General features: G+C 36.5%; 1 protein-coding gene across 1 annotated transcript; it reads left to right on the forward strand.

Annotated features, from left to right (window-relative positions):
- Positions 1-20,729: 20,729 nt before the first annotated feature.
- Positions 20,730-36,586, forward strand: LOC145672063 (aromatic-L-amino-acid decarboxylase-like). The gene is made up of 8 exons (XM_081741296.1): positions 20,730-20,927; positions 24,487-24,849; positions 25,803-25,854; positions 27,296-27,366; positions 27,860-28,096; positions 30,056-30,592; positions 33,466-33,631; positions 35,680-36,586. The coding sequence occupies exons 2-8, from the start codon at positions 24,535-24,537 to the stop codon at positions 35,985-35,987; spliced, it is 1,686 nt and encodes a 561-aa protein (XP_081597422.1). The 5' UTR covers positions 20,730-20,927; positions 24,487-24,534; the 3' UTR covers positions 35,988-36,586.
- Positions 36,587-72,089: the final 35,503 nt, after the last annotated feature.

Consider the following 72,089-nt stretch of genomic DNA (forward strand, 5'->3'; position numbering starts at 1 on the left):
GGAAAAGGATAGATGTCAGACTTGACGATTTCCAGTTTAGTAATCTTCCCCTTAATACTGTCTACCTCAGTTTGAATTCGACTAATTCTTTGATCAACCGACTCTAGTTTAGTTTCTATTGATAGGTCGGATATTACAACATTCAATTTACTTATTTCAGCCTGCTGCTGTTCAACCTTTCGTTCGATGTCACCAAATCTTTTGTTTGTACCCTCAAACCTTACATCTATTTCGTTTAATTTCTCATTTGTTTCGTCTCTGAGCTGCTCGGTAGACTGTTGGGCCTGGTATCTAACCTGCTCCAGTTCAGTAGACGTTTGTTCTTTCAATTTACTAATCGAAGAAGCAAAGTCTAAACAAATCTGGTCAAATTTGTTGTTTAATACCTCGAATCGAGCGTCGGTCTCTCGTTTCGAGGTATCAAACTTCTCATTTATCTCACGCCTTAAGTTTTCACTATTCTGGTCTAACTTTTCATTTATCTCACGCCTCATTTCTGCATTCTCACGTCTCAGATCTGCACCATTCTGTTCTATTTTAACTTCCATGTTAGTGAATTTTTCATGCATCATTTCCATCATCTGGCGAATTAATGCAGACGTGTCAGACCCTCCAGATGACATTCCTTCCTTCGGGTTTGCCGTCTGATCCCGAGAATCACTGTGATTTTCATTTTTTTCCTCATCGTCGAGGTCAGATATCTCCGCTGGAGATATTTGGCCTCGGTCCTTTTCACAGTCCTCACAATATTTTTCTATTTCGCCGGTTTGCACCTTTTCTGCATTTTCCGCAGTATCATCTAAATTGGAACAAGCAAAGTGGATCCATTTTTGTCCACAACCGGTGCATCTAATTAATCTTCGCGGGGCGCGAGATCTTTTCTCTTTTTCATTTAATGTGCATTGAGTGCACGTGATTTCACACTCGCCCTGTGACACCACAACCTTTTTTGTTGCCATAGCTTTGAGACACTTTACACTTTACAAAAGACAAGATATATATAGCAAAAATACACATATACTATAAAATACTTATTTGCTATCCAGACAAGTATTATTCATGACTTAAAGGACTCCCATTCTCTTTCCTTCCTTGAAACCCTTCTAGCGTTTAATTCTAATTTTAGAAAAATTTGGACACTCCTTCTCTTTCTCCCCCTTAGAAAAGGAAACAAAAATGACAAAGTAGCCAACGACTCTACTTATTTCATTTGACTATAAAATTTCTCTTATTAATTTCAATGTTGTAATCAATTCAACATGCCTTCAACCTCACTCTTTGACATTCTTAACAAAAATTTCAAATCTATCGGTCGCCATTTAAACTGAGATCCGTTGCCATGGAAACAAACGTTGCCATAACAACCATTCTTATCGCGGTTCACCAACTCAAACTGATTGGCATGATAACTGGTATTATTCAATAAGCATTTTCAGATCCGTTACCACAGTAAACATGGTTACCATAGCAACAGTCTTGTCACGTGTCGCCAATTTAAAACTGTAAAAGGGAAAGTCGTCGTTGCCATAGAAACCCCCGTTTCTTAATTTTGAACATACTAGATTCGATTGAAACGAGAAAACTTTTTATCGGACTTCTAAAGAGAATGAAATAAAATAACTAAATACATGACCGTGTTTATTACATCTAGGATTCCCAGTCACGACCCCCTTTTCAGTTTTATTAAAAAATAGAAGAAGAAGATGAAGAAAGGAAAAGGAAAATAGAAGAGGAAAGAGGTAAAGTAAGAAGGTAATAAAGAGGAAACTGTTACTGAATATTTTGAAAAAATATGGTAAAGGAAAGTGAATAATTATCGAATTCCAATAGCTATTGGGTTAATATTTGGTATTAAGGTGATCAAGGGTAGACACATGTTAACCCATACATCCCCGATCTAGATCCATTTAACCCCAACTACCAAATTATCCCGATCTAGATCTGAGATAGACGAGAAAGTTTAAGTTTACAGTTTATTCAATATTTCCACTAATATCCAATATTTGAAAAATAAACGACGAAGTTGATGGCATGTTAGAATCGACCACAAAGAAAAAAAAAATCAGAGTATTACATATTCGTAGAAGATTTTGACTCTCACAGTTCTCCCATGCTGATCATTCGTTCAGGCTACTTCAGTCCTTTTTACTTCCTTCATAGAGCCAACTTAAGTTAGTATTAACATTCAATGAGTTTAATTGATAACTACCATTAATTATAATAAATCACACATATATGTCAAAATAATGGATGCACTTAATACTAAACCTACATTTCACTCACACACACATTCATACAGGACAATGTATACTTCGGGTTGTATTTAGTTAAATTAAACTAACCTAACTACATTACTATATACATTTATTACATTTCAATAAAAGAAAAATTAGTTGGACAAAACAGGGAAAAAATTTAATACATGGAAAGAATGTTTCATTAACATGCATAGAAATTCGCTAATTTTATCAAGACCAAATAACACATTTCTCTTCCTATATATATATTAAAGGTTGAATTACATAAAAGAGAATTTGACAAAAAAAAATGAAAGACAAAAATAAAAAAAAATTCAAAGATCAATACATTTAGGATTCAATGTAATGAATATATATATATATCGTTGCGGAAAAAGAAAGAAAAAAATATATAATTGGTTAATCATCCTTAAAAAAAAAACACTTTAGTAACATTTTATTAGGTCTCTGTCCCAAGAGGAGACATTTCGACGATTTTATGAGTCTTTGTTCTCACATCGATAATAGCTCCTTTTTCCAACTCTCTTTTCGCACTGTGGTTTGTGTCCATGAGAGTGTTTAATTGTTTTTGTTTTAGCTATAGACAAATAGTCGCTTCATATCACATATATATTTATATTTCTCATTTCGTCACTCGACGCACTCAATATAAAATTTCAAAGTTTATCAAGGTTAAAAAAATTTTGAATCCAGTCACAGATATTGAGAACATATTTCCATATTCCGGTATTCACATTAAGTTATCAACTAAATTTCTCTTCATTAAATTTAAGACCAGTAATTTTCTTTATAGTATAGATCTTGTAGTCAAAAGATTCTAGTCACTGAATAGTTAAATTTCTGATCGTAGGGGAAGGATTTGTTTCAGAGTCTACTGATAGAAGATTCGTTGGTGGGGCACACTGTTTCGTAGGTTATTAATTTCACTTTGATCTTGCGAATAAATTTGGATGAGGATTAGGGTTATTTTACTTATCTTACGACCTGCTATTCGTTTTACTTACATGCGGTATTTAACATTATATTCAACTTTAATAGTTACAGACATCAGTAACCACTCAACAAAATGTAATTTATTACAATATACGCGGTAACACTATATGTCACAAATAGTTGGTAACGGTCGGGTGTCAAAAACCTATGGCAACCTAAACAAAACCAGGGTAAATACCGAGCCCATTACATACATACTCGTATATATATATATTCATATTATTCAATACAATAAATTTCACTTTAATATCCATCGTAGTATTTTGTCGACGTTTAAATTTTACATAACCGTTCATATTCGACAAGTATTCATATTTTATAAATGTTTATATTTTATTGGCTCAAAGACAAAACAAAAACCCTGACTATCAAAATTCACTTTTTTCTCTCATAAGGTTGCAACATTGTACTTTCTATGTATAAACCCGATAATCAATAATCATTTTCAATTTACTAAAGATCCGCATATATATATATATAAAATAGTTGGTGTTATTTAGTGACATAAGAGGTGGAAATGTAACAAATTGAGCAGGCACGTAACTTTTAAAACTATGTAAGCACATATATAGATGTATATAAAAAAAAAATCAATGTTATTGGAAACTAGTGGGCCCAGACTACTAATACATACACACTATATGACCAATCAATAGAAATAAAAACCAGAAATCAGTTGTCAATGGATATAATTTGTATGATCCATGAATAACGAATGTTTCTAGGAATCCGAAAGCATAGTGTACCTTCCCATCAATTTCTCCAGTGGTGGATTGAATATCGCGAAAATGGTCCCGAGATGTGCTGCAATACCTCCACGAATTGCATCCCTCGATGTCTCAGTTAGTACATACGATCGAAATAAGTGATATGAATATTGTACGTTTTCATGAGTTTCAGAAACCGGGGGGGAGGCAAGGTTGAAAAATTAAAAAAAAAAAATCTCGAAGTAATGAAGACAGAGAGAGATAGAGAAGAAGGAAGACGAAGAATAGTGGCGCCAAAGACTTAAGTGAGAAATAACTAACGCTACAAAGACAAAAGTCGAATTTCTATCTCGACAAATCCATAGCCAAAATATTCTTAACATGCCAAAAGGGTGGTCTACTCAAATACGTAGACTCAAGGAACGCCCTGCTGCCAAGGATGCAAGTTCTGTGTCCATCAGATCCCAATCCCACAAGAGTTTGGTTGTAAGATTGAAATCCGATCCCCGTATCCGGCCCAAACCAGCAGGTTCCCGGAAATCGTCCGGAAGGTTAGAGAAGGCGCTAATTTAGAATTTCAAGAAAAAAAAAAATCATCCGACCTCTTGGAAACTAGAAGATTCCAGAATAGGGATGAAATTAGAGTAATAGCTAAGGTATCCCTAATTAGTGATTTGCCAAAATAAAAAAAAAATTAAATAAATAAACTGAATTTTGGATCGGTGATTTCAATTACCGAAACATCACCGATGGCTACCCAGCGCAGACATGCCACCGTCTGGGACGTCGTTAATTTCCCTCATCTAATTAGACTAAGAAAATACATGAAAAATACTCAAGGGGACTAGGGGTCGACGTCCGGGTACGCTACAATTAGTAGCAGTTAATTTAATCGGATAGTCCGAACTGAGTTATATGAACACTGCACAATAAATAAATAAGGTAAGCAACAAAAACAAAAAAAAAATCTCGGAGAGGCTATGAATGCTAAAGATACAAATGACCGAAACCTGTACTTTTCGATGATCACAGGATATAGCAGTTGGTTTTCTTAATTATCATTTCTGTCATCCTTTAGAAGTAATTCCCACATGATACTACTCTATCTATTGAAAGGCTTAAGATCTGGGGCTGTTATTATGAGGTACATAAATGCAAAGTAACACACAATTCCCAACTATAATTTACATTCAAGTAGCAAACTCGGTTGGATGAATGCACTGGTGTGGAAGTCAAAACGCGAGAGATTTTTTTTTTTTTTTCGTAAACATATTCATATTTTCACTATATAAAATTCACTAGGCCTATCCATTTAAATATAGGGGTCGTCATCTCGTTCATATTATATATCATATTATTAACATATCATTACGTTCATTCATTATCTACTAATTTTCGCACGAAGTAATATTTTATAAACACCCTATTTCGTACATTTTACACGCAGGCCATACACATATCTACATTACGCAGTAATAAATATATATATATATATATAACTATCACAATCTATCACGCTCAAACCACCACACGATCACATTCATCGAACCACGTACTCTTTATTTCGAAGCACCCAAATTGTATTTACCTTGCAGGTTTAAAAAAAAAAATCATACATGTATTTACGGAAAGTTAAATTGTCAATGATTAATCTATTTCTGATTTGTTGATAAAACTGAAGCAACAATGGAATTTTCGACAGCCACGGGAAAAAAGAATTTAATACTACATTTTGAACCAAACAGTAACAGCATATGGGCTTTACTTCTATTAAGAAAATAGGTATTCTTTATTTCGGCGGATATTTCAATTTCTACTGACCCTAGCAAGCTGAAATTTTCAGTACAGTAAGATCTCATGCTATTTTATACGAAGGTATACTCATCTGACCCGAAATCCATGTCCAATGAAAGTAATTTTTGAATAAATGACTAAAATCCAACAACCTAGATCACTAAGTTATGCGATGTCGTATTGTCAACAAACAATTGAGTACCGAAACCGGACGCTGCGGCGCTGTAGTGGAGGCATAATTTACCGTGTACTGAAATGTATACTTGTACTCATTAATCAGAAATTTAATATTTACTCTGGTTTATTTCTGTTAGGAAAATGGTACTAAATTAACACATATTTATACACTGTCCAAATCGAAAATTCACACTCTCACACAAAACTACTAACTACATACACCACTGCTAATACTATACATAAAACAACTAACTAAACCAAACATGCACCATTTAGCTACATGCATGTTGACAAAATAAATACTCCCTTCTGATATATACCGTCGGCTCTATTAAATTTAGAGGGGGCAAAATGAGAAAGGTAAACACTAGGTCCAATTGACCTGACCAATTGTTTACATAATGACTACCAAAAGTTGATGCCCGGGGGGCACCTTAAGGAGGTTTATGTAGGGTCCCTTCCCCTGAAAGGGGAAAAGGCCCTAAAACGAACAATAACTAACCCATTCCCCCGCTAGAACCGGTTCAATTCAGAAAAGGGGATAGGAGCCCTTTTGAACTAACTTAAGCTGCCATTATGATTATTTACAGTACTATTAAACCTACTACATACATGCAATTACGAAATAAATAATAATAATTCACATTTACTTAATACACGACCAACATGCACTAATCAGGTCGTAATTTCCCTAATCCCTAATTGAATTTGAAAAGATAAAAAAAAAAATCACTTTCCTATATTGTCTATCCTATCTGGGCAGCAAACATGGCTTCCTGCAAACCGAAATCCTGAATCAGATATTTTCCCCTGGTTTTGCAGTTCTTTCAACAAAAATATGGGTTTCCTGGCTCCCGATTAATCACACGACGTTTACGATGACATTTAGTCTAAATTTTACCTGTTTTACACTCGAAATCCACGTCTTTACCAGCCAGTATAGCGTAGTTGATTTCCACGGCTGTGCTCGTAGAGTCGTTCTTGATTATTCTCATAACATTGCGCCGAAAAAGCCAGAGGTAGGAGAATTCCTCCAATCAGAAAGAAAACTTTAGCCGCGGAAATTACAAAGCGAATGGAAATTTGGTAAATCCAGATATAACCGGATCTGAAAGTGACTATGGACTACTGAGAGGGGGTGAGGGAAAAGGTTAGGTACCTGACTAAATTCTACATTGGTCTGAAATTAAGAAAATTTATATCCAATGACAGAACTATGTTTCGGTATGACGTCAGAATGGTAAACCTTGAAACTTTTCAACTTATATATCAGAAAATGGGATTTACACTTAATCAAAATGTAAATAAATATATTATACAGTGGGAATATGGTTATTAATGAAACCTTTCGATTCATTGTATTTAATTCGAAGTAAAGGGAGTAAATAAATTGTGTAGCTAAACCGAAATTGAATAAAAAAAAATTACTAGGTACAGGGTGCGTAAAAAAAAAATTGCCATTACTTTCAACTGTAATGGTACATTACAATTTCTGGAACCAACAAATTGCTGCGTTGTGGTTCACTACACCTTCTTCTTTCACATGTCAAATCTTTTGGGTTACTGCTGCTGCATTATGAAGAGTAATAACAGTTCTCTTACTCAGACGTCGTTGATCATTCATCGTCACTGCCACTAAAGACTGACTAAAGATACTGACATATATACCTTATTTGATTCACCATCACAATTATAGATACAATGCCCTAACAGCATAATTACATAGCAAGGATATGCCTATAATGTTCCCTCAGGTACATGGGAATGTGTCCAGTATGTGCCTTAGATACGTCTAAGAAAGAAATCACATGGGTGGCAAGTGATAGTCACAGTCTATGTCCGCCCCTAGGTACATGCCTGACATGTACCTGGGGAACGTGCCTAGTATGTTCTAGGTATGTTCCCCATCCCGTAAGCGTCAATGAACCACAAAATTACTCCCCCAAAATGTGTAAAATTGCCTATATGTGTAATGTGTTTACATTAAGGTGAGTCTAAACAACACTTTAAGCAAGTAAAAGAAAATGTAGAGATGCCCTAGGGTGGGTAAGAACCACCAACCTTTGGATTACTAGCCGCGTACTCTTCCGACTTGGCTACAGGCGATGGTCTTTTGCATTCGGCTAATCAGAGTGCTCCTTAAGCGCATATATTCGACTATAACCGTTTGAGATAAGATAAAATCTGCTCGCCATGTAATTTTATAACAAAATGACGAGTGTGTATTTACTTTATTTCATGGTTCTTCCATATGCACTTTCAAATGATCGGCGACAGTTGCCATCTAATAAGTTGATGCATTTATTGCTTCTAGTACACAATCGATGAATTTAGAACACCTAAATGGCGAATGTCTAGCACATCTTGTGCTGTTAGGGTATCTGAAAGAATATGTACCTAAGGACGTACCTAGAACATGACAGATATATGTCCCAAGTGACGACATAAAAACAAATGAGTGTTAGAGTGCGAAACTGAGCGAAGTATATAAATGCTATATTTGTGGTACATATTTGCAAATATCAATTAGGTGTAACAAGTACCTAAAACTGTAGGTAGCTGAAGTACATACTTAGCATATGAATATCATATGTACCAAGTGTCGGGTACCTAAAAAGTAGCTGGGACACCTACATGCCTAGCACATCTTGTGCTGTTAGAGTGCACATCGTTGTTCGACTCATCGATAAATACAAAAAGTTACAATTGATATGTTTAATTTATACTTTCTTTCCTGCCATTGTAAAAAGTTAGAAAAGGACTCCTATGTATGGTAAAAAATATAAAATACTCTATTACATGATACAACTCCATACATGTTATAATTATTAAGCGTAGACATTTCTTTGAAAGTGGTTGATTAAAAAAAAGCTTCACAAGTGATTTATTTAAGATATTACGAGTATGAGTGTTTTAATAGGAACAAAACTGTCCAAAGAAGAGACATATATTTGTTGATGCACCTGAATGAGCTGAACAAAATGATATAGGAGTAAATCTTCATGCGTAGTTTTTGAATTAAAAAAAAATCTTTTTGTAAGTCTAAACATTGATGTTATACTATAACCGGACCACCTGTTAAGAAAAAAACTGATCCAGAAGTATACACTGGAAATGATCGCAAAGAATCGTGAAGCTTGACCTAAGTCTATCTATTTCAGCACTCAATAGAACATGAAGGTGTTTCTCAGCCGTTGAATCTCATCCATGAAATTTTGACTGTCGTTTCTTGTGCTATACGACGGGGAGAACATCTCCTGAGGGTACAGCGTTGTTGAATTGTCCCTAAGTTTAATTTTGTTTATTTTTGTTGGTCTTATATTTTTACCGTGTAATTCGAATAATTGTTAATGTTAGTGTTGTACTTCTTTAAGTGTTTTTTTTTTTAAGTCGCTCCTTGGTCATGTCTTCTACCGTTAGCAACATTGTCCGTACACTTCTGTTGTTTCACGTTTTCTCAAGTGTGCGTTCGGAAGGCAGCTCCACGAATCATCCCGGATTCTTTCGATCCATCACACGTGAGGTAAATCAGTTCTAAATAGGATTGGTGTAAAGTCCAGGCTTCACGAACCGCTGCGGTCGTTTATAACCAAGCATTTCGTTATGACACTAAGAAAGACAAACACTACACTACAGTGGCGTATTTACGATTTTGTTTCGGGAGGGGCTTTCTTAACTTTCGGGAGTGGGCTTTGCCTGAAAATGGGAAAATTCTGCAAGATATTTCATATACTTTACTATAGTAAGTAAGATTTCGGGGGGTCTTAAGCCCGGAAGCCCCCCTAATACGCCACTGCTATACTACACAGTATGAAAAATGATATTATAAACCAAAATTTATGATCTATTCTTTTTAAAAAATTAATTTATGTTTCAAGTAAGACATTTGCCAAAGGTAAGACAGGTATTAGAGTCGATAGATGATACCGAGATTAACGGAAGTGTCATACCCGAGACCAAATTCTTATGCGTAATTTACGAGAAAATCGTGTAAAAGAAATGTTTTATGTCGTTTAAATGGTAATCTGATGCAAATAAGTCTTTTCTTCTGCTGAAATAGACTATTTATTAGTTTATTTATTTATTAGGATTAGGATTAGGAATTAATTTCTCGGCTAATACGTCACACATACGAGGAATGACGTCACTCGGCAATCATACTGCTCAGGGAATTAGAGGGGAAGAAAGGCTTGTGGAAGGAAGGAAGCAGCCTGGGACCATATATTAGGTACCATCCCGGCATTTCCCTGGTGTGAATGAGAAAAACTCAAGAAAAACCTCACTCCGCATGGCTGGTCTGAAAAAGCTGTTACACCTTTCCGACCGAGTGTCCTCACCGGGAATCGAACCCGGGACCGCTCACTCTAATCGCGAGAGTTTAGTGACTACGTTATTTAGGGCCACATTGTTTGTTTATATACACACGTTTCTATTGTTGTCTGTTTTCTCCTAACAGAGTGACACGCGTATTACTTTTATTTAGTTCTCGTCTTTAACAAACTGGGCTTGGAAAAAAATCTTTTCATTTTAACCAACTAACATATTATTTTTTTAAAAAAATATTACTATTATTTGTGTACGCAGCCACGAAGCATAAAGATGCAGCTAAAAATAGATGATTTCCTTCAACAATTATGACGTCACATAAGAAATCCTGTCGGGGATTGACCTGTCTGTGTGTATATTATTAAATGAAAGCATTCCCATGCAGGTGACCGTATAGCGAAACATAGTTATTATAATAAGGACACACACACACACACACATACACATACCAACAGATGTTTAAGTACTCACTTACAAGGATCGGAAAACCCGCTTCTCAGCAGTGTTTCCACATTCGTAGTCAACGAAACAGCCAGACGCATTACTTCCTCAAGGTTAGTTAGTCCTTAATACAATACACGTACGGTACTGTAAAGCACGTGGTTTAGTTATTTATTTATTAAACACAAGGAACTCCAGGTGTAATTACAGTGTTATTCCTTACAAATACATTTACTCACAGTTATATATATATATATATATATATATATATATATATATATATATATATATATATATATATTAAACAAGATTATACATTTATTTTTAAGTCTATTCTTATATACTGTCTCCGACACTGCAAAAATAGCTACAGCACAAGCACTCATCCGCCATATAGAAGACTTTTGTGAGGATATTTGTTCTTGTCTTTTTGCAGTAAAATGTACTATTATTTTGCCTGACGGAACATACAATTGAACCTTTGAAGTAAAATTGGGACAGTCAAATTTACCATGTAGCAATTTGTGTAAAAAAAAATAAAAGATCCGCATGTTCTTTCCGTTGTTTCAAAGTGTGCATATTGAAATTTTGTACTATTTCTGAATATGACTCATATTTTGGATACATGCTAGTTTTTTCTATAAGCAAGTAATTTCAAAGATTTTGATTGTATTCTTTCAGTCACATCAATGTTTTTGGTGACCGAGACAGAATCGCCAGGGGCGTCATTTAGGGGGGGGTAGGGAGGAGCATTTGCCCCTCTGAGTATGAGATTTACATAGATTTTATCAATAGAATAGTAGTAAGTCAGTGAAAAACGTGAAATTTTACTTATATCAAGGGGTTTTTCCCCTCCCCCAAGCCAAATCTGAAATGGCGCTACTGAGAATCGCACATTCTAATTGAGATCTCACAAAAGAGAAGTAGAGTTTCAACAATGTAACATTGTTTTGAAACTCTTTTCCTATTCTCATAATAAAGCCAGGATTTCTGTATGAATTACAGTAGAGCCACGAAAACTCGGTCTAATGTGGACCGGAGTATCGCCGAGTTTATGAAAACCTGGGTTATCAGGAATAGGGTTTAAACAAAGTTCGAGTGTTTCCTCAGAAAGTACAGTACTGGACTTGTATGTATTCGTTGCTTAAGAATACAATAGAAAATAAATTACGTAATAAGCCTTAAAGGAAAAGTACGTACTTTATGAAGGCATAGAGCCTTTACTATACGTGAAAATGAAAATTAATGAATACACAGTACGGTACAGTACAGTAATTTACCTGATAACACAGACCTCAGAACAAAAATTTTAGCAATGATCCAAAAAAACTGAATCAAATAATTATGACAGGGATGCAAATAAGCAACAAAATTTTACTAGCCCACATCCCACAATAGAAATCACTTACTTATCTTCAATACTTTAATATTTATATTAAAAACTCGCCCGCACCGATGAACCACTCGCCCCAGGCGAGTGGAAGAGTGGTTCTTTGCATCCCTGGATTATGGTTTTGGCCAAGAAAGATTGAGATCTGGGCCAATAAAGAGTTTTTGGATCAGGGAGCCACAAAATTTTTGAACGGCCCCTGAATCGAGTTTTCTTTTTCTTTTTTTATGCAGAACAAGCACATCATACTGAGTTAAGTTGTAGTTTGGATTTGGCTACATTATATGTAGTTCTCCAGATATAAGGACCACAAGATTTTTTTTATATATTGGATCTTTTGATCCAAAAAATACTTGAACGGATCTGCGATCGCGATTTTTTTTTTTTTTTTTTTTTTTTTGCCCTGTTAGGGTGTGATCGAGTTATCCGTACTGCCGGGTTATCGAGTTCCGAGTTTTAGAGACTTTACTGTATTAACGGATTGTTTCAATATGGTATGGTAAGTAAAACTTAATTTAGGATTAAATAGCACTCCTAAATCTTCAGTTAAAGTAGGTGTCTCTAAAATAGTTCTTTCAATAGAATAATCATATTTAATGGTGTTTTCTTTGCGGGTAAAGGAAAGAGTTTTGCATTTATTCACCTTGTTATTGTCACACCATTGTCTTAATATTGCATAAGTATATTTTACAGTTTTACGTAGTTCTAGAGCGAACTAATTTTGGGGAATATTTTAAGGTCATCCGCGAATATTAAACACTTTAAATATTTGTTGTGTGTCTATACTATCTAACGTTACAGCTGGGTTGTGGTTCTTTGGTTGGTCATGTGGTCAGCATTTCGACACCTTCTCACCTACCAGTGTTGCCCATGAGGCAAGAAGAAAATTTTCTAAATGCAAAGTCAGGCGAGAAATATGATAGTTCTCAAAGCATTAATTTCAATGTGATATGTCTGTCATGGGACACTATTTGGATGTCCAAAATTTGTTCTCAGCTTATCACATAAACAGCCCGGAGAAGTCCCATAAATGTCTCGCATTAAGTCCCGTTTCCTGGACATAAGAAAGAATTTGAAATTCCACAGAATACCTACAGCACTTGGACTGCAAAATGGATCTAGCCCGGAGCCCGGGAACCTAACCCCCCAGTTTTTTGAGTGACAAAAATAATTTAAGGTATTATTTATATATTTTTGAAAGGTTATAGTGAATTCATGATTTATAACACCTTCTCATTCGTATCCCGCTTCACCCAGCTAATTCTTTCTGTTCTTCTCCACGGTGGGGGAGAAAAGAACAATTTTAGACATTATTAAGAGTCTTCACCCCGGCGAAATTAAAATACCGCTAATTTTACAGTAATTATGTGATATCTTCAAATAGATAAAAGATAATTGAAATATGGAACAAGAGCGCCCTAGACAATATTATTTTGCGTGAGGTACCGTTATCACAAGTCACCTAGCGGCTTTCCGTTTTCAGCTGTTTAGAAACGCGAAAATAAATGCCGATTTTCAAAATGGCTCGAAATCGAAAGCAGATAAGTGAGTCGTGATAACGGTTTCTCATGTAAAATAATATTGTCTAGGGCGCTCTTATTCCACATTTCGATTATCTTTTATCTATTTGAAGATACCATATAATTACTGTAAAATTAGCGGTATTTTAATTTCGCCGGGATGAAGACTCATAAGAAGAGGAAGAGAAACTGGGTGGGACATTGGCTAAGAAGGAACTGTATCCGGAGGGACGTGCTAAAGGGTATCGTGGCAGGAAAGAGAGGAACAGTGCAAAGGAGAATACAATTCATGGACGATATGAAAAATCGTACGTGAAGACAAAGGAGTTAGCGGAAGACTGTGGAAAATGTCAGCTTCTCAGTTGTGACAAGTGACTTGCCTATGATGGGAGAATACCTTTGATGATTATTATGATAGTGAACTCATGATATACTGTCGTAGTATGGATTCTTGCTGCCATTCTCCCCCAGTTTTTACTTTCTAGATCCGCCGCTGCACGTCCCATGTACATTGGAAGAACAATTCTATGTTACATGGACATTGATATTTGGCGTGTCTCTGGCCTTGTAGAGCAGAGTTCGCTTTCTCTTAATTCAAAGGTGCTAATCCGCCATGTTCCATGATACAGAGTTTTATTAAAGAAAATTGTATTCAGAACAAGATTCCTAATGCCTCTACCAATTAATTTGTACCATGAGAAAACATCAAATCGTGTTACACTTGCGAGCAAAAGTTTTAACCAAAATTTCATGATGATTTCATACTTGGGAAACCTGAGAAAAGAAAGTCAAGGTTGCAGATCCCTAGGCTTTGAAAGCAACGCTAAATCTTTCATTATGCGCTATGCTTACTCGATTATTAAAAATAATGTTCACTTATTGTAGATAACAACCTCAATTATTTCTGTCGTATTACATCTCACAGTGATTTAACGACGAATTCTGACAATATAGTTGACAGTCGTTTCTTGTAAATTTTACAAACTTCCTCATTAGCTTTGGTGTGACTTCGACAATTAGTAATTTCGTAAAACAGAAAAATTGAAATAGTTAAAGACATAACCTTTCTAATGTAAGAGAAAATGTCCAATTTTCTGTAACAAGACTATAAAAATTGTTAGATTTGTGCCCAAATAAAAAATAATGTTATAATATTACACGGAATATACTAGAAAGACTTGTGTTGCTTTGCTGTTGCAAAATAATGGCGTTTCGAATGCAAGTTTAGTGCCACATTAAATTAGGTTCCTCTTCCAGAGGATGATCTAAAAAACAATCTACTCCATCAAAGAAAAGATTATAAAAGACCGACAAGGACAGGAAAAGGCGATAAAATATCTACAAAGACGCGCATCGTTTCTGTTTTCTATATGGCGGTATTAATCTATATTATTGTGTGCGAAAATTATCAATAAACAACTCCCAAAGAACAAAATATGGACAATAATTGAATCGAATCAGTGTGGCATCTTGCTTACCAAAAGAAGTCTGTCTGATTATATATATAGAGAGAAACAAGTAGCAGCGTAGCATGTACTCCACGAGATGGAGTTTGGTTTGTATGGCGTATTTCTCAGTTACTACTGCAACCGAAAGTGATAATATATTTGTATCATTTCCTGTTTTAGTATAGATTAGAGTGGAGAAAATATAATCTTGGGGCGCTTAATTGATTGTAGAAAACCATTTCTCACTATCTATGATCAGGCTCGTAGCCGGCCCCAAAATTTAGGGGAGGGGGCGGTAGAAGTTAGGGGGGGCCCGACCAAATCATATTATACTTCATCACCATATTATAGTTCATTTGCAAGCATACCGTGAAACTTTTAGGGAGGCCAGCCTAAGTTTTTGGGGGGCCCGGCACCCTCTAGCGCCCCCGTGGATACGGGCCTGTCTATGATCGCTTTTACTCTGTAGTGAACAATGTTAAAATCGGAAGTGGTTGATTTCAACCATTTCCAGTTTGAGTACAGGCTTAAGAGATAAGATGGTACCTATTCTTAAAACTTCAAACCGATTTTTTAAAAAAAACTCTTTTTGATATCTCTTATCTCTTTATTCCTCTATGTAGACCAATATAGGAACCGGAAGTTGTAGTGGATTTCTATCACTTCCGGTTTTAGTAGAGAGATTAGAGTGGAGATGAAATATGTTATTGTGGTGAAATTACGATACACTTCCAAATATTATGAATTCAATATTGGAACTGGAAGAAGTACATCACTAGACAAAGATAAGGCTGGAGACTGAATGTTTTTGGGGGGGGGGGAAAGCTAACTACATATGAAATGTAAAAACAGAACTTGGGTGTTTTGTTTGAGTTTTATGTAATTGTGATTTAAACTTTGATTTAATAGAAAGTTTATGTAATTGTGATTTTAAATAAAATAAAAATTGGCTTCTCTGTAATTTAAAAGTAATCCTAATTTCATAATTGATTTCAATTCAGTACACCGTCTCTCTTTGATGGTCTTTCACGCCCCTTAAGGGGGGAATCCCCTCTTTGGAAACCACTATTCTATTGAGTGTGTTAAAAACAAATTAGAATATGAAGCTTGTTATCCAAGGTGACCATAAATAAAAATGAATGTATCGGTGTTTGTTCGGCTATATCCTCCAAAACCGATGCCCCAATTTTGATCATTTTTGGTACACGAATGTGCCCTGGCGTAATTTGGGTTTTAAGCACATTTTCGGCAAAGGGGAAGAAAAGATTGTGACGGGGTGACATATGAAAAAAAATCAATAACTACCGATATTACTGCTCAATCCATAATTTTTGGGGTCACGGAGATGAATAGTGACACTCCAAAATACCGTTTAAGGCCAAATTCGTCACCCATTTTCATGGAACGGAATGAGAGCCGCGAATGCAAAGGTTTGACATGTAAAAATCATCGAAAACTATCGATATTAGTGTCCGTTTCATACTTATCTGGATCGGTGAGATGAATAGTGATATTATCCCGATGCCGTTTAAGTCTAAATTCATCCCCCATGCGTATCCTAACGTGGGGAGGGGTTCAAATATTTTTTTTTTATAAATCTATTCTCCCTATGCGAAAAACAGCTATGCCAGCTATTTTTTTTATATAAGTATCGAAGCGTAAGTACCCATAAAAAAAAGTAAAACTCAGAGCCTATGCTATCTATTATAGTTTTTCTTAAGGGTAATCGATGTTGAAATAGGAAATGGTTGGTTTCTACAACTTCCGCTTTATACAGAGAGTTAAAAGATGAACATATTTTTGGGATTTGCATCCTAGCAAGAAACATATCATGACGCACCGCTTTTCTCTAATATCTGTTGATAGAAATGAGCTGATATGCTCGTTCTAGTACAGAGCAAGGGAGCACCTATGGGTAGGAGTTCATGAGGTACAGACCCCCTAAAAGAAACTTCCTAACTGAACATACATTTGTACCCTTTTCCAATAAAACTACATTTGTTTAACAGGAAAATGATTGGTGTAGCATGATAATTTGATCTTACACTTCATCTGTACTCTTTATCTTTAATAGCAATCCAAACGGCGTGACAAACATCTTGACATTTGAAGGCGGCGCTCCAAGTTCCCTTTAAATGCTGCTAGCAAATGAAAGGCCAGCGGTATTGCCACGTTTATTTTGTACACATCCACGTTTATCCTCTGCCACCTGATCGCGCTGTAGTTCGTCTGCTTAGCCACAGCCACGCCCCTTAGCACTCGGCAACATCGCGTCAGAGCTTGCGTTTTATTCGTTTAGCTGAAATGCCAAGATGTTTGTCACAGGCTTTAGTTCTATCACTTTCTTTTCTGAAAATATAGATGGAAGTATTTTACAGTTACTTATCGTCTTTTCGAATGCAGAATAATACCCGTCTAATACTACTACACGTAGTAGCTTGTGGTACTGGGCCCGCCCCCCAATGCTTGGATCCCTCCCAACAAAAAATTCTGGGTGCGGACCTGGTACAAAGTATAGGCTGCCTGTACTTAAGTAATGTAAGGTTTGGAAGTTCAAAAATAGACTCATGCTGGGAAATATTGTAACCACTCATGCTGGGAAATAGACTCATGCTGGGAAATATTGTAACCACTCATGCTGGGAAATATTGTAACCACTCATGCTGGGAAATAGACTCATACTAGGAAATATTGTAACCACTCTGTACTATCTGATGTTGTTGAAATCAAATATAAGCGCGTCATAAACAAACGAACTAAAGCGGAATTTAGAAATGTATACACAACTTCGAATATCAAACGGATAATAAAGTCAAACCCCTCTCGCTGGCTAGCGAGAGCGTGTCTTTCATGTACGAAATTCTGCGTTCGATTCCCAGTTAAAAAAAAGCATCGAATTCACTGGAATAGTTCAGATACCAATTTAAAATATGGGTGTTATTCTATATTAAAGAACAGAACAGAAATTTGAATAAAGCTATCAAGATATCAAGGAAAGATTGGACGACATGACGCTCCAATGGTTGGTTGGTTTGGGAGACTAACTGGTGTTGCCCACGCCCACAAGACGAGTAGAAAAATTATGTTTTCTCGTCTGGTCTCGTAATTTTTTTTAAAAAATCTCGTCTCGTCTCGATTATTAATAATTATGTATCTCGACTCGATTCTCAAAGAATTCTTTTTCGTCTCGTCTCGACTCTCGACAAGCTTTTATATTCTGTCTCGTTGATGAATGGTATTTAAAACATTATATTGCTACGTAAAAACGAAGAGGTTAGCTGAAAACTGTGGGGCACAGAATCTTCTCAGTTTGCAGCAAGTGACCTGACAAAAATGGCAGAATATATGTGATGATGATGATGATGATGATTATATAAAGCAGACACTTAGCTTGTACGAAAGAATTAGTGTCGTCCATGAGACAAAATGACGCAAAAATTAAGGTTAGTAAATTATGTAAATGTCTCGTCTCATCTCATTTTGTAAATATATATATATACAAAATGTATGCCTTGATTTTTTTTTAATTCCATCTAGAAGTTATCAGAATTCTTCCGTGTCACGAGAGATCCACGACGGGTGTTATAGAACAACAAGACCATATTTATTATTGAAGTACATTGTGTAATGACTCGTGTACATATGAATGTTTAAATTGCTCCTCATTATGTTTGTACAATCACTTTATCAATTCATAGTTTTATACCATGTACTATGAAAAAGGACTGGAAGCTTTCGAAATGTGGGTGTGGAGAAGAATGGAAAGAATTAGCTGGGTCGAGCGGAAACCGAATGAGAGGATGTTAGAATTGGCGGAGGAGAAAAGAACAATTTTAGATATTATTAAGAAGAGGAAGAGAAACTGGTTGGGACATTGGCTAAGAAGGAAATGTATCTATGAGGGACGTGCTAGAGGGTATGGTGGCAGGATAGAGAAGGAGAGGGCAAAGAAGATTACAATTAATGGACGATATCAAAACAGAAAAATCGTACGTGAAGACAAAGAGGTTATCGGTGGAGCATGGAAGCTTCTCAGTTGAATGGCAGAATACCAATGATGATGATGACGTTTTAACAGAGTTGGATTTAGGTTTGGTGGGGCCGTAAGCTACTGAAGATAATGGGGTCCTTTATGTATCCAGATGAACGTAGGACCCTATATACAGAAATAAAAAAAAAACTAGTGATATTTTAGGAAGCAGGTTAACAGAAGGGGCCCCATTACTTGCATCATAGGGCCTACACAAACGAAGCAGTGTTGCTATATGTAGATTTTACTTTATTTATAGTTTTTCTCGTATTTTGGAAATGTACATTCAATTTTTTCTTTAAATTTTGGGGCTCCCAAGAGCGTTGGGCCCGAAGCTATAGCTTGTTTAGCTTATACGTAAATCCCGCATTACGTATAATGCGGGATTCCTATTAAATTGGCTTTGTAGACTGTATCTAGTTGTTCGCTAAACACAGTGGCGTATTTAGGGGAGGAACTTCCGGGCTTAATCCCCCCCCCCCCGAAATCTTGCTTACTATAGTAAAGCATATAAAATATCTTGCAGAATTTCACATTTTCAGGCAAGCCCCCTCTCTCCGAAAGTTAGCAAAGCCCATCCCAAAACAAGAACGTAAATACGCCACTGGCTAAACAAATAAACAAAAACAATTAATTACGATACTTCGTGACGCATCTTTTGAAACATTACGTTTACATGCGTAAGGGTCTTTACTACTGCGAAATTAAACTACCGCTAATTTTAGAGTTTTTCTGTAATATCTTCAAAATAAATACAAATATTCGAAAAGCAGAAACATAGTGAACTAGACAATACGATTTTGCATGTGATACCTTCATCACAATTCACTTATCTGCTTTTGATATGCCGCTATTTACAGAGCCCGCAAAAAATACTAAAATTAGCTACAGTTGCAAATCGTAAGAAGATAGATGAGTTGTGATAACGGTATCAGATGTAAAATCGTATTGTCTAGTTCACTACGTTTCTGCTTTTCGAATATTTTTATTTGTTTTGAAGATATTACAGAAAAACTCTAAAATTAGCGGCAGTTTAATTTCGCTGTAGTGAAGACCCTTAACACAGATCTTAATATAGTTCTCCTATGTTTTATCCAATGTAATGTATCAATGCAAGAAAATTTAAATCTCGTGTGTGGTAGGTCATCGTAACATCGTATAAATGCGTAAATACATTATGTACTTTATTATAAGCCATTTTTGTGCGAAAGAGATTAAAGGTTTTTCCCAAGTATATGCAAAGTTTGAGTTCCACCGGATTTAAAATATGCCTTCATCATTTTTGTTTATACATTTTTTTTTTTCCTTTCGGGTCTCGTGAGTTGCGGAACGGAATTCGCTTTGGCCAGTTGCCTTGCTTGAAAGATCAGTAAATAGCACCATAGGATGGAAACACTTTTGATACGTAGAAAAAAGAGCCTTGTTAAAGTCCCCCGTATTACAAATACTTTCTCCGCCTATTGCATGTGACGTGAGTTTTTTCAGCTAATGACGTCAAAACATTTGCAGTCTAATGATGGTAGGTTATTTCTCTCTCTCTTTCTCTCTCCTTTTCTACATCTTGAAAAAAAAAAGTTGTGTCTTGGGCTCCCCCGATATATTCCACCAGCTGATAGAGAAGCCAATTAGAAGATGAGATTGAGTCACGTGTGATCTCATTGTGAGAGGGCTCGGCGCAAATAAAACCTCCGCCAACTCCATTCAGCGGTCATAGAGTGCCGTGAATTTTAAACTTGTGAACATTATTGCAACAAGTGCACACTAATTGCAAGGAGTTGCGGAATCAAGAAAAATATCTATCAACAACACTTCTACTTGTCACATTGTTAGCTGAATCAAGAAGGTAAGTCCTTACACACAATTCTGTGTGTGTGTTTGTTTATTTTATAAATGCTCGTTCGCCAAATTGTTTGTTTCTGAAATTACCTACTTCAAGGCTTGATAAAAATTTACCGGCATTATTTGCCAAGTGTGCATAAGAAAATAATATAGAGGTCATATTTATTAATTTTCCCATACATTTAACTAGCATCTTGTTAAGTGCTTCTAAAAGTCGTTGCAATTCAATTCATCCTAAATCTCAGTTGATGCGTAGGCTTAGAACAAAATCTTATTACTTTTTCTTTGTTTAGCCAAAGAATTTCTAATCTAAAGAAAATATGCAAATTTGCTTAAATATAATAAAGTAGGATCTCTACGGAAGTTAGGTTCTTTCCATTCACCATACATCTTCGGGTCTTGAAAAGGCGTTAACTTCCTATGGCCCGCCTTTATCTTCTAGAATGACACATCATTTTTTTTAAAAAAAATGTCCTTCGAAAATAATCATTCAGACCTGAACGGACTAAGCCATGCCGGGCATTTCCCAGAGAATAGTTCATTAGGTTTGGTGTTTTAGCGTCCTTTCCCAGTATCGTGGATATGTCAGACATGAATCCAGAGCTTAATGCGGGATCGAAACGAAACTATGTGAGATTCCACCAAGAATCAAAAGCTGATCTTCTGTACTATACGTGGGCAATCAACTACAAATTCACGGAAAAGCTTTAATGGTCCTTATTTTATTATTATTATTTTTTTTTTAAATATAAATTCTTGAACATATTTTGCAAAGAAATAAATGCCGCAAGAGTCTGTGTGGTTTAAGAACTTTTTTTAAAAAAAAAATCAACCATTTTGTACTTGGTACTATATAGATCTTTAGTTAACAATTTTAGTAAAAATCAATTAGCTCACTTCATTCCGCCACAAAAAAAAAAAAAAACTCATTCCTAGTTACTTTTCAAGCTTCTTTCTGTAAATAAATTCTAAATGTAAAAAAAAAAACTTTTAGAATCATGTTATTTATTTCTAATAGGATGAAGAACATTAGAACGAATCCATATCAGTTTGAAACGTAACATCAGCTTCTGAAAACTCAAATCTTTATAATTCTTACGCAACACATGTTAAACATTTGCGCAACTCACGAACATCCGCCATTGTGCTTGCTTAATTTTAATACATGTGTTAAATAATTGTTTTGGCACGCCTATATCAAGTTATGATGTATATTTTGAAACTTTTTTTTAGTCACATATGTAATATTCTATGAATTTTAATATTTTCAAATAGTGCTATAGTGTGGTGCTAGGAACCGTCATATTCCTCTAGCGAATAGTTTTTTGACACATCTAATTGTTTTAGATCAATAGTTTTTTTTTTTTTTTTTTGTTAATAATTATTTGAAAAGTAAAAGACTTAAGACTGCACAGTTTGTGGTGGTTTATTCACGTGTGTTATCACAAAAAATTTTACAGGACTAATGTAATTTTGATATAATCAATGTTTGAAGGTTACATCTTCTCTCCAGCCACCAATATGTGGGATATATCTGTATCAATGTATTTGTTTCCTTTAGTTTTCCACAGATGGTTACGCCGTCAATTCGGTAATGAAATTATTTATATTATTTACTGTGCTATTTGTAAAAAGTCAAGAGGATGCGTAAAGAAGCATGTGGGCCACTGTTAGGAAATGACAATGTGGTTGTTAACAGCGTATTTTGTTACATTGTACAGTCTTGTTCAAAAAAATCTTACTTTGCTTTATGACGTCATATTCTAGTAACCTTACGTAGGAAATTGTAACCCTCTGGCTCTAAACTAAATACCTTAATTGGCCAAAGAAAACGCAAATTGGTTTGATTTAATTAAGACAGTGGATAAGAGTATAGGACTTTTAAACAAAGACAGGTGGGTGGTCAGTTTTCTTAATCAGGAATGTACAGTTTTTTCTAGCTAAATAAAAACTGACAATTATTATTGACAATGAATGATCATACTTTTTAGAGCCACAAACGTTCGTTTATTTTGATTTTATTCGAAAACTACGCATGATAATTTACCTCCTCCCCCAAAGTAAGTTATTTTGTTCAATTAGATCAATTCTGATGTTTTATTTATGAACATTTTTGTTGTTGTTGTTGTTGTTAAATGCATTGTTGGAAATTTTGTCTACTAAATTTTTATACTTTTTTTTCATTTCAAAAGAAAAATAGAAGTAAAAAAGTAAAAAAAAAAAAGAGAGAGAGAGAGAGAGAGAAATAAACTTCACGAAAATTTAATTTATAAATTAAAAACAAGAGCAACCTAAATGCATATATTAGTTTAGAATCAAATAGAAAAACAGAATTTCTACATTATATTCCCAACTATTTGCAATATATACAAAATATGTATCACTTATCAATTTACCTACGATAGTTTACTATGATAATCGTCAAAATTACTTCAAGGAAGCTAAAACAGTTAAGGAATCTTCTCTTCGTATAATAAGAGTGCGCATCATAAAAGAGTTTGGACTCTATTTTTTGAAGTTAGAGTCATCTGTTGATAAATTTACATGTGCAGACTTCTGACGGTCTGTAAATACTCGTACGTTTCTGAAATTCAGTATTTCATGATCCGCTCTCCTCCTCTTTATCTATTACGCACGTGCGACTAAACAAGATGCCAAATATATTTCACCAATCAGTTTATTTTTCGTAAGGGAAGAAATCTACAAGAACACAGTTTGGACATTTGTCTTTTACAAAATAAACTCCGTAGGAGCTTAGTTGACTTGTTAGGCAGGCCAGTAGCCAGCCCAAAAATGTAGGGGGGCGCGGCTGAAGTTAGGGGGGCCGACCCAAAAATATTATAGTTCATCACCATATTATGGTTCATTTGCAAGCCTACGGTGAAAATTTTATAGGGGCCCGCAAAAATTTAGGGGTGGCCCGTCCCCCCTAGACCCCCCTGGATACGGGCCTGTTGTTAGGTAGGTTTTTTCCAAGTTAAAAAAATGATAATAAGGCATGGAAAATAATGTTATGTAAATACAAGTGTAATCAGTGGCGTATGCAGAATTTCATCAATGGGTTTCGAATACTCAATCTTATTTTCCTTTTAGGACAAGGGAGCACCGGGCTCAGTGGTAGAGAGGTTACCTCAAGTGTGTAGGGTCCTTGATTTGTGGTGGACAACCTCATGTCCGTGAGTTTTCTCAGGATTCTCCCGTTTCCTCCCACATTCTCATTCTACAAATTCTTTCACCACCATTCATTTGCCACCATCATAAGCGTGGGACGTTAAGCTGAAAGATTTCACTTTTCCTTTTAAAACGTGTTTTTTTTTTTTGTGTGTGTGTGTGTGTGTGTGTGTATGTATGTCTTGTATATCTTCATGTACAGTAAATGTTCATTTTTTAATAATATGTTGCTCAAAGGGATTTGACCCCCAAAAAAACTTCTCTTGGTACGCCACTGGTTAAATGTATGTATAAGGAGATTATTAATCTAGGTATATTGATCTTATTAATGATACAGTTTTAAGGAGAATTATGCTGAAAACCATTTAATTTTATTATTTTTTATTTTCCAGATTCGTTTTTCTTATATTTATTTGAATTATTTATTACAACCTGCAACAATGAACACCAACGAATTCCGTGAAAGAGGCAGGGAAATGATAGACTACATCTGCCAGTATATAGACACCATCCAAACCCGAAAGGTATATCCGGATGTTAAGCACGGCTACCTCAGAGAACTTCTACCCAAAGAGGCCCCCGAAACACCAGACAACTGGAAGGACATTATGCAGGACGTTGAAGAGAAGATAATGCCTGGAATTACGCACTGGAATCATCCCAATTTCCACGCATACTTTCCAGCTGGAAATTCATTCCCAAGTATTCTTGGAGACATGTTATCTGATGCAATTGGCTGCATTGGATTTTCATGGGTAAGTTTTTGTTTCGGTTTTCATATTCAGTTGCACAATTTGTTTTTTATTACTTTTGTATTTTACATCATTTCAAATTCACTGATTTGTGTTTTACATCATTTCAAATTCATTGATTTGTGTTTTATATCATTTCGAATTCATTGATTTTGTGTTTTACGTCATTTCAAATTCATTGATTTGTGTTTTACGTCGTTTCAAATTCATCGATTTGTGTTTTACGTCATTTCAAATTCATTGACTTTTGTGTTTACGTCATTTCAAATTTATTGATTTGTGTTTTACTTCTTCTGTTAACATCGAGGCTATATAGAACAAAAACTACAATTTATTTTTAAAAAATGAGGTTAGCATCCCTTTCAGCATCGAGGCTATATAAGACGTGGATCTACAGACGATTAATGTGAGATCCGAACCACATGAGCCAGCACATTTAAACTGAAATCTGAGCCTCTGTAATGTGTTCAATGTTTCCCCATCGGTAGTCAAACTCGGTACAGCTTTAACCAAAGACATGCGTCCTAGCCAGTATACTATGGGAAACACCTAGTTGTTTTCAAATTTTAAAGATTCAAGATCATAAATATTAAGTCATAGTTTTTTCTAGTTTAGACCATTAAGGAAAATTTGAGGCCTGTGCAATCTAAAAGATATCAAAGTTCTAAAACTTGTGACAGTCGCGAATCTACACGTAAAAGACTTTTACCAATATCTTATTCCCAATATTCTTTATAAGTGCTGAAAGTTGGCAAAATACATATTTCTGATTCGTTTTCTCAGTATTATTATTATTATTATTATTATTATTATTATTATTATTATTATTATTATTATTATTATTATTATTATTATTATTATTATTGTTGTTGTTTTATTATTATTATTATTATATGCTTGAAAATTTGAATCGAATATGTCAATGATATTAATTTTCTTTTTTATTTTAATTTTAGGCTTCAAGTCCGGCTTGTGCAGAACTGGAAACCATTGTCTTAGATTGGTTCGGTAAGTGTATATTCTTTTTACATCCTACTAATGTTATATATAAAGAAGTATCACAATAAATCTTAAAATCTATACCCCTTTATTATATTAACACGTAAATTTTTCTAAAGCCGTAGGAAAAATACTGGTGTTATTAAATATCTGTTACTTTATTTTTCAATGAACTTTTGTTTCTTTTTAAAGCCAGAGTTACGCCTTCTCTGCGGCCAGGGATGTGTAGAGATTAAGAGATGTTGAAAGAATCATTAGATGGGGGAAGTGTTACACGCAACATTTAGAGAGATGCATAATGTTATTAGAAAACATAATAAATATAATTACGTGATAACTTTAAATATTATAAGATGAAATACTATATTTCAGGAAATAAACTATAAACTTATAGTTTCTTTATTTATAGTAAATACACGTAAAATTTTGACATTAAGATGAGATATTGAAAACTTATTAAAATCCTACTAGTAACTTGAGTACTATGGTTTTGTAAATTACTAAAGTCACCAATACTTATTTTCTACAATGTAAATAAATACGTATATTATCTTCGTTTAGATAAGTGAAGCGGAAACGGAATTTGGTTTCCTTTAGAAAATTTCAAAACATTATGTTTAGTCAAGTTTAGAGACATTTGTTAAGTTTATTAGATCAAAAGATACAATATATTTCAATGAAAAAAATTTTTGTACGCCTTATATTTGGAGAACTACATATAGTGTAGCCAAACACAAACTATCACTTAACTCAGTATGGTGTGCTTATTCCCTTAAAAAAAAAAAAAAAAAAAACTACGAAAACGATTTAAATTTATACAAAAACGAAAATACAAGACCGTTCAAAAATTTTGTGACCCCTGATGCAAAAACTAATTATTGGTCAAGATCGCAATCTTTTGATCCATTTTTTGAATAATTCCTAAAATTCTTGTTTTTCCTTTATTCGATATATATCTTCAAGTTCTGATATTTATTAAATGTATTTAATATTTAATATCAGTTTATGATATCTATTAAATTGATTACCTTCAATTTATCGTATCGCATCTATTAACTTCATTTTATTTCAATTAATAATACCAATTAACTTTAATTATCTTCAATTTATAAAATTATCAATTAAATGTTTGTTCAATTTGTGACATCTATTTAAATTTATTTATCTTGAATTTAGCACATCAATTAAATTTATTTATCTTCAACTTATAACATTTCATAATTTATTTTCAATTTATGGTCACAAACAAAATATAAAATCATTTCTATTCTAACAACCAAGTTAGGAAAATGCATATTGTTCGTTCAGAATCTCTGTATTCTAAATGTCATAAGATTTAAGAGTAAATTTCAAATTGTGTGAAATAAATTTAATTTTGTAAATTGTAATTTTAAAAAAAAATCTCAAAATGACGTGAAAAGTAATTTTATTTTGCTTGATATACTTTTAGGTAAAGCCATGGGCCTCCCAGGAGACTTTCTTGCTTTTACACCAGGAAGCAAAGGCGGCGGTGTCATTCAGGTGAGATAATGTATTAAATATACATGTATATAATTTGCTATCATTACGACATCCGATCTGGATTGTTTCTAGTATCGTGGATCAACCAATTCTTCTTTACTTGCTACTTGTCACTTCAATAATAAGATTCTCCTTTAAAACATTATTTCCTCAATTCCACTAGAAGCTAGAAGTTAAGATCTTATAATTAAATTGGATTATTTCGATCTAATCGTTTTGTTCTTGTAAATCTGTTGACAGTTTTCCCATAATAATCAAGAAGCTTTTTTCTGTTCATTCGAATATATCAAAGTACTTTCTTCCAGAGAGATGACGTAAATCTAAAAACAAAGCTTGCTTTTCATAGTAGAATGAGAAATACGCGTGCTTTCTGTACGTGTGACCCACAAAAAAAGAATCTTTGCATTTTATATATTGTAATAATCAAAGTTAATAACATTTTCTGTTTACTTTCTGATTGATACAATTTAACCTTGTATATTATTTCTTTTAGGGATCCGCAAGTGAATGTATTCTAGTCGCCATGTTGGCTGCCAGAGCTCAGGCTATTCAGAAACTAAAGAAGATTTATCCAGACGAACCCGACGGTGTTCTGTTATCCAAACTGGTAGCCTACTGTTCCAAAGAAGCCCACTCTTGTGTCGAAAAGGGCGCCATGGTTTCGTTTGTGAGGCTAGAGAAATTGGAACCAGACGACAACAACAGTTTGAGAGGGAAAACATTGCGAGAGGTATGCACTCAGTGATTTCTGATGCTATCTTCTTCTTTTAAAGGTTTGACTTAGCTTTCCGTTCTTCCCTGCCCTCAGCTAGACTTTTTTTTTCTCGCAGTGTATCCTTTAACTACGTCAGTTTTCCATTCTTCCCTATCTTGAGCCAGACTTTCCATTTCCTTGTAGTGTTCTCCTTGACTCAGCTTTCCATTCTTTTCTATCTTGAGCCAGACTTTCCATTTCCTTGTAGTGTTCTCCTTGACTCAGCTTTCCATTCTTTTCTATCTTGAACCAGACTTTCCATTTCCTTGTAGTGTTCTCCTTGACTCAGCTTTCCATTCTTTTCTATCTTGAGCCAGACTTTCCATTTCCTTGTAGTGTTCTCCTTGACTCAGCTTTCCATTCTTTTCTATCCTGAACCAGACTTTCCATTTCCTTGTAGTGTTCTCCTTGACTCAGCTTTCTATTCTTTTCTATCCTGAACCAGACTTTCCATTTCCTTGTAGTGTTCTCCTTGACTCAGCTTTCCATTCTTTTCTATCCTGAACCAGACTTTTCGTTTCCTTGTAGGGTTTCTTACATTATTTATCCATGGATTATAATCATGTCCTTCCTCTGGGTACTTTCCTTTCTGTCATTTGCTCCGTGGTCAATGATGTGATTCCTTCCTGTTTCATAAATTGTCCAATTATCCTGTCTCTTCTTTTTAACCTTATTTTAGTATATTCCTCCTCCTACCGTTTCCATCATTTTTTTCATTTGTTACCTTATCTACTCATCTAATTTTCGACATGCTTCTATAGTATCATATTTCAAAGGCTTCCAATTCTCCGTTTCTACATCTTCTCCTACAGTCCATTCTATATATACTTTTATCAGTTCTGTGTCAATATTTCCAACCAGGAGTTTTTTTTTTTTTTAATTCTTCAAATGCCCTCTTAGCCTGGTCTACTCTGAATTTTACACCTTTATGAGTCTATTAACGCATATTATTTTACTCCTGTAAGAACCTAAAATACACAAAAAAAAAAAACCTAAGAAATGCAAAAATTAAAGTTATAAAAGATTATTAATTTACATAATTGGAATATATGTTAGATTTGCCATGCTATGAATATTTTCAACTTTTTGTGAATTTTAAGGGGGCCGCAGTGACTCAGTACTGGAGCCCTCACTTCTAGTGCGTGGGATCCTTGGTTTGATTCTAACTCAAGTTAAGCGGGCTTTGGGATGAACAAACACCGTGTGTTTTCTCGGCGTTCTCCCGTTTCCTCTTACTTTCTTCATTTTACCGTTTCACTCATTCTCATCATTACCGTCTTCTTTAGAATACCTAGTACAACCATGAGATGTAAAGCTGATAGATTTCATTTCATTTATGAATATTGAGTAAATTTGTGTTCGATCAAAAAGAGAGGTTGGCCAAACGCCAATATGTTTAAGAAACTGTTTGTTTTTTGTTATTATTTAAAAAATGAACGGAAAGAAAATAACAGGTCTTGCGTCTATTTCTAAATTCCATGAGTTACTTAGAATTCGGAATCTGAAGCCACTTCAACAACAAATCAATCTTTTGTCTAATTAAAAGTCAGAAGATAGTAGTGGATGTTCTTTAAGGAAGTGGCGGTCAAAATTAAAACTTGAGCGTTAGAAGCTTATTGAAGAAAACTTATTATTTAGTGTTCAAATTAAGTTTTCTTCCCACATCTTTTACCGATCAAGTTTTTTATTTTTACCTGTGTGGCTTCCCTCAAGAACCCGCCATTAGAAGAAACTTTTTTTAAAATATTAATAATTGAGATGTTATACTATCTAAAATATATCCCCTCAGAAATAAATGTCGTGGTTTCGTAAATCTTCCAATCGCATGATTATCCATTGATAGTCCTAGAAAGTTAGATCTTGTAAACAGTGATTATCAACTCCCATAGATATAATATTGTATTAATTTGTACTTATCTTTTGTGTGATTCACAGGCGATGGAAAATGACATTGCAAAAGGGCTTGTTCCATTCTTTGTATCAACCACACTAGGAACTACTTCCTGCTGCTCGTTCGATAACATTGCAGAAATTGGACCTATCTGCGAAGAATATGACGTTTGGCTTCATGTAGATGGTGCTTATGCTGGCAACGCCTTCATCTGTCCAGAATTCCGCCCTCTGATGAAAGGAATTGAGTACGCCATGTCCTTCAATACCAACACCAACAAATGGCTTCTGGTAAACTTTGACTGCTCTACCATGTGGACCAAAGACAGATACAAGCTGACGCAGGGAATGGTTGTGGATCCTTTGTACTTGCAGCACAGTAACTCAGACAAGTCGATTGATTTTAGACACTGGACTATTCCCCTTAGCAGAAGATTTAGGTCACTCAAACTGTGGTTCGTAATCAGATGCTACGGAATTGAAGGCTTGAGAAAATACATCAGGAATCATTGTACGCTGGCCAAGAAATTTGAGGAACACGTGAAGAAAGACGATCGATTCCAGATCATGAATGACGTCAAGGTAAGAATCTCTTCTATTCACCAAAAAAAAAAAAAAAGAAAAAAAAAGAAAGAAAAGAAAAAAAAATCGTGTTTCAAAAGTTTGTTCGACTTTAGTTTGCTTTATGTCACTTCTCTTCCCGAAACATTACAGTACGAAAGATTGTCATTTTCTGTTACTTTCGTTGCAACTTCGCGACTCGGCGCACTCATGTATAACAAGAAAGTCAGTACTGTAATTACTACAATGTACGAAATTTACAATAAAACTTCTCAATTGGTTTTCTCTAACAAATCATCATTATCATAGGTATTTTGCCATCACTGGCAGGTCGCTTGCTGCAACTGAGAAGCGTTCATGTTCCATAGTCTTCCGCTAACCTCTTTCTGTTTTGATATCGTCCATCAATTGTAGTCTCCTTCACCCTCTCCCTCTCTTTCCTGCCACCCCTCTGCACGTCCCTAATGATACAGTTCCTTCTTAGCCAATGTCCCAACCAGTTTCTCTTCCTCTTCTTAATAATATCTAAAAGTGTTCTTTTCTCACCCACCATTTCTAATACCCTCTCATTCGTTTTACGCTCGACCCAACTAATTCTTTCCATTCTTCTCCACACCCACATTGGAAAGCTCCCAGTCGTTTTTCATCATTTTTGCGTAATTCTTGCAAATATTGCTATGAAAATGTTGGGCACAATATCCCTTTTGCTGTTGATTGTCCGAGGAACTTGCACAAAGGGTTTTCTTCATCAAATCATTATTTCATACTTATTCCGTGGTGTTCAATAAATTAGAAAAAAAAAAACTTTGTTTGTTTGCATAAAATTCCAGCGTGGTGTCACAAATCAGCCATATTCCCCTAAAAATACTGTCAGATTCTATTATACATTCTCTCTTCCGCGAGTTAATAAGATGTTTTTTTTTTTATTTTTTTTTTTAAATAAGCTTGGCGCATTGTTCTTAGGCCGAGGTGATCAAAAAACACCTACGTATCTACCCGTTCGTGTAATTTTTAAATGAAGTGACACATTGCAAACTTCTCCTTTGTTTGGTGTTGAACATCTACGTCATGCGTTTAAGCTGTTTAAGTGTTCTTTGCTCCTTTGAGACTAGCAAGCGAGATTTCATTGGTCTTGAAGGGGAAATCAACACAAGAGTGCCAGTTCATTTTAAGGAAAATTAGAAAAATAATTCCCCCATATAAAAATAGTAGGATTAAAAATAAAGATGGCGAAAATTGTCAATCTACAGTCATACCTTCAAACTCCTTCCAGAATTTCAGATTTTATAATTGAAAATCAGAATAAATGAGGAATCTAACGTTACTAGTTTACTTCTACAAGTTTTCTAATGTCAATTGTATTTAGTTTTTTTTTTTTAACTACGAAGAAACGTTGCCACTTTCAGAATTTAAAAATATGTATTAATATAGCTATTACATTTAATTGCTAAGAATACGTCACATTGGGCTTATTTACTGTAGTTTGGTTTTTGACTCTATACAGCGTCTATATCAGGGATGTAATGAAGCATATACGATAGTAAACAGCATATATCCACCTGCTATTTTTATACCCGAACGTATACCCACCTTAAATTTACGAAATAACGAGCATAGATGGGGAAGGGTATAAGCTATATACCGTATATATTTTAAATAGTTGCATATATACCTGCTTTACATTCAATATTATTAGGCAGACGGAAAAATTAATCTTTCCTTGTTTGTTTTAATCTGAAGGAAAAAAAAACTCCATTATTTGTGGCGGATCCAGAAGTTAAAAATTGGGGAGATCAGCCAGAGCCCAGACTATGATAGGTATAGGATAGGTACTATCAACTTTCAAAAATATTTAAATAATAGCTTAAATTATTTTTGTCATTCAAAAACTTAGGGCCCCGGGCTACCTCCAAGGGCGCCGATCTTGGGGGGCCGAGGGGGCCTAGATCTCCCCAAAGCTCGTGTGAACCCCCATATATTTTAGGAATATATATTTTTATATGTATTTTTATTGTTATATGTATTGTTATATATATTGTTATATATATTTTTATAAATGCCCCCCCCCCAAAGTTACAGAGAAATCGGCGCCCTTGGCTACATCCGCCACTGCTTATTAACAACTGAAAAGCTTAACTTCAGATATTATATTTCGTAACAGTTTGTAATATTTCCGTATAGATCACACAGAGATATTATAACTTTTCCCCCCTAAAAGAAATGAATCTAAGTTGCGTTAGTGAACGGCTAATATCAATACAATTTTTTCTACATAAATATTAATATCTATTACAAGTAACTTGTTTCTTAAGCAAATCGGTAATAAAATTAGAATTTTATAATACATGCCTTCAAATGATTTTGTTTCCTCCTTTAAAAAAAAAATTGCAGTAAATATTTTAGACTTTCCAGTTTCTACATAAAAGTTATGGCTTGCTAAAACAGTGGTTCTCAACCTTTTTGGATTGGCGACACATTTTACTGAAAGTCCAGGACATCGTGATTAACTGTTTTGATATTATTATTATAAATAATAATAATAATAATAATAATAATAATAGAAACATTTTATTTTTTGTAATGACTGTACATAGCACTGAGCGATATTGCTACCGCTAGAGGTGTTGACTGGTACAGTCTATCTAAATTTTAACTAATTGATTATTAAATACTTCATGATTTTTAAATTTTAAAATTTCGCGACACATTTTAGAGGACTGCGTGACACACCAGTGTGCCGCGATACATTGGTTGAGAACAACTACGCTAGAAGACACTCTCACAAATTAGTTAATAAAATTTATAATGTCATTATACTTTTTAATTTTGTTTCTTGACCTTGAAATGTGAAACATTTTTGCAATAAATTTCGTTATTCATTCTTTTCCTAATAGATGGGGTTAGTGTGCTTCAGACTCCGAAAACCAGACAGACTAAACCAAGAACTGCTAGAAGAAATAAACAAACGAGGAAAGCTTCATATGATTCCAGCTCGAGTCCAAGGACGATATATTCTTCGGTTCTGTGTTTGTGCTGAACATGCCACAGAAAAAGATATAGGTAAGAATCATTTGCTATTTTTAACTTTTCTTCCTTTTTAAAACTTGAAAAAAAAAAAGAATCGTTTGAAATTTCAGAATTTCGGCTAGAAGTATCCAGTGGCGGCTCAAAACTCAAGAGGGATGTCACATCGGTAAAAAAAATTGCATTTTATCGTTTGAATCTAAAAGAGGAAAGCTTAGTTAATATATTAGTTCTTGTATACAACTTTCTGAAGCTATATGAATTTTTCTTTCCTAAGCTTATACCAATGTGACTTCCTTCAAGAACTGCCCCTGGTTGTCTTTTGTATAAGAACATAATCATGCTACACAGAGATGCATGGCATAAATGAATGAATGGCAAATAGAATTATAAATAGACAAGGAATAATCAATAAATATTAATTAGAGACTATAAAAAAGACCACAAGAAACAAGTGTCTACGAAAATAATACTTTATCCCCTTGCTTAGTAAAATTGTATCTACTCATTCCACTGGATAGAATAGTTTCACGGCAATTAATTGGCGCCTGCTCTTTCTAATGTTTTTTTTTAATTTGATTCCCTTACCTGAAACCTCATGATTTCCTCGAAGTGTTATATAATTGCACGACTAACACCCAGTTGCTATTTTCTGGGCAGTGATATCGTAATTCCCATATTGTCCGGCTACAAAGTCATTTTTGTCGCACTGTACGCCCTAGGGGAAAATAAGTACTTAAACTCGCCGTCAGGCGTCTATGTTACGTTTGTTTCCTCGATTCTTCATTATCTTTTAAAATTGCAATCTTACCTCTATTTCCGCAGCCGGAATGATATACTTCCCGTATTTATCTTTGTTTTTTCGAAGTTTAAACTCCCACTTCGTCGTTATGGGTATATAAGATATAAGTGCAGTTACTGTGTACCGCATGGACTCCAACTAGGATCTGCACCCGATTCTTCATGGAAGTCAAAAATGTTAATTAATTATGCAATAGAAAGCATAATAAACTTGATAAGATCATTTTGTTTGTTATAATTTTTTTTTCGGCAGTTACCTATCAAAGATTGAGAGCTAAAGATCTCACCTATAGTGTGAGAAGTGCTTGGTTCGATCCCTAACCATGTGCATTTATGGTGGATATTATTATAAAACCAGACCACTTGGCGTGTCAGTCCTTTGTGGATATGAGCTGCTAAAACGCCATCTGTTAGCGACCGGCTGAGCCACGTCTAACCTAGCGACAAACACGAGGTCAACGCACTGCTTTGCCCTTTCTCTAACAGGGGTATAAGGAGCTTACTATAGTGCTGCCAAAATGTCTTGAGCCGTGGCAAAAATGTGAACTAACGCTCACAACCTCACACACCCACGCGTTGAGCCAGTAAGCGTTCAGCTGTTGCTAAGCGAGAGAAAGCGAGTGGAATTCCTTCAGCCGATAGCAGCGCTTGCAACGGAAAACTAGGGATCAAGTCAATGTAGCATATCTATAGACCTTTGTGATCGTTACGTCTTTTATTAACGTGACTCCCCAGTTTAAATCATGACGCTGAGTGGCGTCAAAAATTGGGAAGCACTGGCTGGGAATCGAACCTGATACCACCCGGACATGAGACGAACTCTAACCACTAAAGTACCGTGTCCACTTGGATATTATTATTTCCATAGGTTTTCTCGGGGTTCTCCTATTTTGTCCCATGTTCTCACTTCAAAAGTTTTTTCATGTTATTTTTTTTTTAATATGTCCTTCTTGTACATGGTGTCTCGGATCCGATTCCTGATGGTAGAGCTTCGAATTTTGAACACTTTACGGTGATTCATGTCTCATAAGCTCGCTGCTTGCTAAGCTTAAACAGACAATCATCTTCCTTCTTTAGCATGCAATTCATAATCGTGGAACGTAAAACGAAAATGATTTGGTTTGGATTTGAACCTTCATTGTTTTCGCGTAACCTTCAATAGTAGGCATAATACTGCTATTAGTTCCAATGTCATGCCTAGGTATAATTTATTAGATTAAGAAAAAGACTGAAAACATACAAGCATAATATTGAGGAGTTTCTGTTCTTGTGTATTCCTACAGATTTTGCCTGGAATGAGATCACCGAATGTGCCACAGATGTTCTGGAATCCATCGTCCCAGTTCTCAGCCCGAAAGAGAAAGCTCCAGAGACTCCAACCGAAGCCAAAGACTTGGCCAGCAGGAGAAAGCGACTCACCCGACGATTCAGCTTCACCAGGAGTGTTTCCAGGGACGTATTCCAGTCGTTGCCAAGGAACAGTTTGCACGACGGCGTATCACCTATCATTATAATGGACGAGGATGAAAACGAAATAAAAGATGACGTGTTTTTCGGCAAAAATTGCATTGTTGAAGAGAAAGGATTATAGGTCATCGTTTAGAAAAGAAAACAAAAGACATTCAACAATTGAACAAGCAATAATGAAGACAAGAGAGAGACTGTGATTGTTGAAAGGTATTGATTGTTATGTGTTGGTCATAACGTAACGTCTGTGATATCATCGTTTTCATCATCGTCATACATTCCACATGCATTTTGTTCTCAATTTTTACTAGTGACACTTAAACAACACAGGTACTTACATCATAGTGACATATCATCATCATCTTGTTTGAAGAGACAGTGCACCTTGAATTTACTTGAGGAACCGCCACTGAAATAAATTATGTGTATTATAAAATCAAATAGGGTTGTGTGTATTTTCTAGTGGTTTAAGTTCAGTATTATGTTTTGTACAGATGCTTTAAGTATGTGAAAGTCTTTAACACTTTTTTTTTTTGTATAATTAAAAGAATCTGCTATCAATGTTTCTGAATATATTTAGTAACAATTTTGCATCCTATTCTACATACAAAATATGCAATGACATTACATATTTTTCATAAATGTACATAAAATAAACTAAACGGATTTTTCTACTGTTATATAATATTTATGATTATATTTATTCACTTTCACACAATAAAAGTCAATTGTGAAAAATAATTATAATGTCTTTATGTAATGTGATTTGTTATCTCCTATAACCAAATTGGCTTCGTCGGTACCAGGGACGTCCAATAAGTTATCTACCTAGACAGGAAGGAATGCAGATAGACACACCTAATCATCACTGTTTTTCGATGTAGTCCTTATGGAAGTCTATGCACCGTCACCACTGTGTGATCAGCGAGAAATCCCGGAGAAAAAAAAATAGTCTTTCTCATGGCTTGCAATCGCTCGTGGATCTCCTTTGGCCCCTTCCCTTCTTCTTAGCGAGAAACTTGATGACCGAGCGGTGCTACAACTTCTGCAGATCCATTGTTGGCAACGTCACATAATCATTTGGTATTTGGCGTAACACCAAACACTTTGCTCAAGGTCATTGCACTGCTCTGACTGACCTCAAATTGTGCAGCGGGATTTCCCACAGGGGCCTTGGTGCAGTGGTGGACCCAGGGGGGCGGTCAGGGCGATCCCCCCCGAAGAGGAAACTTTTCTTTTATTTTTTATATATAAATGAAACCCATCCCAGAGTTTGGAGCTTTTAAAAGTAGCTCTAAGTAGCAGTATTACAACCCACCGCCCCCCCAGAAGTCCGTCCTGGATCCGTCCTTGCCTTGGTGTGCGTGTCAGGTGTCATTATGCTTCACCCCCCCCTTCCTGTCTAGGTACTGTAGATAACTTATTGGAAGCCCCTCGTAAGACATGTATCTAACAAACGGAGTGCTGGGTTTGATCCAGGGTGGAGGTGAGATTTGCTCTCTCAGTCTAGTCTCAACCAGAAACGGTTCAGTGGTTCACGCAGCCTATGTACACTCATTTCCAAAATTATTGTAGCATATCTATAACTGTCTTCTCGTAAGAATATAATTTGATAATGATTTTGCAGGGTACTTTTAATACTGATACTATGTGTATAATCGGGAAATGTATATTTGTAGTAAATCTCATAGGAAAAGAATTATAAATACGAAAATTAGAACGAGCAAAAGAAAATATTGCTAAATGAACAAAAGAGTTTTATTTTAGTTTTATTGTTCTTATTTATTGCTCTTTTAACATGAAATTTGCCACACACATGTCTTTGCCGATTATACACATACTAACATTATACGAAATACCGGGCGAATTCGTCATCAAATTATATACCTAAAACAACATATTTATAGACATGCGACAATAATTTTGAACATGAGTATACCTAGGAAACTCTAATGCGTAAAGGCAGCCAAAGTGGTCCCGATCACATCACCTCCAGGAAAGGATTTATTTGTCCGTATTTACGGAGCAACTTGAAGAGGCTTCAGCTTCGGGTCTCCACTCGTACACGACCAATAATAAGAACGAGTAATCAGTTTGAAAAGATGATTACTTTGGTGAGATTTTAAAACAAAGACATTCAAAAATGCACTATGGATTCGACATTAATAAATCGGTCATTTTCAATAATTTTTATATCTCGTCCTCCTCTTCCCCAAGTTGCGGTGCTGAATTTGTATTTAAACGGCATTGGAATTATTACTGTTCATTTCAGCGACCCCGAAAACTATGGATTCGACACTAATATTCGTTATTTTTTTTAATTTGTAAATATCTCCCCTCCCCTAAGTTACACCTTCAAAGTGAAATGATAAAAAAAAAAAAAAAAAAAAAAAAACATCCCAGGCCTAAACCTCATCTATGTTGAAAATTTGATCGAGATCGGTTATAAGATTCAAGAGTTATTAAGTTACAAATAAAGTGACTCATTTTTATATAGATATTTAGATAGATTTTAAAACGAAGAAAATAAAAAGTATAGCAAATGCACATAAAACTTACGGGAGGAAAACGTAAGATCTGGCAACCGCAGTTATCTAACCATGAACTAACAACTAAAAATGTGTATTCAATAATTAACTGCACTTTTCCACTCTGAGGTAACAGACCCAGTTCTTATGTTGTAAATTATCATGATGAAGTCGTCGACATTATCAAGAGGCTACTCATTTTTTTTTTAATATACACTGTCATTCGTCATGATCACTTGAAAAGCTAAAATGAAAAAAAAAATGCATAATATAATCAATAAATACAGAAACGCCCAGGATCTCTTATCTTTTCAATGTATGCAGCGACAATATTCAAAACAATTCAATCAGATGCACGAAATGAATATTTTAAACTCCATCGAAAGACAAGTTGAATCAGGGATGGGAATTTTTATCATCGGAAAAACCGTACTGGATCATAAAATTACTGCATTTCAGGTACAGTACCGTACGTCTTATATACGATATATTAATAATAGTAATAGTGAAACAGTGTATGCATGAATTGTGGAATGAATAAAAAAAAAAAAAAAACGTTGTCGATGTATCAAACTGAGAAAGAAGTGGTGAAAAAATTACATTTAATCACTTTTGAAGATACACAAACGAATTAGATGAACACTGACTTTTTTTTTACACTCAGATTTTTAAATCTCAGCGCAAATAGCAAAGTAACTGTGCAGCGTGCTGTAGCTAGGTAGGGTTGACAACCAGCCGGTATTTTACCGGACAGTTCGGTTTTTAACCTCCTTGGCCGGTGCCCGGTACGACCTCAAAACCGGATTTTAAATGTCCGGTAATATTTTCTTTCAGTAGTCCTATTCTCCGTTCTATTCAGATTATTTTGAAGTGATGAAAGGAATCATTTGTCGATTAACATGGTTAAAGTAGAGCTTATAACTTGATTTAATATCGACCTGTCGATCAGGGGCGTCATTTAGGGGGTCAGGGAGGGGCAATTGCTCCCCCTGAATTTGAGATTTATATAGATTTTATCAATAAAATAGTAGTAAATCAGTGAAAAACGCGAAATTTTACTTATAGGAAGGGGTCTTGCCCCCCCCCAAGTAAAATCTGAAATGACGCTCCTGCTGTCGATCGCGAAATTTGCTGCGCAACTAGCACTTCTTCACATCCTCAGCTACATCCAGATCCACTAAAAGTATGAGGCATTACCAGTCCCAGCTAAGCTGATAAGACTTATTTTTCAAGTACATTTTGTGCATACCATAATAATATTGCCAAGCTTTTTTGTTTTAAAATACTATGTATTATTGATTGTAGACTACAAAAATTACATATGTCGACTCAACCAAAACTGGAATAACTAAGTTTAATAAATGCTTCAAAAGTAACTGCTTCAAAAGTAAATGCTTCAAAAGTAACTGCTTCAAAAGTAACTGCTTCAAAAGTAAATGCTTCAAAAGTAACTGCTTCAAAAGTAACTGCTTCAAAAGTAACTGCTTCAAAAGTAACTGCTTCAAAAGTAACTGCTTCAAAAGTAAATGCTTCAAAAGTAAATGCTTCAGAAGTAAATGCTTCAAAAGTAAAAGTAAGTAAATGCTTCAAAAGTAACTGAAGTTATTCAATTCGAACTCCGAATTGGTCAATTTTATATGAAGTAACCATTTTCAGGTAGTTCACATTTTTGACGAGCGATGAAATTTCAATCTTAAAAGAGTATACGTACTCCAGGAAGGTGCCCGGTATTTCCATCTTCAAAACTTGGCAACCCTATAGCAAGGAGATTGCTTAGGTATTTTAAAATCCCCTATGTCTAAAAATTTATATTGTACTGCTCTCGTACCTCTCGTGTTTTTTAAACTGAATATTGGTAGGCGCAAAGCAAGGTGTTTCATATATGACTCTTTTGTTACCCCATCCCGGGAACGCCCATTTTTGGCTAGATCTTTTACGGTAGACAACAATTGCAATAACTTTCAGTGACTAGGGATGAGCACGAGTCGACCTAAAACTCGACTCGACTCGAAACTCGAAGCGAATTCGAGTCGAGTCAAAGGTAATTTTCTCGAGTCGAGTTCCGAGCCGAGTCACTGTCCTCATTGCCTGATTACACTGGAAAGCTAAAGCTATGAGAAATGTAAGCAGTAATGTGAAATATTTTATTGGATAATTTTAGATCATGTCCTATTTAGCCTTGCTGCTGACGAAGAGCATAAAGAATCAATTAATCAATCAATATATTGGTTTCATCTTTGGATGGTTGCAGCCAGGACCGGATTAAGGGGAGGGTTTAGGGAGGCTGTGGTCCCGGGCTCCACTCTGATCAAAATCTCAACTAGCTATCTAAAAAGAATCACGAAGACACAATCATCATCATAAAATAAAATACGACCAAAAATATGAAACATATTCCCTTAATCCACTGTACTTTCCACAGAAATGTATTAGCTGAAATCAGTAGGGACCACATATTTTTTTGTAGCCCCGGGCCTCCTAGTGGGTTAATCCGCCGTGGGTGCAGCCCCTAAAGATAAACAACTTGGGTGTTACTCGTATATTTGCAAATAGATATGGGTTGGCCGATCTCAGGTGTGAGTAAAGGGCGATAGTTGCTCTCCCTGTGTTTTAGAAAAAAGTTTGGTTCTGCCAGATAGAATTCAATATATACTACAGGGTGGCGCGTATTGTATCTGCCAACTTCAAATGAAAATACAAAGGTGTGTTATGCAAGTTTTAATGCAAAACTGTTATGGAATATAAGTATATGGACTGGCAATTTGTACACTGTACAACACTTGTCGAAGGAGCTCACTAAACTTTAAAAATAACGTCCTGTAAATGTCCGCCTTTTTCCTGGATGCACTGCTGCAGGCGACGTGGGAAGGCATTCATCACACGCATTAACGTATCCTGTGGAATGGAACTTATCACATGACGAATGGCAGTCTTCAGTTCGTCAATTGTCTTCACGCGATTGGCAAAGACCCTTTCCTTAACATATCCCCAGAGGAAGTAATCAGGAGCTGTTAAATCTGGGGAACGGGATGGCCATGAGACATCGCCAAATCGGGATATCACGCGGTTTGGAAATGTTTCTCTGAGTATAGACATACTTTGGCGTGCCGTGTGTGCCGTAGCACCGTCTTGCTGGAAATAAACGTTATTGATCACACCCCTTTCCTGCAATTCCGGAATGAGAAACGTCTGTAACATATGGCAGTAGCGGTCGGAATTTACAGTTGTTGCATGTCCGGCGTCATCCTCAAAAAAATAGGGACCAATAATGCCACACATTCCAACTGCACACCATACCACAACTTTTGGGCTACCTTGAGGCTTTTCATGTAATGAACGAGGATTCTCCTGAGACCAATACCGGAAGTTTTGCTTATTAACATACCCAGTCAGGTGGAAGATTGCTTCATCGGACATCAAAAGTTGTTGGAGGAACAGTGGATCTCGGTTAATCAACTCAAGAATGTTCTGGCAGTTATTGAGTCTGTTTTCCTTATCAATGGCTCTCAACTCTTGTACCACCTGCAGTTTATACGGATGGAACTTCAAATCACCCAGCAAACGACCCAATGAACGTCGTGTCAAATGTAATGTTCGTGCATGTTGCCGTGCTGAACGTTTGGGACTGCGTTCCATCGCTACGCGCACTCGTTCCAAGTTTACATTTGTTCGAACACTTCGTCCACGACCTGGTGATTTCCGGTTCACAACACTACCTGTGGCCCGCCACTGTCTCACCCATCTCAGAATACTGTGTCTCTCGGGTATAGCAACATGGCGATCATCACTGTTTCGTCGCAGTGCCCGCTGAGCCTCACTGACAGAACCGGTTCGGATAAAGGCTTCCACCGCCGCAATTCGCGTCTGCACAGACCACCGCTCCATGGTAAACTAATTGCCAGAGGCCCTGCTATTCAGTGCCGTAAGCATGCGCAGCATTCGTACGCGCATTTGATCAGGGTTGCCAACTGCAACTGGTAGATACAATACGCGCCACCCTGTAGATTTGCTTACTCACACCCTCAGTGGCGGATCTAGAAGGTAAAAACAGGGGGTGGGGGGGGCCGCCACAAACCCAGACTATGATAGATATATCATGAGTTTACGCAAATCATTTTATATCCCTTTCATGTATATCTCCCAACTTAACTGTTCTTTTCTCACTGTAAAAAAAAAAAAAAAAAAAAAAGGCAGGAAACAGGGAAAGAAGCGACTATTTCCTGAATATGAGGAATGTGGATATTAATTTTTATATGAATACACTTTTTTCCGATTACAACTAATATGTATGATTCAGCGAAATTTTGAATAGCAAGAAATCGTAACAATTATTTTTTTTCTTCTCATGTAAAATAACAGGAAACATCTTTTCTTGCTTTTTGTCTTAGTTTTCTTATCTTTTACTACCAGCCCATGATCATGATCCACTCAAGAAGTAAGTCGTCGATTGCCTGTGTTTTACAAATTGATTTACAGTTTTTCATGAGCCCAACAGAAATTTCCAACTTAACTTTCTCTCGAATGGATATTATTGCTTGATTGAACGTTGGCGTTGTGGATCTGAAGTAAACAGAAAAATTGCAACTGAAACTTGTTTCAAAAATTTTCCAACAAAGGATAAAAGCCGTCGCTTACTATAAACTTTCAAAATTATATAAATAATAGCTTCTATTATTCTTTTTTTCATTCAAAAAAATGGGTGGACTAGGTCCCCCTGTCCCGAGATAGATCCACCACTGCACACCCTGTATTTACAGTAGTTAATAAAGATAACGTAGTTTTGTAAGACGCATACCCGTAAATTTTTGTTAGGAGCCGTCTAAAGTAAGGGCGGTCCAATGCCACAAGACACTATGTGAATGTAGTACTAAATTCATGTTATTCTATACCCGAAAAAGGCAGTAAGTAATTGTAAAGTACTGCCAGCTATGTTCTTAGAAAAGAATATAGTACTAGGTTCATTTTATAAGAAAGATTAATATACAGTGGAGTCTCGTTAATTCGAACTTGGATAATTCGAACGGAAGTCCATTCCCCTTGAAAACTGTATTGGAAACAATAGTAAAAAATCGTGGATAAATCGAACTTTTCAACCTATGTTTTGGATAATTCGAAGTAAATACAGTTGAAAATTTTTAATGTTGAACAGATGTAAACAAAGAAATACAGTTTTAATGTGTTTTCAGTTATCCAGATGCAGCCATAGGGAGATAAAAGATAAATAGAAAATCACAAAAGATAAATAGAAAATCTATGTAATGATAAAGATGAAGGTGAATTGGGGAAGAAGTAAAGATAGAGAACGTGTGCCAATCTCGTCTTGTTTCAGAATTGGTTGAAAATTTAAGATGAATTATTGATAAAGTCAACCAAATGTTATTAATATCGTATTCCACGCAATACATGAAATTCAAGATTTATTGAACGTACAAAAACAATCAAATTTAAGTAAATGAGGTTTACGACTTCTTAAAAGTCAGAACAGAATATTCAAATTGTTACAGGTGTTCAATTGTTTGGGCTATTCAATGTATGTTGTAGTGTTGTACGTAAATATATTTTCCATTGTACACGTAGTTTGAATTATGTAGAGTCAATGTCGTTTGGTAGTTTGCGGTATTCGATCACGCAAATAATAAGCTGCTTTAAAGGTAAAATCTACACCATGTGAATATGTTTTTGATGCACAGTACTTTGGTTTGTTTGTTGTTATATAAGTGAAAATGAATGTTGTTGGATAATTCGAAATTTGGATAATTCGAAGTTTTTTCGTGTCCCCTTGGACTTCGAATTAAAAATAGTGCACTGTGTATATATAGATGAACTGTAAGATCAAATCATTACGCTAGTTCAAGCATATCTCCGCTAAACAAATATAGTTTTATTAAAGAAAGTGTATAAGTAAATGTCGAGTTAAGAAGATTTTAGGCGGGGGAGGGGGGGTAGATTGATCACCCGTGTGAGTACAGCCGTGAATGTTGTGCATAATTCTTGTTTACATGAAATATTACGTTAATCAAGGTATGTATGTATTCGCAATTTCGCTTGTGTGTTGGTCTTGTATCTCCCTTTGGCAAATATCCTGCTGGCGTTTCTGCACGGGATATATTTCTGAATAGCTTCAACCAGTTCATTTTTAATGCAGTAAAAACACAGTAAAAATCCCGTAAATATCACAACGAAGAAAATTCTCTTGCTCTCGCTACTTAGTTCTGATTTTCTCCGATAGATGTCACACCCTGTTAGAATTCAATGCAATCTTAAAAACTGCAGGCCTTGAACACAATAAGCAATTTATACTTTTCAATTTTTTTTTTTTAGAAATAAAAAACATATAATTAGGACAGTAGCGTAGCTAGAATTTTTTTCAAGGGGGCCCAAGAAAATTTTGAGGAGGGCATCTCCAATTAATGAAAAATTTTATTCATATATATATATATATATATATATATATATATATATATATATATATATATGTGTGTGTGTGTGTGTGTGTGTGTGTGTGTTCAAGGTGAATATTTTCATCTTTGTTGTTAATGATTTTATCCCTTTACAGTAAAAATGTAAGAATTTACTACCTCAAACAACTAGGATACATTAATACAATTGATTTCTAATATAAGTAAGCAGTTATTTAATCATTGCGTTTAAAATATGTGTGGCTGGTGATTTAAGTGGAAGCAGAGAAATACACTTTTACAGGTAAAAAAAAGTAACTTATAGGTTCATGTCTCTACTTAAAAGAGGATCTTTCTATTCTAGTGGGCAGCAACAAACTTATCAACAACTTCTTCATGATCTAACGATTTAGCAATTTTCTTCAGTATAATGTAATCCTAAGTTTTTCAGCCTATCATCGGTTATTGAATTGCCTATATGTCTTTAATCTTTTCAAACATGAGAATTACTTTTCACATGTAGCACTAGAAACTGATAAAGTCACAGAAATGATATTTAGCATGTAGGTTTCAAAGAATGCGTTTTAGTTGACGCAAAGTACAACGAAATTCATCAAGGAATCAACTTTGGTTTTCTCTCGTCTTCATACAACTTAATTGTGTTTGGGAGGATTTTAAGTTTACATTTGAATATTTCCAGATCACTTCCATAATGCTGGGCCATAGGCTTAACAATGTTGTAATTTAGAAAGTTTTCACTTTTTGGATGTAGAGTGGTGATTGATCTAATGATTTTGCCACATGATCCAAAGCGTTTCTCTATCGCAGTAGGCAGAAAAATCTCTTAGTGTATTAAATTTAGAAAATTCGTTTTCTGCTTCCAATGAAGGAAGAGATTCATCCAAAAGGAATTTGTGATATTTCGATGGCGAATGTCTAGTTCGTTTCCACGAGGAACCACTATAGTCTATTTCCGACTCTGGAATTTCAAGACCATTTTCTTTGCATATCTCCAAACATTCTTGACAAACGAATGAATGAAATGGGAGGAAACGTGAGAGCCAGAGAAAACCCACGCATATGATGTTTGTCCACCACAAAGCTCACTTGGCGCGAGATGGGATCGAACGAAGGACCCCATACACCAGAGGTGAACGCTCTACCACCGAACCACCACGGCCATCAGCCTCGCTAATGAACGGAACGGATCCAGGGGCGGATTCAGGACCGACTTCTCGGGGGGGGGGGGTCCTACTGCTACTTAGAGCCACTTTTAAGAGCTTCAAACTCTGGAATGGGTTTTATTTATATATATAAAATAAGAAAGTTTCCTTTTCTGGGGGGCCATCGCCCCGATCGCCCCCCCTGGATCCGCTCCTGCGGGACACTAAATCCTAATTCAATCAACCAACATATTTCTGGTGCGTTGGGTCCTTGGTTCGATCGCAGCTCGCTCCAAGTCGGCTTTGTGGTGGACAAATACCATGTGTGCGTGGGTATTTTCCCGGTTCTCATGTTTCCTCCCACTTTCTTCATTCCATCATTTCATTCATTTCTCATTACCACCGTCTCCTTTAGCCTAGCCGGCATAATCGTGGGACGTAAAACTTAAAGATTTCATTTTATTTTCATTTCAACCAACCAACAATAATCTGGGAGCACGACGGCTCATGGGTACAGCCCTCACCTCTAATACAATGGGTCCCTGGTTTGATCCCAGATCACGTAGTTCGTGTCCATGCGTTTTCTCGAGGTTCTCTAGTTTCCATCTTCATTTTTATTTCATCAATTCATTTTCATAATGATTCACTTTCATTAATCCTCCACCTCCTTCAGCTTAAAGCTCACAGATGACGAGAAGAACCCTAGCAGAAGTAGTGTGACGTATGTATGGGCTCGCCCACTTTTCGCACGGGGGTTTCAAATGACACCACGGAATATCACACAAATAATTACCCGGAGTAGCAGACATCTACGTATAGACCACACAAAAACCGAAAATGGACTTGACCGTGTCGTTGACCTTTCCCCGCTATCCCTGTTTTAGGGTTCTTCTCGTCATTTGTGAGCTGTACATGGCATACGGTCCGATGTTAAATTAACAAGTGGGCTTGGTTTTACAGTGTAAAAGTACGGTAGACTTTCTAAACTAAGCTAGTTAAATACTCAAATGTTAAGTAAAACATTTATACTTATTGCTTACGAGCAGAATTAGGAATTAGCCCCTGACATATGAGGGATGACGTCCCTCAGTGATCACACTATCTGTGGAATTGAGAGGAAGAAAAGAATGAAAAACGAAGGAAGTGTTATGGGATCATTACGTTAGGTACCATCTCGGCATTTGCCTGGTGGTAACCCAGGAAAACATTACTGCGAATGGCTGGCTTGAGAAACTGTTTACACATGTTTAACCGAGTGTCCTCACCTTGAATCGAACCCGAGACTACTAGCACCAAAGTCGAGAATGTTAGTGAGTATCCTAAGCGGAGCCGATGACTTCTTGTTGCAGTAGAGTGTAGAGGTCTGCACGGGCTCGGGCCGTAAATTTTTAAATATAGAACCATATTTCTCGAGCCTTTTCGGGTCTAACTTTGTAAATGTACTGTACAACGACATTTATTGGACGTTTGGACAGTTCTTTGCGGAGAACTTCTAAAGCACAGCTGCAAAAATAAACTTCTAATTGCTGTAAATAAAAATATCATTTTGCGTTAATTATAAAGTTCCTATAACTCGGGCTTATTTCGGGCTCATTTGATTATCACACGAGCTGGGGCCGGGCTCGGGTCTAAATGCTAAAACATATTTCGGACTCGATTCGGGTCTTACATTATAAATTTACGGGTCGCGCCGGGCCCGGGCTGAAACTTCTTGCCCGTACAGACCTCTAGTAGAGTGATAAGATCAAAGACAGAACCTGTTCCTTACTCTGAAGATATATTCAAACTAGTGGTGGGCACAAAAACCAGTTTTTCGGTTTTCGGTTTTTAGAAAAACCGGTTTCGGTTTTCTCCAAAACCGATTCGGTTTTTCTCCTGGTCCGGCTTCGGTTTTCTTCAAAACCGATTCCGGTTTTTTTTGTGCAAAATTTGCTCTATTTCTGACGAAAATGATGTTTCGTTGTTCTCCGGAAACCGAATCCATTTTCACAGAAATAGTTTTATGTTTTCGAAAAGTTTTCACCGAAACCAGTTTCGGTGAAAAACCGAACCGGTTTTGGAGAAAACCGAACCGGTTTTGGAGAAAACCGAACCGGTTTTAGAGAAAACCGAAACCGGTTTCGGTGGAAAACCGGACCGGTTTTTGAGAAAACCGAAATGTCGGTTTTTCGGGTTTCGGTTTTTATAGAAACCGTTTTTCGGTTTTTATAAAAACCGGTTTTGCCCATCCCTAATTCAAACGTCATTACTTGCTATCGCTTACTCTTTTTTGCTCTATGGAAATTAATATTGTAATCAAGGTGCTAATTTTGATGTCTGTTACTTCCGGTTGAAGTAAATAAATAAACTCAGAGGCAAAATATATTCTTCTGGTATTGAATATATATATCTATAAAAATCAAGGATGTTATAAATAGAGGATCTGCCCATATGTATCTTAATCCTATTAAATCGGTGAAGCCAAAAAGCAACCGAGCATCGGCACGTCTGATTGGCTACTCTTGTATCTGCCATAGTCTGATTGGCTACTCTCGTTTCCGCCATGATAGTTGGCTCAAAACATTGCGATCTTATTGGGCGGAGTGGGCAGAGTAGGGATGGCAAAACTGTGGCTTCAAGATTTTGTTGTAAGGGCAGATCCTCTATTTTATAAGATCCTTGATAAAAAATACTGCTTGTCACTGTTGCAATTTCATCCATTACGTGTTTAGTGTTGAAACAAGAAATTGAATATTTTCATAAACTTCACACAAGAAATCAAAATTTCTGAACAAAGCAAGTTTTAACAATAATTAAATAAATAAATAATAATTGTGTAACATTTTCCTCCAGTAAGTAAACAACTTGGCTCCATCAGACACAGTACAATACAATAGACAGTTGACTCTTAATATCAAAAGCAGATATTGTTATACAATACGAAAGTAGATAAAAGATCTCCGGGCAAAACTAATCTCTTGCAGATGCGGCAAATTAGGCAACATTCGAATTGTTCTGAAGACTAACCTCAAGCTTCTCTTGGACAAAACCATTTAACTGTATCCACACGGAAGTAGATATGAAAATGAAATGAAATCTTTGAGTTTTACGTCCCACGATTATGCCGGTTAGGCTAAAGGAAACGGTGATGACGAGAGATGAATGAAATGGTGGAATGAAGAAAGTGGGAGGAAACGGGAGAACCCCGAGAAAACCCACGCAGACGGTGTTTGTCCACCACAAAGTTCACTTGGTGGGAGCAGGGTTTGAACCCGAGACCCCAAGCACCAGAGGCGGAAGTAGATAGACCACTACTCTTTTTCTAAGCGATAGTCGTTTCAAGTTTTTAATGATAGTCGACACATATTTGTAACCGTAAATACAAATAGTTCTGTCTGAATCTGTGGATCATGCACGTTCTTTGGCTGGAGAAGTTGATACTATGTACACCTTGGAAATTGTTTGGATCCAGAAATAACAAAAATTGCTTGATCTTGTCAAAATTATTGCACAGGAAAGCACACTCAATCCACTAAGACCAGGGTATTTGTAACAACATTTTGAAAGGTAACAAGGAAAGAAGAGAAATGACAAATTAAAACAATAAAGGAATAAACGCCCAAAAGAAAGAAAATATCTCTGGAATATTATCTTTATTCTCAACTGGAAGCAACATTTGACACATGTGGATCCTTCAAAGAGCTCGATTTGGTTTAACACTTTTGAAAGAAAATTAGAAGAGTAAAACTTCTAACCTTTGTAATAAACAAGCAAGGTGATCCGAACTCAGAAGCTCCCGGCGTGCAAAGATGTTGAACCAAACTCTGTAACTGAGCCGAGACTGTTCCTAGCGATTTTTATTCTTCAGACGATGCTCTAGCTGTCCCTTAAATTTCCTTCAGATCCGATCAGTAGTTGCCGAGAAATAAATATCAAGTACAAGGCAAGTCGAGTCTGTTCCTGGTCAAGTCCGGCCATCACTCAGTTCAGATCCAGCTAGTAGTTACCAAAAAATAAAGTACCATATACATAAACACATATATACACCTGGAGTGAATCTATAAGCCTCCGTATGCTTACACCGAGAGCTAAACTGCGTGACAAACATCTTGGAATTTGAAGACGGCGCTCCAAATTCCCTTTAAATGGTGCTAGCAAATGGGAGTCCAGCGGTATTGCCTCGCTTGTTTTGTACACATCCACATCTATTCTCTGCCACCTGATCGCGCTGTAGTTCGTCTGCTTAGCCATAGCCACACCCCTTAGCACTCGGCAACATCGCGTCAGAGCTTGCGTTTTATTCGTTTAGCTGAAATGCCAAGATGTTTGTCACAAGTTTTAAACCTGAATGTGAGTTTCTGTCTGATTGCACCACTTGGTACGACTATCAATCTTATATCTCCCAAGTAGGCACGTAGCCAGGGGGCTCCGGCTCCCCCCTCCCTTCAAGACCAGAAATGGAAAAAAAGGAACGATGAAAAAATGAAATGAGAAAAAGAAGGATCAGCGTTAAAAATTCTGCTACTAGTAAGGGAGATTTCAAGCTTCCAAAAGCATAGTGCTTTTGTGTAATAGCGTAGACATTTTTTATCATAATTTTTCGTCATCTCATCCTTGCAGTATCAAACATTTATTTCAAAAAGAATTTTTGCTGCTCCTTTAACCTGTCATTTGGAACAGACTGTAGTTGACGGAAAAATAACACAAAATTATGTGGAAAGAAAGTTCTGTTAACATTTGATTCAACAGAGAAAGGCACGCAGATATTGTAAAATATTTTACAAGATACTATTGAGTATGTACTTTTCATAATTGTGAATATGTACTTTTTATAATAGTTGAGGTCATAATGAAAGGAAAACTGTTATATTTGAATGAACAGAGGAAGGTCGTAAATATTGTAAAATCTTTTTAAATACGTTTTTTTAAAATTATTTTACTCGATATTTCTTCATAGTTTGTTATTAAAATACTTACCAACATATCCTCATGTTATTGTCCTAACAAACCAATATATGTTGATAGTAAAGTAGTTTAGATTGATCGAGCTCCTGGGCCTTCAGAATTTCTTGTCATGCCCCCCCTTCCCCCCCGAAATCCTGGCTAAACGAACCAATATATGTTCCAGTAAAATAGTTTAGAATAATTGAGCCCCTGGTCTGATGACAACAATATTTCATGTCACGGACCCCCCCCCCCTTCATGAAATCCTGGCTACGTGCTTGTCCCAAAGATCATACTGTATTGAATTTACAAAAATGCATGCCTTAAGGTTTGACAAGGGTTCGTTATTTACGCAAAAGTTGAACATCTCACAAACCCTTCAAGCTAAAAAGATGAAATTCGATATATACTCTTGATTAAAAATAAATGGATCTATATTCCAGGGTTTTGAAAATTAATAATAACCGAAAACGACTCCGATAAGGCATCTAATCAATAGTTTTCAGGCGTTGCTGAGATGAATAATGACATTCCTGATACCGTTTATGTCCAAATTCATCTCCCATCGACATGAAGATAGGGGAAGGGAGTAATGTGTGAAAACACCCCCCCCCCCAAAAAAAGAACAACCGATATTAGTATCCAATCTATAGTTTTCGAGGTTGCTCAGATGAATAGACTCCCAATGTTGTTTGAATCCAAGGGGGGTGAGGGATTGAAAAATGTTGAGGCTTTAGGTGGAAAGAGATTATGGATGAGGGAGGTAAAGGGGTACGTAATTTTCGGAACTTTATTATTATACTTTCATTGTCACGCGTTTCCTATGGAGGAAGGGGTTCAAATACTCATCATGAACACATTGCCCCCGTTTGAGGAAGGGGTGTTTCAATTATTCGTTCTTTTTTCGAACTTACAGAAAGGAACAACTTTATATTTCGTAATATATATAATAAGTTGTATAATATATATATATATATATATATATATATATATATATATATATATATATATATATATATATATATATATATATACCACCCTATGGGACTGCACGAAACATCAGTGTGTCGCGTCACATCGGTTGGGAACTACTGCCCTAGATTCCAGATACGATTCCTAAGAAGAAGTAGTGGGACTTCAATGATTTTTTCCCCGTTTGGTAAATCTAATAAATTGTCAGATGTAAAGCCTTGAAAATGTGTATAAATGTTCTTGTATTCTAGGCTCCAGATTAGACAGGATTTCGCAAAATGAGAACTCTAAGATAGGATATCTATATACGGGGCCGACCCTAGGTAATTTGCCATCCCACGCTATGACATCATTTAACGCCCCCTTTTTCCAGAAAGAATAAATTTTAAAAGCCACGATTTTAAGTATGCTACTCTATCATGAACAACGAAGGGGAGGGGGAAAAGTCCTCGCATTCAGAAGGACCTAAATACTACAAAATCAATCTCGTATCTTTTTTTTTTTCTTTAATTAATAATGTATTATGTTAGTGAGAGATAATGCAAACACACCTGCAGAGGAAACATTGTAATCCTTTTTTATAGAATTCAATATCCCAATATATCAGTTTGCAATCCCAGTGCAACCAGCTCTTTTATCGTTATTTCTTGATTTTTCTTCTACTGTTATTTTTTTATTTTTTTATTATTTTTTTTTTTAAGAACTTGCTTCTATCTTCAATGATAAGGAACTTGTTTGTGACAAAAACAAAACTAGTTTTCATATCAAAACTGTGTTAACTAAATGGAACAAGTGTTCGCTACTGTTCGAGAATTGAATTCTTGTATTTGACAACAATCAAGCAATTCATGCTGGAATTTGTTTGACCATTGGCTTTAGTGCTATTCATGTGACCTTAAACTAATGCGACCTAAACATGATTTATGAATGCAGTATTCAAATAGGAATTCAAATAGAAAATCAGGTTAGTAAATTTAACTACCATCATCATGAAATATCTTTCCAACAAGAAATATTTATTTTAAATAATATAGTTATAACAGATTTTGCTGGCCTTCGAAATTTGCCGCCCCGTACATATGCACGTGTTCCACATATGGTAAAGCTGGTCCTGTATATATGCCTATATTTGCCGAATCTCCGAAATCACTGAGGGCAGAACCGAAGGTTGCCGATTTCTTTGTAAATATGGGGAGAGGGCGATTCAGAAATAGAAGGTATAGACAAATTGCATTCAAATTATGCAAAATATTGTATATTCATAAATACAACACGGGGGCCCACATGAGCTTTGGGGGGCCCGGGCCCCCAGGATCGGCGACCTTGGCAGAACCATGAAATTGTGATTATAGTGTTCATTTGCATTTAATATCGCAGGTAAACTGAAGTGGAACATAATGAGAGAAACAGAGTAGAAATATTCACGGTCTTAACACGGGAAGGGGGAAATAGCCTAGTATTAAAGAAGATGAAAACATTACCAATCACAAATCAACTTATTAAGAATGTTACACGCCTATTTAAAAATGTACCAGGTGTTGTAGAAGTGCAAGAACCGGTTTCTTGGACTAAGTACTTTTGGGTACGAGACTTTCAGCCATTTTTTTTTTTAAATATACTTCTCCAAATGATTGCATACACTGTTAATTCCAAGAAATTAGATAGGCAAATAATCCAATAACTTATTCGTAGCTTAGCAACAATAAACTAGCCTACAACACAAAGAGACACCTGAAAGGTTTACGTGAGAACAGAATGATAATCATTATATACTTTTTGCGTCGGGATTTAAATGCTGGGAAACCTACCGACCTTCAAAAGATATAGCTACCAATTTATAAACTCTCAATATTTTATCTTTTCATTTTTACGACTATAATAGATTGCTTAAAATCATGTCTTAATTAGATCTTAGACTGAACATTTTTTAACAACCGTGTGTTTTTCCTTTTCGCTTCTTGGAATACTCACAAATTGGAGCCAACGTTGAAGTTCAAGCTTGAATGTTTAGCAGAGTTTTTTTCTTTCTGTAATGATATGAAATATAGCTTCCTGTACATGTACTAGCATTGCCAATAATATCGAAGAAGAAATCAGGGATACACTGAGAAAAATCTGTTATCCAAACAGCGGTATATTTTACAAATATATGGAATCCGTATATTTACTACGAACATCTGCACGAAGCATACATTGTCCATATGCTACATTCGTAATGTCTCTTTTCTGATTTGATGTTATATTATGGCTCTGCAGAATGTCTCACATTTAACAGTCTTCCATATATTACATACGTATACATGTGTGACATACGTCACCTGTATGTTATATATATCAATATGTATGTGAGAGCATGTCCGCTTGTGTAGAATTCTTTCTTTCGTACGGAAAGTACGTTTATTCGGAACCAGGGCCGTGCTGTGGAAAGTCAGCGCCCGGGGCGAGAGTATACGACTGCGCCCCCATACATATATCCCAAGCAGTTTTTCCTATCTTTTTTTCCTTTCTTCTCCCGAATGTTTCGCCCCCTCACTTCGGCGCTCGGGGCCGTCGCTTCCCCCCACGGCACGGCCCTGTTCGGAACACTTATAAAGAAAGTACTTTAAAAAAACGTGTTTTCAGTTATAAGTTTGGTGCAGGATGTTAAAAAAGGTTGTACGTTAAGTCCAAAAAGTACACGCAGTAGTTACGCATGTAACCTAAATTTTACGTACGCACATGCGTTTTTCTTCTCTGTGTACTTTCACTCATTCTACATGATATACTCTCTATTGACACGTACTGTTGCCAAAGAGACGAGATATGAAATATGACAATTCTTATCCCATTTTCAAGAGGAGAATCAAGGAGACGAGAAATTTCATGGGTCTCGTGGGACGTTAAACCTCAAAAATGTATTTTTTTTTAATTTAATGTCCCATGAGTATGCCTTTTAGGTTAAGAGAGACGGATGGTTAAGGCAAGTGAATTATGATGGAAGAGCCGGTGGAATGAGAATGTGGAAGAAAATTGTAGTATCATGAAAAAACCCATGGACAGGACACGATATTGTCCACCACAAACTTACTTGGCCAGGATCGAATCAGAGACCCCCACGCATCAGAGGTAAGACCTTCACCACTAACCATGTTCCCTATAAGATGCGAAGGAAATTAATGTTGCACATATCACGGACAAACAGGCGTCACGAAATGAGAGGAGTACTATCGTGAAATAAACAGAATATTTCATGTAACATTTTTGTATTTTTGTATTTTTAAATATACTTAGTACAATTATTATAACTAATTATTGGTTTGCACCAGCAGGCACGTAGCCATGATTTCGTGAAGGAGGGGGGGTTCGTGACATGAAATACTGTGGTCAACACAAAAGGGGCTCGATTACTCTAAACTATTTTACTGGAACATATATTGGTTCGTTTAGCCAGAATTTCGTAACGGAAGGGGGGGTGACATGAAATTCTGAAGGCCCAGAAGCTCGATCAATCTAAACTACTTTACTATTAACATATATTGGTTTGTTAGGACAATAAAAAGAGGATATGTTCGCAAGTATTTTAATAACAAACTATGAAGAAATTTCGAGCAAAATAATAAAAAAAAAGTATTGAAAAAGATTTTACAATATTTACGTCCTTCTCCTGTTCATTCAAATATAACAATTTTCCTTTCGTTATGACCTCAATTATTATAAAAAGTACATACTGAATACTGTCTTGTAAACTATCTTCTAATATAAATAAAATAAAGAGTTTGTTTGTGTGTTTGTCTGTCTATCTGTCTGTCTGTGTGCGGCCTGGGAACCAGACGAGTGGACCGAGAGTTACCAAATTTTGGTCAGGATTACCTTGGCCCAGGCCCCAGATCAAGACGAAGCGTTTTTTTTTTTTTTTTAAATTTCGAAACAGTGGGGTTTAAGGGTTGCGTTTACCGGAACGGGCTTGGGAACCAGACAAATTGACCGAGAGTTACCAAATTTGTCACGAATACCTTGGTCCAGGCTCCAGACCCGAGTTAAACGTTTTTGTCGACATTCAAACCAGGGGGGCGTTTACCGGGACATGTAAAAGTAGTAGAAAATGACCAATATTTACTTATTTATTTATTTAACAATCTCCAGATACAGCTCAGAGGCCATTTTACATTGAATATCCAACAACACTAACAATGGAAAGGATTTGGGAAGGTATCGGCCAGGGCCTGTTTAGTAGGTGCCATTCCGGCATTTGCCTGGTAGGACTGAGGGAAACCCTGGAAAACCTCAGTCAGGATGGTAGGCAGCGGGATTCGAAGTCACGACCTCCCGAATGCGAAGCCAACGCTCTACCACTTGAGCTATTAGTGTCATTTATATTTTCGCAGTCGCTGAAATCAATGGTGAAACTCCAGTCGCATTAACTTCCAAATTCACGCTATTTGGCTCCCGGCCGGGGGTCACCGGAGGGGGGGTGAGATACCAAGACATATAAAAGTAGTCCAAAATTACCGATATTAGTGTCAAATCCATAGTTTTCGCGGTCGCTGAGATCAATGGTGATACTCCCACAGGCGTTATACAGCCCCTGTGCGAAGCATGTGTATATTCAACTAGTTTTACAATATATGCGTTCCTTTCTCTGTTGAATCAAATGCTAACAGAACTTTCTTTCAACATAATTTTTTTGTTTTTATTATTCCGTCAACTACTGTCGGTTCCAAATGACAGGTTAAAGGAGCAACAGAAAATTGTCTTTGAAATAACATGTTTGATACTGCAAGGATGCGATGACGAAAAGTTATGATAAAAAATGTCCATGCTGTTAGACAACGGCACTTATGCTTTCGAAAGCTTGAAATCTCCCTGACTAGTAGCAGGAATTCTGAGAATTCAATAACTTTTCTTGAAATTTCGAATTCCCTGACTCTTCAAGAATACCTCGCTTACCTCGCCACCATATTGCAAGTAATACAAATCTCCTCATAAGAAAGAGCAAGCAAAAGCTTCCTGTAGTTTTCTTTTTAATTTTTAACGCTGGTCCTTCTTTTTGTCATTTCATTTTGTTTTATCCTTCCTTAATTTTTTTATTTCTGGTCTCGAAGGGGGGGTCCGGACTCCCCGGACCCCCCCCTGGCTACGTGCCTGGCACCAGTGTTTGACAATTCATTATATCCTTGATTCATTTTTATAACAGACATGTTTCCGCTTCGCAGATGAACTGTACAACTACCACAGACCACCTAGAGTTATCCTACTCTAATCATATTGTAATGTATGGTAGAGACGGTACACGTGTTATTTCTTTTCTTCATCTTTTTATTACAAAAGTTTTATACACGATCTTTGTACACTATGCTAAAAAAAATGAGTGATTTTCTCTAACATGTAAGTAATAGGTTGGTTCTCTCTCACCTCCTACATGTAGCAGCGCGAAGGTGGATTGGTGACTCCTTCCCAGTGCAGCGTGGAGACAAAAGGAACCTCCTGCATGTGGCAGCGCGGAGGTGAGTAATAACTCCTGCCAAGTGCAGCGTAGAAAAAGGATAGGAAGGAACCTCTTGCCCAGAGCAGCGCAGAGATAAGGTTAAGGAGTATCTCCCGTCCAGAGCAGCTTGGAGAGAAAGGTAGGGGTTGAGCAGCTAGAACTGATGTCTTCTGTTTCGGGTCTAGGTCAAAACTCCCACAGTTAAAACTCCCACACTAAAGAAATGTCAAAACGCCCACACAATAGGTCATAATTCCCACACAAACGGACAAATCTCCCAAACGAACGAATGGTCGTAACTCCCACGCCCACAGAATCGGTCATAACTCTCACACAAATGGACAAAACTCTCACGCAAATGAACAAGGCTCCCACGCAAATGGACAAAATTCCCACACGCAGAAATTGTAGTGGTTGTGAAAATTTCTGAGTGCGGGAGTTTTGTCCATTTATGTGGGGATTGTGACCGTCGCTATGTGTGGGAGTTTTGTCCATTTGTGTGGGAATTATGACCGTTGAGGTTATGAGCGCTTACCTGTGTGGGAGTTTTGGCTGTGGGAGTTTTGACCGTTCGTGCGTTTGGGAGATTTGTCCATTTGTGTGGGAGTTATGACTGATTGTGTGGGCGTTTTGGCATTTTCTGAGTGTGAGAGTTTTGGCTGTGGGAGTTATGACAGTTCGTGGATTTGGGAGATTTGTCCATTTGTTTGGGGGGTTATGACCGTTTGTGTGGGCGTTTTGACATTTTTTGAGTGTGGAAGTTTTGGCTGTGAGAGTTTTGATCTGCTCCCTCTGTCCTCGACGTGCTCTTTAATAGCCGATTCTGGAGACCCAAGCCTGTACAAGGGTTGAAGGGATTCTTCGTGTCATTCTTCGTGTTTCTTCGTAGATGGCTTCTGTCATCTGCTTGATGATCCTCGTGGAAAAACACACGTTGTTCTTTACAAACATGAAGGGATACTGTAATATATATTATTTATATGTTGTTATATCACACACTTCGTCGACTTTTTGTGAGGCTTTTGATAACTTCTAGATAAATTTAAGAAGAAAATCAGGGCATAAAATTTATACATAGATTTTACGAAACAAGATACGATAAGATAAGAAAGAAACCTTCGAAAATTGAGATAAGAAAGAAAGAATTATTCAAAAATCGAGACGAGACTTCTACAAAATTTACGAGACGAGAAAACCTAATTTTTTGTGTCGTCGTGTGTTGTAGGCAATATTACTGATATGTGTTGAAGCAGAAAAAAAAAAACGACGTTCAAACTTACTTATTTAGTGTTATCAAGAATATTCTCCCTTCTTTCTGGGCAGAATCTTCGTTACTTTGTTTTGTTTGTTTGCTTGTTTGTCTGTTTTATGAGTTAGTTGATTGATGTTTCGTGTCTCTTTCTTGACAATGAGGCAATTGACGAAACGAAATCTTCTGTTTAAAGTGGAATCCTACACGAAGCACTACTCGGGTTTGTATTGAAGGTAAATGCCACCACCAAGAATCGATTTCGAAACCATGTACCCAGACTCAGAAAGCATGAGCGTTAATTAAACTACAAAAGGATATACAGGGTGGTAGGTAACTTCACCGAAAAACATTCGGAGGTGATTCCTTATATGAAATGAAAGAAAAAAGTTCTAATAAACATGAGACGAAAAAAAGTCTCCGTTCAGAGTTATGAACCGCCGAAAATTCACGTTTCGAAACGCTCTGCCTTAGAAACTACAGGATCGATCCTAAGCGGTTTAAGGAATTACAAAGGAACTAGTATGCGCTCTATCTAAATATCCATGTTCTACCATGGTCCGTTATCGACGAAACGAAGTGTAAAAAATAAGTTGAGGTGTAGGGATACTCCTTTAAGTACTAATGGCGCGTTCGTTTCGCCGATAACGGAGGATGTTAAAAATTGTACATATATATGTTGTATAAATTACATTTTCTTAAGTTGCCAATCTGTTTAAATACTTCAACTTCTTTTCACAACCTCATAAAGTCCATCTCGTTGCACTAGTGGGTAATCTTATCTTTCCAGTCAGATCTTTATGGTACTTACAAGCACATTATATATCCCTAACAAATAAACTAAAAGAGGAAAATGAAGATCGAAAAACGTGGATGAAACATTTACAGGCCCCAGCCTAAGAAGAAGAAAGAAAAACTCATTAGTACAAAGATCTGCCAACAGGCAGAATACTTAATAATAATGGCATGATTCTACCTCAGAGCGTACAAGGGTACAACACTTGACATGTAATATTTTAAAAGCTTTCTTTCTTAATGTTTAATTAAAGATCCACAAATATGTTTGTCCTCTTAAAAAATTTTCCCTTACTTATCCTTGCTTTTATTTCACGTTTACACTTAATACACTTATTATTCTTCCCTTCTACGTCTATATTTGAAACAAATCGTTTCGTTCCAACCACCACTGGTATCTTCCTAACATTTATTTTACTCCATTTCTTAGTCCTAAAATTTCTGGACACTCTTGTATATGACTAGTGGTGGCGCCAGCGAAAGGATTTCAATGTAATACAAAAAAGAAACAAGACAAAATTGAAGTGAAAATTGGTTTGATTTACACGAAATATCTACAAAGCCGAACGGGAAAGCAGGCAACATTAGGTCAAAACAGAAAGCATAGTTTTAGAAGGAAAATATCCTTCTTACCTAATCGTTCAGATGGCCCTGCATATGACTAGAAGTACAAAAAGCCAGGATTTTATGGGGAATAGACGATTTTTCTTATAAGAAGCCAGATTCTTTCCTAGAAAACAGAAGTTTACGTATTTTGGGGGAATCTTTTTCTAACTTTCTTATTCAAATACCATAGTTGTTTTCCTGTGTTAATTTCTACTACTAAAAAAATCCTTCACAACATTCACCACTTGTGAGTCCGGAGCTGGCTACCTTAATTGTTTTTCGCACTAGCATTCTTCAGTAGCAAGCAAAGTTATGCAACCCAACATATCAATAGTGTCAATTTGGTTGCCTGACCACAACAAGAAATACGTGAAAGTTAACGTCATGTCATATTTGTTATATGGGTTGTTTAAAATCAAACTGGCACTCAATATTAGATTTTCACATTAGCATCACTTTCAATAGCGAGGCTATATGAGACGTGGACATTCAGTTTAACTTGGAACTCGAATCACATAAGCTTCCGTCATAAATCGAACCCATGTCTCCCACGCCAGGTGAAAACCAAGAAACAATATATGAGAAATTTAATTTTGGTATAAAATTTCGTTTACATTTCTTTCACATGACATATACTCAAGAATAAGTTCTTTCGACGCTATAAGGTAAGCATATATGCCTTTGTCGCTGGAGTTCAGGTTTCGATTCTTGGTTGAAGATTGTGTGGTTGTAATCCAACATCAAACTGTATTCCCACTAGACACTGAAAAGATGTAAAATTTCAACCAATAAAACACATCGGTGTACCAAGACTTTGTTTGATTTAATTTGCATTATTTGCATAGCCAACTCTGCAAAAGCATTTCGTACGACAATATTGTCTCCATTCTTTAAAATGTCCCGTAGTCATAGATTTATTTATTTTGTAGTTGCCTATTCCTATAGCTGCACCAACCGTTTCCGGGATGTTCATGGTGTATAGGCCAAGGACACAGTACTAGTTTCAAACGTCTCTCCGTCTGTCTTCAATTGAATTAACCTTTGACCTTGACTCCTCCTTAATACTTCAGAATGCATGTATCATTTTTCAAAGTCAAGCATCCAACTAACGAAAAGTATGTCTTCAAAAGACGGGAAGAATACCATGGGTTTGTTTCTCTTTGTATTGTGTCTTCTGAAATCAGAATTTAAGATTAATTGCAAACATTTTACATTTCGTTTCTAGCTATTAATCATTTACACAAAGTGAGACGAATGTTACGTAATTTGCAACACTTTTTCTCTGTAACGTTCTCCAAGCTTGAACACATTCGTATAGTGCAGGGGCTGACTTATATTTTGCTTGCAAAGTTATACTGGAGAGGTTCTGTGTTTATTTGTACTGGGATTGGGTCCCTGATGATGGAATGAGATGAATTCATGCTTGCAAGTCGCGCAGGATACCAAATTTACATACAATTATATTATCCAGTCCAATTACGACTGTAGTGGGTACATGCCCACCGTCATTGGACCGCCATGCAATGACATAACAATGCATGGTCCGATGAATCACGATACTGTCTTCATCACATCGTTATCTGAGTCAGAATCTGTCGTCTTATAGAAAAACAACTGCTCGAAACGTGCACATGACAACAGGCAAGTGATGGTTCCATTTAGGGGTGTTCGATAAGGCTGAGGATTTATCGAACTTCGGGAGTGAAAATTTATTGAGTTGTCATCAGTTACTCGAAACCGTTCGAGTATTTGAAATTATCGAAGTTTCGGGTATTATCGAAATTTCGAGTATTATCGAAGTTTCGGGTATTATCGAAATTTCTAGTATTATCGAAGTTTTGGGTATTATCGAAATTTCGAGTATTATCGAAGTTTCGGGTATTATCGAAATTTCGAGTATTATCGAAGTTTCGGGTATTATCAAAAGTAGTGATGAACAGTTCGGTTCCTTCACCTCTCCAATGATTTCTTCTTGCAGCCAAACTAGTCAAACAACTTTTTTCTTCTGATAAGTTATTGCAAAGTTGTATTTGTCGAAATCATATGTAAAATTATTTTTCTGCCTGCCCCGTTATTGGCGCAATCGGAAAGTGACTATTAATAGACTAATGTTGTCTTGGATTCCAATTCCATTCGGGTGATGCATGTTTTCTCTTCCTCTTTCTCTCTTCTGACAGACTGCTTAAACCTTGTACAGATCTGTGGGGAAAAAACCTTTCCTTCACTACATTGCTAAGAAGAGAAGTTTTAAAATGAACAAACCTCGAATGCATTGTTTCTTCCGAACACTCCGATAATCCCGAACTTTTCAAAATATTCAAGCGACTCGACAAATGCGATCATATTCTTATATTTCTGTATTTGCTGCTTTCGAACAGTTCGAGTGTCTCGAAGTTGTCTAATGTTTCTTACATTTCGAGTGCCTCGAACACTTCGAGAGTCCCGAACATTTCGGGAGTCTCTATCATTTAAAGAGTCCCGAACATTTCGGGAGTCTCTATCATTTAAAGAGTCTCGATCATTTCGAGAGTCTCGAACATTTCGGGAGTCTCGATCATTTCGAGAGTCTCGAACATTTCGAGAGTCTCGAAAGTTCGATAATTCGATAAAATTAAAATTCTTTATCGATGAAATGGTTTTGAAATTTTATCGAATTGTTATCGATTACTCGATTATCGGAACAGCCCTAGTTCCATTATGATTTGGGATAACTCCACATGGTCCCAGCAGTGATGTGGAGGCCACTAGGGTGGCTCTTAGCTATTGGCAAGTTATTCTTAGTCAAGTACACCTATTCATTTCGGGTATGTTTCCAGTTGGCAATAGCAACTTTTAGCAGAACTATGCTCCTCGTGACAACTCCAACGATGTACTACAGTGGTTCGGGGATCACAGTGATGAATTTCAATTGCTGCAATGGCCCCCAAACTCACCTAATCTAAACCCAATTGAACTCGTTTGGGATGTTAGATCCGAGCTCATCAGCCGCGCCTTTGCGGAATTTACAAGAGAAAAGTGGCTTCTGTGTGCAGATGTAATGAACCATGCCTAAAGTCATCTACCGAGGCCTCATTGCTCCCATCCCAAACCGCATTGTTGCTGTCCTACAAACCAAGGATGGATATACCAAATATTTTGTAGTTACAATGTTCTGACTGGTTAGGGTAAACTTCATAGAGAGAACGAGCCAAGCTTAATTTCAATGCCATTAATTTTAAAGAACTTATCGGTGATCTAATCAATCTTATTAGATATTATTAGATCAATCATAGTGTGTTATGCACGTTAGGCTAAGCAAAATTAATGATTAAGGCAAATGAATAATGATGGGAGAATTGGTAGAGTGAAAACGTGGGAGGAAACAGAGTACCTCGAAAAAGGTCATAAACGCGATGTTGTCCACCACAACTTATTTGACTGGGGATTGAACAATGGACCCACCCACTAGAAGTAAGAGCTCTACCACTGAGCCACCGTCCCAAAAGATTTAACAGAATACCGATTAGGGTCAGCGGTATCTTCTATACTTTAAACTACAAGTTTTAAACTTCGACGATTCCAGGTGAAAGAAACATGTAGCTGATCTTTTCTGTGATTCTGACGCGTTTGTACTATGGTAAGCCTTGTAGTTATCTTTCAGTGCAATGCTTGACACACAGACGCAAACAACAAGTGACTCACTCTGACCCACCGGCCAACCATGACCCACCACGACCCACTCTGCTCAGTGCATTGTAGATAGCATCTTCTGAACACTGGTGAATTTGTCTACGTTTTACTTTCAAGGCCTCCATTTTCCTTTCTTTTCATTGGCTTCTATTTACTTATCTGAAATGAGTATATCTACTTGAAAAAAGAACTTCAATCACTTTTGGATATTGAAGTTTGTACCTAGGAAATTGTAACAATAACAATAGTACTTACTATTTGGCTTTCGAAACACAGTTAAATTTTAGTTTCTTTTTCTACGTTGGTCTACTTTACCTTGATATTTGAGACTTTCAAATTTCATCCTATTTTCTACTGAAAAGTACCTGTAATTCAACAAGGAAATAATTATAAATGATAATTAAATTGAAATTCATCGTAGTATGACCCATGATAAACACTTACCATTTTATATCGTAAAGGTCAGATTTATCGGTATTGTAACAGAATGTTGTGAAAAATGAAATGAAATCTCTAGCTTTACGTCCCACGGTTATGCCGGTTAGGCTAAAGGAGACGCTGATGATGAGAAATGAATGAAATGGTGGAATTAAGAAAGTGGGAGGAAACGGGAGAACCCCGAGAAAACCCACGAGCACGGTGTTTGTCCACCACAAAGTCCACACGGCGCGAACTGGGATCGAACATGGGACCCCAAGCACCGGAGGTGAACGCTCTACCACTGAGCCACCATGCCTCCCAGAATGTTGTGCTTGAGCGATTAACCGTAGAAATTCAAATTATGATTAGTGATAATTTCACAGCCTTGTTTTATTGCAAGTGTAAACTCTTTAGTCTATGGAGTGGAGAGGAGATTGTGGATCATGAGTCAGAGTGAGTGGTGATGGGTGGTGGGTCAGAGTGGGTCAAGGTGGGTCTTGGGTCGCCGTGGGTGGTAGGTCAGTGGGTCATGGGTCAAGTTTTCATTGACCAATGTCATGTCTGCTTAAGTCAACTGATCGATTATTTGAATTTCCAGTATGTGTGGTCAGTGTATAGCGAATCCCCTTGCTGTTGCTTATTTTTATTAAGATCGAAATTCGCTACGTGTTTTGAATACCTCCGTGAACGCTATACTGCCAGCACCATTAGACATGCTCCCCAATTGTCACCCTTCAAGTCAAAGTCAGAGTCTGTACTGTTTGACTTCGGTGACCTCAAAAGATGACTCGTAATGGCATTAGCTCAAGACGTGATATCCCTATTCACACTAATTGCATTGCATCTTCAAAGACGTTCTCACAAAAATTTCCATCAGCTACGGACAACTATAGACATCTGGCGGCAATTATTGAAACAAAATTGCATTTATGTTGCTCTTGCTTTCCATCAAGAAAATCTAGTGAAAAAGAAGTACCTTTTCGAACCAGAGGCTATGTAATTAGTTCATTTTTTTCAATGTATTTACGTGCATCTGCTTGTTTCTTTCTTTCGGCGTCCTTTGCTCAAACTGGTATTCTCTGGCCTAACATCCCAGCAACTGCGAAATTGCTTGGGCAAGGTTACATTAAGAAAGAAAAAGAAAAGGCGTCATCCACAAAAACTTGAAGTAACAACTGAAAAGAAAAAAAAACTCAAGGTGCGAGAAAATATTTCATGTTGCTTAGGTTGCCATCTTATTAAAACGAAAACTTCTTGTTCATTTGAAACAAACTTCCTTTTAACCATAAGACAAGCTATACGAAACCAGGGGCGGATCCAGGGGGGGGGGGCGATCGGGGCGATCGCCCCCCCAGAAGAGGAAAATTTCTTATTTTATATATATAAATAAAACCCATTCCAAAGTTTCGAGCCCTTAAAAGTAGCAGTATGACAACCCACCGCCCCCCCCCCCAGAAGTCGGTCCTGGATCCGCCCCTGTACGAAACATACAATATAGCTGCAGTTGAACGAAAATCCTAATCGAACAAAATATCGTTGAGAACAAGGATCTTATAAAATAGAGGATCTGCTCTTACAACAAAATCTTGAAGCCATACGTCACAGTTTCGCCACCCCTACTCTGCCCACTCCGCCTAATAGGATCGCAATGTTTTGAGCCAACAATCATGACGGAAACGAAAGTAGCCAACCAGACGATGGTAGAAACGAGAGTAGCCAATCAGACGTGCCGATGCTCGGTTGTTTTTTGGCTTCATCGATTTAATAGGATGACGATACATATGGGCAGATCCTCTATTTATAACATCCTTGGTTGAGAATAAGGGGCACTGCTTTCGTGAAAATTTAAAACAATCATTACAGAACCGGTGCTATCGTCTGGTAATCCTGCTCTTGCGAAGGCGAGATACTGTGGTAGGAAACGGCCTAAACTGTAGAAGTGGATGTTGCGTTGTGGTGTGTCTATGCATCCGTCAGCTACACCAGGTTCAAACCCCGGCTCTATTAGTATTTCATAACCTCGGTGTTTATAAGAACCCAACGATTAAACACAATTTCCAGCTATACTTTACACTTTTGGAAGATAACAGGTAAATTACAAAAAAGAAAAAAATGGCACCGGGATTTGAATCCCAAAACTCCCAAACAAAGCAAGTACACACACCAGTAATCTGAAATCTTAACGATTAATATGGCTTTTATTTCTGAGTTATTTTATAAAGAAATGAAGATAGCGCAAAATATCGACACTCTTAGATAATTACTGGAAGCTTCTTTAGAACGAGATAAACCTAACAAATTGATACTTTTTTTTACATTCCGTCACAACTAAGATTCGATTGCGGACATTTTGCTGTAAATCTTGGCAAATTACAACAAAATAGATACAGATGGCAACCCTAGATATTACAGGAAACGATAGGACAATGGTCTACATAAACAAGAAGTACTGGAGGAAGTTTAATGCTAGTATCAACCGTAGTTGTTTTATGCAAAAAGAGCAATTATCTAAAATGTAAAATATGAAACAAAAACTATAATAACAGTATGAACTAAGTATTGAAGAAACCAGAACAATCAGGAAGTGTGGTTAAAAATCACTTTACTACTGTGCAACTTTTTCCAAGAACTCTGACGTTCATCGATTTCATGTACACATGGATGGACCGAGAGTTAGTTGCATTTCGTTATATTTTCCCTTAAAGTTGGAAAAAGCATAATGGTTCAGTGGTAAATCACTCACTTGTAGCGGACAGCATTATTAAAGCGATTCACGCACGGTCTATGTAAGTGTTCTGTAATGGACAAACATATTTTGCAGGTTCTTGAATTGTTTCCACCAATTATTTTTTATTATAAGCAGTGGTGGAGAAAGAAATTATGGTACCCTCAAACAACACTTAATATCGCACCATCTTGCTTGTCCTTATTAAATTTATTTAAGTACAAGTGAGTACTCTCATGATGCATATGTGCACCGGACATCTTTTACACATATATTCATTCTCGCTGAAGATACTTTAAGGCTAATGGAAAGAATATACACAGATTATCCTTGAATATCAATAGGATCATTCATCTGAAAAAGCGACTGGAAGTTTTCAAAATGTTGGTGTGGAGAAGAATGAAAAGAATTAGCTGAGTCGAGCCAAAAATGAATGAGAGGCTGTTAGAAATGGCGGATGAGAAAAGAACAATTTTAGGTATTATTAACAAGAGGAAGAGAAACTGAGTTGAGTTGATTTTGAGTTCAACGTCTCTTTCAGCAGCGAGGCCATATAAGATGGGACCTACTGATAAACGTGAAATCCGAACCACATGAGCTCCCGTCGGGAATCAAACCCAGATCTCTCACGCCAAAGGCGCGTAAGCTAACCGCTTAGCCACGGAGGAGTTCTGGAAGAGAAACAGGTTGCGGCATTGGGTAAGATGAAGCTGTATCACGAGGGATGTGCTAGAGGTTATGGTGGCAGGACAAAGAGGGAGAGGGCGAAGAAAGTTACAATTGATGGACGATATGAAAATAGAGAAGTCTTACGTGAAGACGAAGAGGTTAGCGGTAGACCTTGGAGCATGGAAGCTTCTCAGTTGCAGCAAGTGACCTGGCAGAATACCTATGATGATGATGATGATGATGATGATGGGGATCAATAGGATCATGGTACAATATTTTAATTTCTAAAAGTCATCCTGAGATTACCCCGTAAATAACCCAGAATGTCCCGCAGGAAGTATAGTTTACGGGGTATGAACGGCCACCTGAAGATTCTGATTCAAGGGACACCTTTGTAATATGTACAGTTTATCGCAATTCATAACGGGGAGCTTATAAGAGTATCATAACGATGCAATCTGGGACAAATGAAATTTTAGGTGAGGTTTAGCAAACCTTAACTGAAACACTTAAACCAGTAAGTAACATTAATTTTAAAAATGCAAATAACAACAGGTTTTAATCAAAAAGACTGTGCTCAGAATTGAAAACATGCGTTCAAAAGAAAATTTAGCTTTGGGGAGGAGAAGAAGTAACATAGGAAGACAAATGGACTATGTTGCATTGTTAAAGATTTTTCTCAATGTGATATACAGTATAACTAAATCTAATCCTATGATCTTAGAAGCTTGGAGGTTTATCCCGTGGAAACAAAATTCCGCCTGTGTTAATGAAATCTAATCTGGGTTATTTTCCGTTTTTTCTACAATTCCGCTTTATAGTGTATGGTCTTGCTGTTTCATTCTTGATATACGAAGAGTTCTATTGTTAAGGTCTTCCAAGAAAAAAATGTTCAGTCCAAACGTATTTCCAAAGCGTGAAACATGTTTTAGCAATCTTTAAAAAAAAAAAAAACGCGGTTTACTTATTCACAACAGTAGCGATGAAAGATTAATATTTAAAAATTCAGATAATTAAAAAAAAATACAACTGATCAGCGAATCAAACACGTATCTCTGGCTTACGGAACCTGTATAATAATAAATATTAAAAAAAAAAAAAACTTTATCCTTCCCCAACCTGCTCCCTGACCAGTTACGCACCTCTACTCTTGATGTCCTTGCCTAGTTATTCAGAACACATTTGGATTGAACCACAATGAAAGTTGTCTTTGAACACCTCAGAGTTAATATTAATGAACGCCTATGATGGTTGAATTACATATTGTATGATCAATGCAGAAAATTATATTACTTTTCTCACACTACATCTTCTTTGGTCTGAAATCAATGACATGCTGAGAATGAAGATACGGGGCTGGTCCGAGAATCGAATCTGGGTTTCTTGCTTAGCGTGTAAGTGCGTTAACTACTACGTTACCAAATCTGTTTCCTGAACACCCACATACTTGTATTCTTAAGTTAACTCAGTCATGAAGACAAATGAACTGTACTATATACAAGTTTTGTTGTATTTAAAAAAAACTAATTTTTCCATAAGTAGAAGCTTTGCTTTGTATATACTTAAACAAACAATTTCCTGAGCAAAACAATATATTCACATAAAAACTACATACGTGTTACAGTTTCGCCAACTAACACTTTGGCTTCATCAGACTCTATGAGATACAAGAGAAATACAGACAGATAAGGATGTACATTTCTCCTGTATCTCATAGAGCCTGATGAAGCCAAATTGTTAGTTGGCGAAACTGTAACACGTATGTAGTTTTTTTATGTGAATATATATTGTTTTGCTCAGCAAATAGTTTGTTTGTGTTGAACTACCAATTCTTGTCTATATAATGTTGGCCAAAGATGGGACCCGAATAAAATAAAAAAAATGGTTCCTTTTTAACTCCAAGCATATAGCTGCCTATTATAATAGAAACATAGTAGCTGTCCAATATAATATACAGATACTTGTAAATTTATTGGAAATATCTGGCGTTGGAAACGGGTCCATACTGGTTGCCAACGGCCATGAGGCGACTGTAGTGTCGGATATTTAATGATGTGTTAGGATAAACTGTACTACGTGAGAAGCAGTAGAACGGGAATGAGCAGTGAACTGAGCAGATGGTGATATTGTAAAAATGAGCAGCCTTTCTAATTTACAAAGAGGACATATAGTTGGCGCTCGGTTAAGCGGTGTGAGCAAAAGTATCAAGTGTGTTGGATATGTTACGGCAGACCTTGTCTCAGGTGATAACAGTCTACAAAACACAGTGAAACCATATCGGCGAATAGGAACAGCTGTCGGAATACAAGACTCAGTGATAGGTCCCGCTGAACATTATCACTCAGAACTGTTGTGTGATTGTAGTGACCCAATAACTCAAGCAATACCATCCTACGTTCTGTGCCCACAATCACAGCCCATCGTATTAGATAACATGGACATACAGATTCGAGTTGCACGGGTGCAATCGCTGTAAAGTTATCATCACGTTTTAGCTCGACGCCCGTGCTGTCACAAACATTCAACATTGACTACTGATGACTTTAAACATGTAACGTAGTCGGATGACTCATCATACAGCTTATTTCAAGCATGGGGCGTGTTTATGTGTAGCGGACCCACCGAAGAAGCTTACGATCCGCATTATTTTTGTCCAACTATGGAACGTGGCAGCGGCTCTGGACTGCTGTGGACTGCAATATCCTGGCTTTCAGTAAGTTTGGGTCACGTGCTGCCTATGATTATGTAGCTGTTTTAGAAGACTGTGTCCATCCTTAATCTACCCGTTGCTTCCAAGCAATGACACCATGTTTCGGGATGATCATACGTCCTTTTGTCCAGCTGAAGCTGTTGCAAAGTGGTTTAAGAAATATCTCGATGAAGTCAAACACTTCCCCTGACCTGCCCAAACATAATTAAACATCAGCGATACGTTTTGGAGACATGAATGCGGCGCAACTTTCCGCCTACATCCCTCTTCACAGAACTGATTCATGCAGTGCACGTGGAATGATATAATATTACATTTGATTTGCTACCGTACTATTCACTTAGGATTGCCAGGATATATATTTAAATCAGAGACACTGATTTGTCACACGTTGCTAACTACGCACCCCAACGACGTAACTTAACATTCAGAAAGCAAATGCAGTTGATCTCCTATCTAACTGGCACTCCAACGTTATAACTAAAAATAATTTGTTTTTTAGTATATTAGTCTTTGTCTGTCTCGATTATATCGCAGTTTCGACTGATTGTGGTATACTGATATCAGAAACAGAAGTCACTATGAACTAACAAAAGCAGAACTCCAAATGGTTGTGAATTTCGAAATGTCCTGTAAGGATCTTTTCAATGCATAGAAAAAGCTGTGGGACTGTTAAGAGATGCAAAATAATCATTAAAATTATATTAAAAGCCAACAACGTTTTGTGTAATATTCTTACTCAATTGGATTTGAATTTAGCGTCTCTTTTAATACCAAAGTTATATGAAACTAAAGCCTATAGCTTAACATGAGATTCAGACATCAGCTCCTACCGGGAATCATAATATACTTTTTTATATCTTGTGTGTGTGCAAGTATTTTTTTTAAATAAACTGCTGCACTTTGCATTTAAAATTATTCTACAGTACTATGTAAACTCATATATTTGTTTGTTATATTTATATATGTAAAGTCTGAATGTCGCATATTTTCCTTTTTCACCCTAAAGGTCATAAAATCTTCCGTTTTTTCTCTGAGAAATCTGCCAACCTTATATTCACGATCTGTGTGATTTCATCTCACACCAGATCGGAGTTATTCGGAGGACAAAATATAGTCCAGCGACATATGAATCTGGTAAGTTTCACTTTTTCCAGGTGTTTCCATTAAATTGACAGTATCTGTATCTGAATGAAGACTTAATTTTTAAAAGTAAAAATATTTCCTTTTAATCGTTTAGTTACCACCAAGTCCAATGTGCAACGTTGGGGCTTTAATAAACGTATGTTTACTGGCACCTCTAGATGGGGAATGAGAGGCCTCCAGCAATGTGGTGCTTTGCAAACTATATTCGCTGAAAAGAATTATACTGCAAACATAGAAGAAATACGTCTCACCTAAGTATAATCAATGATGTGCTTAATGACGGTTACAAAAAGATACTAACAATTAGTTGAAGCTTGTTGAGAATTGGTACCGAATTTTGCCACCAAAGATGAAACCACCTGTGAGAGCGTTAGTAAAGCCCTGCAAGATTGGAAATCAAATTCAAATTGTCTTCCTTTGAATAAATGTTTCAGATAACTGATGCTTTGTATGAATAGAACTTGATTGAAGATACAAAAACTAAACCCGGTTCGGTATAAGCTCTAAACTGCGATAAACAAAGCCACGTGAAACTAAATCTCGCTGATTTGCTGTTGACTTACAGATGCTTGTACTCCTCCGCAAAATAGTTCATGTGATTTGATTATTACTTTTACTATGAAGCTCCATATAAAACTGCTACATTATTATAAATGACTCAATAAAACTACAACCGAGTGTAGTTAATGAAACGATAGAAATAAATACTAAGTATGCGCAGTAATTATGGTACCATTTCAACTGTGGAGGCGTGTTCTGCTTTTAAGCTTGAAATACGGCTGGCATGAA

Source organism: Thermobia domestica, chromosome 15 (genome assembly GCF_964235325.1).
Source record: "Thermobia domestica chromosome 15, izTheDome1.hap1.1, whole genome shotgun sequence".
Lineage (NCBI taxonomy): Eukaryota > Metazoa > Arthropoda > Insecta > Zygentoma > Lepismatidae > Thermobia > Thermobia domestica.

Excerpts from the sequence above, each read along its gene's own strand:
- LOC145672063 (XM_081741296.1), top strand. The coding sequence starts at position 24,535 with ATGAACACCAACGAATTCCGTGAAAGAGGCAGGGAAATGATAGACTAC. Across the intron at positions 28,097-30,055 it reads GAGGGAAAACATTGCGAGAG|GCGATGGAAAATGACATTGC; the intron begins GTATGCACTCAG and ends TGTGATTCACAG. Across the intron at positions 33,632-35,679 it reads TGCCACAGAAAAAGATATAG|ATTTTGCCTGGAATGAGATC; the intron begins GTAAGAATCATT and ends GTATTCCTACAG.